At 37.5% G+C, this 72,089-nt stretch overlaps 1 protein-coding gene and 1 pseudogene across 1 annotated transcript in view; both read right to left on the bottom strand.

The window, feature by feature from the left end:
- Positions 1–8,118, bottom strand: part of LOC121323336 (neuronal acetylcholine receptor subunit non-alpha-3-like) — a 19,296-nt gene extending 11,178 nt beyond the window's left edge. The window contains exon 1 of the mRNA XM_041264346.1: positions 8,057–8,118. The gene's annotated coding sequence lies outside the window, so the exon portion shown is untranslated. The remainder of the gene's footprint in view (positions 1–8,056) is intronic.
- Positions 8,119–12,558: 4,440 nt separating this feature from the next.
- On the bottom strand, positions 12,559–66,760 carry LOC121325281 (annotated as a pseudogene).
- Positions 66,761–72,089: the final 5,329 nt, after the last annotated feature.

Here is a 72,089-nt window from a genome sequence, read left to right as displayed (position 1 = left end):
TTCATTAAGTCAATAGTTCCAATATGAAATAGATGTAGAAAAGTTAAACATCACCTACCGGTATATATTTCCAGTTTTGTTATTGTCATCCATAAAATTATTCTACTGTTGTCGGTGAAAATGAAAGGGGCTGATTCAATGTATGACAACTTTATGGACAAAGGACTTTATGGAGTCAGTCAGTCAGTCAAGAAAAAACACAACTCACTCAAAGTAATTCTTGGAAAATTGTATTCAGAAATGTGATTTTATACGTAAACACAGTTGGCTAGTGCTATTCAGAAAAGTACTTGCCAACTGACGTAATAAAACAAATTTGAAAACTAACAAAGGTCCTCCATATTGCTATTCACAAAACTATCCGAGCAAACAGGTGGCTGTCGCAAAGCATTTTATGAATGGATATACAGTCGTTCAAGAATGAAAATCTGCCTCTTTTTGATGACATCATCAGCATTATTAACGTTCCCTGGGTGGCGTCGGTAGCTGTTGAAAAAAGAAAAATGGAATCCACCGACAGTACCCTATACCGAAACCCAAGTCTGAAGCTGCCAGTCACGGGCAGTTTGCAAAACCTGATTCCAGCGCCCCTATCACGTCTGCCAAAAATTCAGGACATGTCATAATTTAGAAAATAAAAAATAAAAAAATAAAATAAACATTTGTAGTTTCGTTTTGTTTGGCAACGCTGGTAACACATTTCCATACGCACACCTAACATTTCCATTCTTAACTGCAGGACCAGGAAAAAAAAATAAAAATAAACAAAAAGCACTAGGAGGATGTTTCAATAATAATAATAATAATAATAATAATAATATTGAAAACTTTAAATGTTAATCTTACAAATTCATTATTATTATTATTATTATTATTATTATTATTATTATTATTATTATTATTACTAATAAACCCTGCTTAAAGCATGGAATCATTCAGGGGAAGTTTATGTTTATGAATCGGTGAAAGTTTCACACCGTTGCACACTGTACACAGCATTGATTGTTTTGTGGTGCTCGAAAAAAATTAAAAACAACCAAAAAAAAAACCCTCCCTTTCGATCATTGCTTTCTGCAATACCAAGTAAGCCCAAATTTCCCACCGACTGCATCAGCAGGACTGTTATACTGTATATTGTAACGATCCATGAAAATAAACAGGTTCACACAGGCAGTATTCATCCAAACTCTTTATTGTGAACACAGGTAAAATAAATAAAAATAAAGGGACTACTGTTAGCCGTGGATCGCGGCAAAGAAATAATAATAAAATAACTGTCTATTCTCAGTGTCTCACTTCCGCTCTGCTACACAGCGTTGTTTCAAAATGATTATGCCAGAAGAGAATATGTTCTTGTGGGAGAATATATTTATCTTATACAGTTCCTTCATATAAAGCTACAGATTTATTTTATTTATTTTTAATTTTTTTTAAAATAGGCAATGTTAATCATGGGCAAGTCAAACTATATAACAGAGCAAGTGTAGTAATAAAATATGTGTTTTTAAAAAATTGTCTGTCGTTAGTTTAGACTTGACATAGAAAGCGTTCAATAACTCCTAGTTATCGACAGCATTTTTCTATCGTTCACTCTTTTGAATAGCAGGTTGACGCTCAGGACCAATATAAACTTTATGCTAATGAGGTCATCGTTAACCTTTCTCTCAATTCCTTCATAGACGAAAATGGCTGGGGCTTAGCGACGCATCTGAATGATCTCTTATGACTAGCAACTGCCGTTAAATAGGCGGCTATGGACGGAATCCGATCATGTGCTCCAGTTTTCTCATTTTGACAGGCGTTAACCCTTTACGAATAGACCCCTATATGTGCTAAAATATATTTTTAATAATGATTGTTTTGATATTTTTATCTATATGCAATGGGTCATAAATCTTCTGAAGAATGAAACCGAACAAATTATTATCAAATCTTCTAGGTGGCTTACAAAAGACAAAAAGATGTAATTGAAAAAGTCTAGCAATTGTAACTTAAGTTACTGGAGAAAGAGGCCTGTTACTGGTATTGTTTAACTTTCATACACATATGTAAGTACTAACGTCCTGACATTATTATTTTATTGTATTTATTGGAATTTGATACCAATTGAAGGCAGAGATTGACATCTCCAGTGTAAATATTACCATAGCATATTATACCAGTGTCATATACAGTATATAGCATCCTATATAGCAACAAAAAATATAACAAACTAAAAAGAGCTCTAGTCTGCTTGCTTTATAGACAGCATTAACGCATTCGTGTGTGTGTGTGTGTGTGTGTATATATGCACAAAAGATTAATTCTCAAACTGAACGCAGTTGGGATTCAAGGAAACACATGTACATGGATTAGGGAGTGGTTAACATGTAGAAAACAGAAAGTACTGATTAGAGGAAAAACCTCAGAATGGAGTGTGGTAACCAGCGGTGTACCACAGGGATCAGTATTAGGTCCTCTGCTATTCCTAATCTACATTAATGATTTAGATTCTGGTATAGTAAGCAAACTTGTTAAATTTGCAGACGACACAAAAGTAGGAGGAGTGGCAAACACTGTTGCAGCAGCAAAGGTCATTCAAAATGATCTAGACAAGATTCAGAACTGGGCAGACACATGGCAAATGACATTTAACAGAGAAAAGTGTAAGGTACTGCACGCAGGAAATAAAAATGTACATTATAAATATCATATGGGAGATATTGAAATTGGAGAAGGAATCTATGAAAAAGACCTAGGAGTTTTTGTTGACTCAGAAATGTCTTCATCTAGACAATGTGGGGAAGCTATAAAAAAGGCTAACAAGATGCTCGGATACATTGTGAAAAGTGTTGAATTTAAATCAAGGGAAGTAATGTTAAAACTGTACAATGCACTAGTAAGACCTCATCTTGAATATTGTGTTCAGTTCTGGTCACCTCGCTATAAAAAAGATATTGCTGCTCTTGAAAGAGTGCAAAGAAGAGCGACCAGAATTATTCCGGGCTTAAAAGGCATGTCATATGCAGACAGGCTAAAAGAATTGAATCTGTTCAGTCTTGAACAAAGAAGACTACATGGCGACCTAATTCAAGCATTCAAAATTCTAAAAGGTATTGACAGTGTCGACCCAAGGGACTTTTTCAGCCTGAAAAAAGAAACAAGGACCAGGGGTCACAAATGGAGTTTAGAAAAAGGGGCATTCAGAACAGAAAATAGGAGACACTTTTTTACACAGAGAATTGTGAGGGTCTGGAATCAACTCCCCAGTAATGTTGTTGAAGCTGACACCCTGGGATCCTTCAAGAAGCTGCTTGATGAGATTTTGGGATCAATAAGCTACTAACAACCAAACGAGCAAGATGGGCCGAATGGCCTCCTCTCGTTTGTAAACTTTTTTATGTTCTTAAAAAGATACATTTTAAATTTTGACTTAAAAATGCAGATTGACTCAGCATTCACAATAGAGCATAAAAGTGAGTTCCAAAGTAAAGGAGCTTAAAAACGAAAGGCCCTTAAATTCTCATTTTTTTAATTCATCTCAGGGAATTTACCAACAGAACATTATTGGCAGATCTCAAAGTGTATGCTGGTTTGTAAAGAATAAGTAACTCAAGCAATAGGTAGAATTTCTTTATAAGTAAGGAGCAACGTTTTAAAATCAATACAAGGCTTCACTGGCAGCTGACACCATGACCTTGAAACTGGGTAAATGTGTTAAGTAGACTTGGTATGTGTTAGTATTCTGGCTGGAGCATTTTTACCTAGATGAAAACCATTCAGTGAGTGTGGCAAAGTGGTTAAGTGTGCAGGTGCAGGTGTGCAGTGGTGATCAATAAACAGACAGACAACAATAATCCAGGTGCCATGGTGTTTTATTTTATGTCCAAGTGTCTGATGACACAAAACACACAGTAAATAATAACAATGAAAAGCAATACAGCAGCGTGTATTGCTTTACTGTAATCCGCGGGTTGGTCCCAAAATAATAAACAGTCCTGTTCTTTAAACACCCACGCAAAACACCAAACACATACACAAGTCCACAGTGAGTGCTAAAGTGCTTGTAGTGCAATTACAGTTCTCCGTGAAATAGTGAAATGTTGTTCGGGTTTAGTGCTGGCCTTTGGCGACAGCTCCAGATCGTGTTAGCCGTCTAACTGTATTAACAAACAAGTACAATTTAAATACGAGAAACAAAACAAACAAAGCAATCACGGTTCACAACACAGTTCTCCTTCCAGTTAGCTTTAACCATTACAAAGAAACAGATCACGTTGCTCTGTCCCCTTTTGTACTATCCATCATGACCCCTTGGTTAACAAGTGCAACAGCTCCTCCCATCCGTGGCTGCTACATCGTTTCCCTTCCGGGTTGATGATTTAATGTACCGGAGCTCCACCTCCTTTCTAGATGACCAACTTCCACCTAACCTTGGTGTAACAGGGCAAGCAGCCCTATTCAGTATTTATTTTAGAACAGGGTTTTCCCCTCAGCCCCTGTACTGTACTTTCTGTTTTATGATTTATTTGTTATATAAATGTCGGCGAACGTCGTCTGTATTTGTTATGTATATATTATTGTTTTGACGACAGGGCCGTATTTCGTGTTTGTATTTGTTGCAGCGTGGATGGGAAGCCCATCTACATTAATTAAAACCTTGTGCAAAAGGTGGCCATCTCCCGAAGTGATTAATTTGTTGCTAATCGGGAGATGTCACCTGCATATAAATCTGCAGCTCTCTCTTGGGCTGTAATGGGGGTGGGCACAGCAGGCGTTCCTCTGGTGGGAGGGGGCAGTTCACTGGGAAATGCCCTCACTCCTCACAGATGCAACAGAAATAATGCCCTCCCATAATGCGGAGGAGGGTTTCCCAGCTTACCTCCTCCCCTTTCTGAGGTGGAGAGTGGTAGCAGTCAGGCAATATGTGGCCGAACTCATCAACTTTAAAACACCACTCCTCCCCCCTCAAGCATGTCAGGCAGACTTGCTGCGGCTGTTGCTGCTGCTTCCTCCAGCTCCTCCTTTTCCCTCTTCTTCCTCCCATCCTTCTCTTCCTCACTCAAAAAAATTATAATAATAAAAAAACGAAAACTGCTCACAGAGCGAAATAAAAGGTTTTAAATAAAATAAATCACGAAAACAAAAATACAATATAGGTCAGGCTGTGTGATCGCCTTCACTGTTCCTGTATCTTTCCTTCCTCTCGCTCTCCCGTTCTCCATTTCCGAACAACCACCCCGAGTGCAGAGAGCTGCAGGTTTATATGCAGGTGACTATCTCCCGGATAGCAACAAATTAATCACTTAATTCGGGAGATGGCCACCTTTTGCACAAGGTTTTAATTTCTAAGTTTTAATTGCTAAGTGTGGCTCTGTCCTCTTCTATTTCCAAAAACGCTGCCATACCGTTTTTTCGATTTAAGGGGCCACAATAGGACATTTACGGATTTTCACTTAGTTATCCCCTAAAGTCGTTTTGTGCAACGGTTAACTAACTTAAGGGAATTACTTAAATACAAATATTACTTAAGTAGAACATTTGGGAAAAGTAAGGGGGGAATTTCACTTAATGTGTTGCAACTGGGCACTTGCCTTTGTCTCAGTTCAAGTCTTCAAAGCTGCAGCGTTATTTTACTACAAACCATGCCTGCATTGACAATGAATGTCCAAAAGATTCTGAACTTCTGTCTTTAAAAGTTAATGCTAGAACCGCCATGATAATCATTCATTATATGTGCTAATTTTGAAAATAAACATTCTATGTTTATTTTTTCTATTTAAATATGGTGTTTCTGCTATGAAAATGTTAAATAGTATGTTCATGAATAAATCTTTTGAGTTGTATCTGAAAGTTTGTATTTCATTTTCATATCAGAGCTGATTAAAATGTACCTGTCAAAATGACTGCTGTCAGTAAAAGCAAATGGATAAACAGACACAAATGTTGACCAAATTTGCCAAACAATCTGAGACCGCGACTCTAGCCTACTCCTAACAAGTGGCCTGGAACATTGCCTGTGCGAAAAACAAAACCTACTCCAATGGTAAGTTGGTGAAAACTTGCCTTAGGGATGTTATTGCTAGCCTATGTCCAAACAGCAATCAACTACAAAAGCAAATTTCAGACCTGCAACTCGCACATCACACATGACATTGAACTACAGCTGCATTCAGAACAATGATCGCAGGAAAGAATACCAAAAGTTACACTGAGTACAGATCCTGCCTGTATGTGGTATAAGAAAATAAACGATAGTTAGCTACTCACCCAAATAAGAAACAAAAACAAAACTATGCTTTTATATAGAGAAAATGTATTTGTTTGGATATCAATATTATGTATGTACAGGAAAAAATAAAGGTCAGCTGCATTTAATAGTGTGTGATAGTAATTGTAATAAAAAAATATCAGTGAAACACTAAATAAGCACTTTTTAAAGTTTGAGGCTCTTTGTCACTATACATTTTACTTCCTTGGCTCTTGGTCTGTGAAAGGTTGGTCTCAATCATACATTTGTTGTTTTTTTTTTTTTTTTAATCCAAAATAACATGTTGTAACATGAATTAGTATGACTATACATTTTTTTTAACCATTTCATGCATGATAGCCTTATATGAGGATGCCATTTTCCCCCAATAAAGCAGTGGAAAAAAAAAAAAAGTCAAACATTTTCAATGAAAAATATATTTATTATGTGGCCCAATTTATTAGATGATAAAGTATGTCATAACAATACTGTTGTGTTTGGAAGGATTTAATATTATGCTCCCTCACCATAGCAACTCCCCACAACATCTCACAAGCACTGAAGGTCAGCAGGTACCCTTCAATGACACCACCAAGCCAAGCAGAAGTCTGCAAGCTATTGGTCCCTGGGAGAACAACAGTCAGCACTGCAGGTCTTTTGATCTTACCGCGTGCCTGGCCAGGATGGGCTGCTGTATCACGGCGAGGTGACTCAGTCCCTGCCTAGTTTTATCTGTGGGAGCACCAGAGCCAATGCAGTGCTCCCTGTGGAGTCCATTGCAACGATCAGCAACTTGGTGAAGCCTGGCCATGGACTTGTGCTGTATTACATATTCTTCACACCATGCAGTGCCAAACTTTGTTTTTACATGTAAGCAGCATATAATTAGTAATATAATCTAAGCCAGACACTATTGCTGTGATAATAGTGACATATGGATAAAAAATCAATAGCAACTGGGTAATTATTTACTGGCCAGTTTCAGAAGCAGCATTCTCTTATCCTGATTGCTTAAAAATATGTATAAACACATTTTATATATTTATAAGGGTAGTCTTTACTCTGTATTTTCTTAAGTAGATTTCAACACCCCAACAATATCAAAATGATTTGCAAACTGTTACAACTGTAATTTGTAACACTGTATTTAAGACGAGACCTCTTTTCATAGTCCTAATTGGAGAGACACTAAAATGACAAGACCTCTCATCAAAGACACTCAAAAGGTTAACCTGATTGATAGAACCTGATATCTGTGTGTTGAGTTTAAGATAGAAAGGTGAAGGGGGGACAACCAGCAGAATTACTATTTAACATAAGGTTAGCCTTAAACAAAAATACCTTTTTTTTGTCCTAATGTAATAAATAATGCATTTCATGTGGGGGATTCTAATTTCAGACTTGGTTATTTCTTATTAATAATCTGGTTTTAGAGTAAACCAAATGTTAAAAAAGTGACCAAGTGTAACGATTTTTATTAGGATGGTTTTATGTCGAATTTCAGCATTTATGGTGCACCTTCAGCTCTTTGGCTGCCTGAAAATCCTCTGGGAAAATTTAAATTTTATGTCATTATAAGCTTATGAAACGCTCCAGTTAATAAATGCAAATGCTTTTTTTTTTTTTTAATGATTTTTTAAGCTCCATATAATGCAAATTTACATAAAGCCACAAAATATAGAAGGCATATTGCTATAGCTTCCTTAATGCTTTCAATCTATATGGCTATATTATTTTAGGACACACACACCAGCACACACAAGTCTATATTTAAATAGAAGTGTTTAAAAAGTGTGCCGAAATTATGAAAGCACAGAAAATACTCACCACATCCACAAGCTGGGAAATCTTTAGTCCAAACTTGACTGTTATGGTATCATCCGAGTGTTGAACTGGCCTTACCCATTTCTGATAGCCTTTAAATAAATTCCTTAGTAGCGAGTCTTCCATCTCCGCCAGTGAAATTAAATCACCGGTAGCTATAAAAAAGATTAAAAAGTAGATAAACACCATAAGCAAGAAAAACAATCAAATCATTCCGGGGGGGTTGCAGGGGTTTATAACAGGGGTGTCGAATCAGCTGTCCAATTTTAATAACTAGCCATTTGGGACAGTCCCTCAACTAATTCAGGGCATTAATACGTCTTCACTGCTGCAAGTATAGATTTGGTATGAATATTTGCGAATAATGCAGTTTTATCTTAACATGCAGAACTATGAAACGGTGTATTTAATTTGATATAGCATAAATTTACTGTATTGTAATGTGTTGGTGCAATAACATGCGTCAAAGCGTCACTTCTGTTTTAAGCATACTTCAGGCTGATTAATACACTACTAGTCCCTAACTTGCTCAATATACAGGTGCTCCAGAGTCATTCTCCCAATACAACAGAACCACTACGCACTTGCGGCTACTATGAATGAAACATTAAGGCACGGCAGGGGATGGGTTGGCATGATAACCACATACTTCAGGCGTTATAAGGCACGGCTCGAAGCGGAGTGCCCTAAACCCTTAAGTGTGCAGTTATATCATGCCAACCCATTCCCTGGAGTGCCTTAATGCTATTATAAAATGATTATACAATTAAAATATGTATTTACTTTTTAAATTAACACAGCAAATTAAAAAAAAAAATCTTTCCAATAACAGTAAATATTATTGCACACAACAAAATAGTTCCAGTGAAAAGTAAACAAGATTTTTTTTTTTAAATGTTTTATTTTAATAAATTAACATGAGTTTGTTCATAAATATGATAAATACTGATTAACATGTAGTCACAAAGACTGCTGTAGTGGGTGACATCAGACCAGAAACAGGGACCAACGTAGAATCGACAGACGTGGAGTTTGGTGAAGCTGAGCGCTTGCTTGCGCTCAGCATTTAATAATTAAACAGACCAAATGAAAGGTTTGAACGACGAACAAAACACAGGACACAGCACTGGTAGCCAAAACAAAGAGACAAACAAAAAAATGGACTACACAGACAAACATGGTGAGTTGTTATTATGCTTACTATTATTATTACCTTCGTCTGCATTTCCGTTCTCCACTCACCGAACACACAACCTTGAGTGAGTGAAAACATGCAACCTTTATGCAGCTGTACCGAGACTCGATTGCTAATCAATCATTCAATTGGAGTCTCAGTACAACTGCACATGAATTAATAAAGTGCAATTCCCTGTGCTCACAAATTATTACGTTTTACCTACACATGAAGTTCTGTGCAATCCTCGTGCCTAAATACAAATATAAATTTTAGACACTTGCACTCGTATCCCATTATATCCTGTATATCAATGAACCCCCCCCCCCCCCCCCCCCCTTGTTCGTAATCAGCAGCTGCCTCTTGTGGGACTCCGGCCACAGTGCTTTCTGCAGCAAAAATGCTACCGTGAGAGCATGTCTCCTGACCTCCCCCAAGATAGACGGCAGCGGAACTGCTGCTGGGTTGGTGGTCTCCAGCGGTTCCCTAGCTGACAGCGGAAAGGTTACCGACTGGTTACTGGCTTCCGGGCTGGCTCCTCCAGCCCCAGGACATCCCCAGAGCTGGTGGCAACCCCTGGAGAAGCAGTTCCGGCAACCCCAGACGAAGCGGAGTAGCGGGCAACCCCAGGCAATGCGGAGCACCGGGCAACCGCAGGCGATGCAGAGCAGCAGGTAACCCCAGGTGATGTGAGGCAGGCATCCTTGGGCGATGCGAGGCAAGCATCCTTGGGCGAAGCGAGGCAGGCATCCTTGAGCGAAGCGAGACAGGCATCTCCTGGCAAAGCGAGGCATGCATCCCCGGGCGAAGTAAGGCAGGCATCCTTGTGTGGTGTCATGCAGGCATCCCCGAACGAAAAGGTGAAGGCATCCTTGGGCGGTGTCATTCAGGCAAGGGAGTCAGGACAAGCAGAATTTAACAAGAATTTAAGCATGTTAAATTCTACATTTCGCTAAATTCACTTTTCTGCTGTATGGTGGGTGTGACAGAGAGTGAATGAATCTGAGTCAACAATCTCCCTCCTGACCAGTGAGGGCACGGTTTAACAGGAACAGTGAGATGCAGACTAGATGGTTTGACAGTTCATTCAAGGGTCAGTCGGAAGTCGGCCATCCAAAAAGGGGGTGAAGGAACAATACTAGAAGTCTGCATCTTACTGTGGTAGGTGATGTGTCAGTCGTGGACTGGAGGAGACGTGATTGCACTTGCTGCCAAAGGGGGCGTGACTGAAGGTATATCAGGGGATGTTCAACTTGTCCTTAGAAAGTACTTTAAATGTAAGCCTACATTTTTCTTGGAGACAGTTTTGTAGGCTTTTCACAGGCCATTTAGAAGCCTTTATTGTGTTATTTTTTTTTGTTTTGGTCAAGTTCGAGTTCTGGTTCCGTTATTTCACTGTGCTGTTTTTATTTTAAAGAAAGTTGGATTACTGGTACTTTGTCCTGTTCAGGAAATGCATCTTCATCCCACAGTTTTTAAAAAGATTAACATTTGATTCTGGGTCTGACATTTTTTTTTTAAAGTTAGTGGTTACGTATAGATATTAAATATTATAGAATTAGGACAGGTAAGTGGCAGAGGAATTTAAATCAAAGATGTGTCTGCTCAAAGATTGTGTAGGATTATGTATGGCTGCTAGAATACAGCTAACCAATCAGACAGCAGGATTTTCCAAGCAGATTTACATAAAAATAACACCCCACTGCCTCACCCTTGCAACACTTACTTCTGTCCTTGTAGTCACAGGTATTGTGTCCTTCTCAAACTCCATATGTCCCCCCAAATCACAGAACAAGGAAGCCATAATCCTTCACACACTCCATCCTTAGCATACAAGTTCTCTCCCAAATCCTCATTGACAAAACTGTTCTACTATATAATTGTTATATAATATAACCCATGCATTAGGCCTTATTTTAGACAAACAAAAAAGCAGCATTTGTAAGGAAAAATCCTTATGCTACTTATGTTATGCATTATACTTTTTTTTTTAAATACCTCAACTGCACACAACCTTAGACTAACATTGTTTAGCGTAAGGAAATAAAGACGTGCTATTTTAAAATGGACACTATCTGAGACAGGTGGTATATAATTAAAAGCATTCTGCTAAATAATTTTGATACTGATTTTTGTTTTCTGAGACAGGACAGACATAAAACAAACTCTACTTTTCCAACTTTATCATTTTAAGCCACACAATGTCATGTTAATAAAATGCAATAGCATGGACTTTAAGAAATGCTTTACAGAGTGAATATTGAGTCCCAAGACAGAACACTGTACTTTTCAACTCGACAGCAGCATAAGGTCTCTCAAGATGATTGTTTTAATATGATCATTTCAGACAAGAAAGACTAAAAATGTCACATGGGGATATAAAAACAGATTGCCCTTCCATTGCACATGTGGATGAAAAGAAAAGGAAAAGTGTGATTACCTAATTCAATGAAAAGAAGAGTGCTCAACTTAGAGTGTTGTGTAACATGAGAAGTCCATTATCATCTGAAGTGTAACATGACACGACAGTGCAAGAATGGTAAAGCAACAGCAAAGGTGATCTTAAGGAACTCTAACCACTGTTTTAAAAATCAATTTTCTTACCTCTTATTTGCAGCTTTATCTCTGTACCCCCTTTTTTGTTTCAGGTTTCTGGTTATGTTAGGTTTCTGGTTATGTGTTTTTATACTTCAATTTGGAACATGTTTCTTTTGTAAAGGCAATGATATAGAAGTAAAACGTGCTTCCACTTCTTGTTACAAAATCAGTTCCTTTGCTTCAATCAGGTAATAAGACTTACCACACAGGAAGTGACTCTATACTGTACCAGGAAGAAACAGTTTAATATGTTTTTGATTTAAAGCATTGCACTTGAAAAATCTTGACCTGTACTTTATGTCTTTTTGATGATGTCGGACAGGGTCCAACATCGGACTGGAAAGGGAAAATTGTAATGTCGGACCTGGTCCGACATTGGACCACAAAGGGTTAAATTAATTATAGTGAACAAAACCTTGCCTGTCTAACTTCCCTTATTCTAATTTTGACTACTGAACCTGTACGACTTCTCGATTTGGCTTTGATCTAGTTCCAGCACGACTACCTGATTTGATTAACGAACCAAGACTGGATCCGACACCGAACATGGATTTACCTACCTCATCTTCTTCTGAACCCAAGCATTCACGGAACATATCGATACCTCCAGCGCCATCTTGCTCCTTTGTTGCAATTCCAAATTGTATCTAAACTGCTCACTTTCCACCTCACTCTGCCCAATCTCGCTCTGCAGCGCTAGCCCCACCCCAAGCTGCCAGCTCTGCTCACATCATCACACCAGCTCCGCATGAAGCCTCAGAGTTGGATCATCAGCTGCCAGCAGCCGAAGCAGCCATGTCTGAACTGCAGACAAAAATCTTCCAGGACGTTAACAATTTATGCAACCTTTCGCAGATGCTTTTTCAGTCATAAACACCCATCTGGACGGCATAGATAGCAAATTCACTTCAGCAGGAACATCAGCTGCCACCGCAGTTTGTTCTGCATCCGCCCCTCCTTCCTTCTCAAGCATTTCAGTCTCCGCCCCCCGCAATAGCAACTCATCCAGCTCCTGCTTAAATTTCAATTCCAATCATCAACATACCAGAATTCAACCTAGCATCAGCTTCTTCTTAGTCTGCAGCAGCTATTCGCTGCCACGCTCTTTTCCCTCAATTACGCCATCAAATAATTGAAGGTAAGGATGTCAATCTCGTTGCCATTCTTATTGCATCATCAGAATTCATTGATCATAGAGTTATTGATAGTGGAGATTTATCAGCCACATTAAAATCCTGTGAACCCCGTCGTTCTGAATTGGGTCAGTATCTCTATTACATTGTAGAGTTATCCGTGAGATATGGGGGAATCATATTCTTTGAATACCATAAAGCGTTTTCAGCCAAAGCAGCAGCAATTCTCTCTACAGATAACATTATTGTTGATTGCTCTTCCCCAGACAATGATCACTTCAACCATATTTTCAGTGGCCTTTGGGCCAATGCATGCAGAGTCTGTGACTCTACAGCTCATTCAACAGCTCTATGTCCAAAAACAGAGGTCTCCCATTCATACTCAAGACATCCAGCTACCCCTCCCAGATTCAGAGACTGCATAGCAGCCCCAATTCCTTCTCTTCTCCCCATCAGCAGATCCCATTCAAAAGATCTTTATGGCCACCCCATCAATTTCTCTGGATCCAAACAAATTTGCAATAACTTTAATACTTCATCAATGCAGATTCCTTCACATGTGCAGCTACTGTGGGGACACAAACTCAAAGTTCATCTGTCCAGTCATCCCCAAATGACAATCAAAAGTTGTTAGTTTCCACCCACATCTGTACCCCAGCTCTTGCCAACGCACTCCAGCAGCATCCCAATAAACAATTTGTCACCTATCTTATTAATGGCCTACAGTACAGATTTTCTACAGGTTTCTACAACATCCCATCTACCTCTCATTCATCTAAAAACCTTCAATCAGCTACTCTATAGCCCCAAATTGTCTCATCCTTAATTCAAGCCGAAGTGGATAAAGGTTTCATGGTTGTGTCCTTCTCCACTCCACCCTTTCCAGAATCAATCCATTTGGGATTGCCACCCAGAAAATCTCTGGTAAAACAGCATTTAATTTATTGACATCTCAGCCCCAAGAGGCAGCTCTACAAGCAGTATCAACGCCTTAACTCCCCAGGAGAAATTCACCCTTCATTACATTACAGTTTTAGATGCCATCAAATTAAAAAAATAGCAGGTCATGGCATCTGGCTCACAAAAGCTGACATAGCTGATGCACTCAAAGTTATGCCTATTCACCCCTCACTTCGTCATCTCTTTGAAATCTGCTGGCTGGACAAATTCTACTTCGTCACTCAACTCACCTTCGGCTGCCACAGCAGCCCAAAGATTTTCGATTCTCTCTCCGAAGGGCTCTGCTGGATTCTTCTTAACTCATATCGGATGCTCTTCCTGCTGCATCTACTCGATGATTTTCTCTTTATATCCCCCCCTTCAGACCGTCCAGCTCAAGCAATTTCCATTCTTCAAACCATATTTTCTTCTCTAAGAGTCCCTCTTAAAGATAAAACCACTGATCCAGTTTCCCGACTCAAGTTTCTTGGAATCACTTTAAGTTCGAAGCCAGCCTTCCTTTTGATAAAATAGCCCGCATCTGCCACCTCATCAATAAATTTCAAACAGTAAAATCAATCTCCAACCACAACCACTGGCCATTTCAACTATGTAATCCGTATTATTGCCTAAGGCAGGCCTTTCATTTCTCGTCTTCTCGCCCTTTCCTCAACAGCAAAAAACCTGGATTCCCATGTAAAACGCTCTCTAGAAGCCAGAAAAGACATCAGAATGTGGTCTACCCTCCAGCAACACTGGAACGGTCTCTAGCTATTCTACAATGACTTCATGTATGTCTGTATGCCTAGGATTCGGAGGTGTCCAAGACAATGAATGGTCTTATGACAACAGGCCACATCAAATTCAAAATCTCTCACCACATCTCAAATCATGAGCTCTCCTCAAATACTACCCTATAGTCACAGCATCTCACCTCTGAGGGTACTCCTGGCCAAGGAAATCAATATTATTTTTCAGCGGCAATCACTTTGCATATCATCAATAAAGGCAGATCCTCCTCATGCAACTTCTTTGCCATCTCATGTGGATTTCAGTTTCTTAAAACTTCATAACTCAAGCTCATCATCTTCCAGGTATTTTCAATAATGCAGCTGATGCTTTATCTCATTTACAGATCACCAATTTTCGCAGCCTGGTTCAGCAGCTCCAGTCCCTCTGCAGGTTCCCCAGTTCCATCATCTCATATTAAATTAAACACATCACTTTCCAATCTACTCTAATCTGCAAGAGTATACACGTCATCAGCCCTCTTTCCATCTACCAGGTCCTCCTATGCTACAGGTTGGTCGTCATTCTCTTCAGTCTGCGCCCAGAACCGAATATCCCCTACCGCATTCAATGAAAATTGGATTGTAGCATTCATTATCCATGCACAAGACATTCTTCATCATTCACCAACATCCACAAAATCCTACATCTCAGGTATCCAATTTCATTATCGTAGCTTGCCCATCCCCTTGCCGACAATTCTCTCCATCCCAGCAGTGTGCGTCACACTCAGAGGAATTTCCAAGAACCTTCCCCTGTCATCTCCATCCAGACAACTCAAAACTACTGACATCCTTTCCCAATTAGTTTCAATTTTGTGCTCGGGATGTTTCAACCCATTTGACGACCTGGTGATGTAAGCTATGTGCCTGTCAGCTTTCTTTGGATTTCTAAAAAGTGCAGAATTCACAGTGCCATCACTATCCATTTTCCCAGCCATAGGCATTCATTCTTGTGACCTTTCAATAATTCCTGATAATTATTTCATTCTATTCCTTCACGCACCCAAGACTGACCTGCTTTGTCAAGGACAATTTATTCAATTGCACCATTTTTTTTTTTTGGTTCCTGGGTAGTAAGTGTTATTTCCTAATTGCTTATGCCTCAAAAGTATAGAAAATGGCTATTATTCCCCACAAACTTTGCTTTTGTGACCAGGACAGTGATATTTTGAAATTGACCTATTTTCCAGAACATTCCAGATAGATTCGGTGCTGAGTAAACTTGGAGTAACTTCTAGAACTTTCTAGAACTTTCCAGTAATATAAATAGTAGTATAAATACAGGGGCCTTAAGCCCACCAGTTCAGTTTATTTCCAGCTGCCTAAGTGGATACATATCTGCATTTTTCTGAGATGGCATCAAGAGGCTGCAATGGTGGCATTCCTGATGGGTCTCCAAGGCGGTTTTACCAAGTTTCCCTGCTATCTTTGCCTTTGGGACAGCAGGGACACCAAGGCGCACTACCACAGGCGGGACTGGCCACAGCGGACCGAGTTCTCTGTGGGGAGGAACAACGTCAAGTGGGAGCCACTGGTGGACCCCCGGAAGGTGCTGATGCCACCACTGCACAACAAATTGGGCCTTATGAAACAATTTGTCAGAGCTCTAGATAAGGAGTCGGCAGCCTTCAAGTACCTTCAAGACTTCTTCCCTAAGCTGTCTGAGGCAAAGGTCAAAGCCGGTGTCTTCGTCAGACCACAGATAAAGAAGATCCTGGAGTGCAATGAATTCCCCAAGAAGCTCACTAGTAAGGAGAAAGCGACTTGGAACAGCTTTGTCACAGTGGTTCGGGGCTTCCTGGGCAATCACAAGGCCGAAAACTATGTGGAGCTGGTTGAGACTCTGGTGAAGAACTACGGCACAATGGGCTGTAGGATGTCCCTCAAAGTCCATATCCTTGATGCTCATCTTGATAAATTCAAGAAGAACATGGGAGCGTACTCGGAGGAGCAAGGCGAGTGCTTCCACCAGGATATACTGGACTTTGAATGCCGCTACCAAGGACAGTATAACGAGAACATGATGGGAGACTACATTTGGGGGCTGATTCGTAAAAGTGATTTACAGTATAATCGTAAATCCTGAAAAACTACTCACTTCTAAATCTTTTGTAGTCATTTTTGTAATACTTTAGTATAAATACATGTTAATTTGGATTCATATGTTGTTTTTTTCTGACTTTATGTGAACAAAAAGACCGTTTTCTCATTGGAAATAGGTTAATTTCAAAATATCACTGCCCTGGTCACAAAAGCAAAGTTTGTGGGGAATAATAGCCATTTTCTATACTTTTGAGGCATAAGCAATTAGGAAATAACACTTACTACCCAGGAACAAAAATTGTGTTACATAGTGTTATCCAAGATAAACTCGCATCTCTGCCCTTACTCTTCCTTGTCCAGGTTCCTATCTGTCAAAAATCCCTTCAGTCCCCTAGATCCCGTTTATTGATTGTTCCCATAATGTCATTACAAGTTCTATATCCCACACTCCTTCAGGATCGGCACAGCCTCATCAGCAACAAAAGCCAACGTTAGTCATCACCTTATAAAAACTATAGGTCGTTGGTCATAAGCAGCAACCCACAACTACAGACTTCTCTTCCTACAGACATCTCAGCAGCTCACCAATCAATTGCTAGTATGTCTGGAGTGGGGGCAACCTTTCTGCCAGGTTTCCTCCAAACATAGTCCATCTTACTAACCATTTTCTTTGTACTTGTTTGTCCTTCTTCCCTGTGGCATGTAGTCTTTTGTTTATCTTCACAGGTCTTTGCAGGGTATCTTTGCGGGGAGCCGGTGGTCCATCCTTTTGGGGGGTTAGTGAGTCTCACTTCCCTGGCCTCGAGTCAGCCGCAGCTACTCATGCCTTTGTTCAAAGGGGGGTCCTCAGCACAGTGAGTCAGAGGGGACCACCGGCCACACTTGTCTTTCACTGTGCTTGTACGAGCTGTAGTCATCTACAATCCTTAAATACTAAAAACCAAATACTAACAAACTCTATCTTTCAAATACCCCTGCGGGCACACTCCAGTGCCTGGCCTTGGAGGACTTGCCTCACATCTTTGAGAGCGGCTCCTGGAGACATCGATTCTTCCTTCCTTCCTTCTTTCCAGGTTATGAACAGCTCCCGCCCATGAAATAATACATGGATTTTTAATTGATTTGTTTTTTCATCCCCCCCCCAATATTTTGATTTACACAGTAGGTTGTGTAAATCAAAGGGGAAAAATCCCATTTAAATGCATGTAACACAACAAATTGTGAAAATTTCCAAGGGGGGTGAAAACTTCCTATATGCACTGTATATACACACACACACATACACAATGAAAGTACAGTCTCTATGGCAATGCAAGCATTCAAATTTCCTTCAGCCAAACTATATTTAAATGGCTTACCAAACGAAATTCATCACTTTGCTTCAGAGGTTTAAATACTTGACTGCCGCTCATTTATATTCTTCATCAAAATCTCTATATTGATTTAAAAAAGGACATAGTTGTAAAACAAATAACACGTTTCGACACTAACATGTCTTCATCAGCTATATTAACACCAGCAGAATACATGAACCCCAGTTTCTTACAACAGTTGTGATGGTGACCAAACGTGTGAGTACTGTTGTGTAAAAAAAGTAGCTTAAAATGAACCGTTGTTTAGGAAATGTAGAACAAGAATAGAAACAAAGAAAAATACACTTAAGGTTTGTGTCTTGCACGAGTGCCATTAACAACATGGCCTGAAAACTTAATGCAATTAATGAAGGTCTGTAATGCAGCAAAAAGAGCAAGAATTAAACAAACAAGGACGTGAAAAGGTTATTGTACCAAGCTGAAAAAAATTGTCTTGTGAACTCAAATAAAGCAATGTTATCTTTCACCAGTCAAATCGTACAGTGACTAAATAAAGTTTTGAGTCAACACGAATATTTTTTTTTGTCTTGCTTCTTGCATCCCAGTAGATTTTGTTACTTTGTTTACCGTCAGGAGTTTAAGTGATTTAATTGCACAAGATTCCATGGTTAGCTGATAATATCTCTTCAGCCAAAGAATCACCTAAGTAAAAAAAAATACTTGTGCTCTTCCCATATCAAAGTCTTAATAATTCTCTGGAGCTTCCATTGAAATTTACATGTTTTAGATGATCCTCACGTAAATGACTGTTTGCTGGTCTGCACTCTGTTCCAACACCTAAAACCCTCCTCTGCTGGTACACAAGATACAGGTATCGTAATTGCAATTGCCGTAAGTCTTGTGAAAGCAGGAAAGATGTCAGAATAGTTCTAAGTAAAAACCCTGCAGGTCTCATCCATGCTCTTAAAACTATGATTTTTTTGAGCATGTGTTTTACTTGTGCAAATTCTTGGCTGAGTGTCAACAGGTAAGATGCTCTGATACAGATTACTGAGTCATTCTAATACCAGGGACATGCACAGTGCTACATGGGATACTGAGACCCTTGCAGATTTTTTTATTTTTTTTTTTTTAAAGAGGATGCAGGGAGCAGTGGAACCATTTTTACATGTTGCATTGCATAAAACTACTTCATAATATAAACAAAATTATTGGATAGGGATGAAAATGGGATCTGTGGTCATTTACATCTGTGATTTAGAAATACACTGCTGTTATTTTTTTGTGTTTTACTAAAATGTACTGCGTATATAATGCAGGATTCTGCGTAAACGCGACCTCTGGAGATGGCACCCTGCAAAACTTCTAACTAAATCTGCATTTATTCATTTGAACTACCCAAGGGTAAAAATTAAGAAAGTATCATAAGTATTAAGCACGGCAACGTCAGTTCCTAGTGAGCAGGTATTCAGTAATGCTGGGCAGATTGTAAGCAAGTACCAGTCATCACTTAATTTAAAACACACAAAATGTGGACACTTCATGTTCCTTAACACAATTAAAATATAATCCATAGGCAACACTGTTGTTACAAACCTAATTACTTTTTTTAATTAGTTTTTTTTTTTTTCTCTTGATTAGTTGTTACTCTGACTTGTGTATTTAAACAACCTTTTTTTTTTTGCTTTGCTTTGACCCTCAACTGGTACAAATCAACACGACTAAGGTAAAAAATATGTATCCATCTTTTTTTTTTTTAATTACTAAATGTATAAACTGATGTACTCAATTGAATATGCATAATAGTTTTTAAAGCTCCTTGCATACTATTACTACGTTGGTTTTTTAATTTTTTTACCCTTTCACAGCATCGATGAATCAATGCTTTTTTGGAGAATAGTATATCGATATTGAAAAATTAGGCATTGCCCCAGCCTTACACTGCTAGAAAACCACAACAAAGGAAATGGCTACAGAACAGTATCAAAGGAATATGGGATATCAAAATCACCAATCTGTGCAATAATCAAGAAGCAGAACAAATTTGGCTGAAATGCTTGAGAGAAGGGGACGGGCAAAGGAAATTATGGGTACAGCAGGTAAGAGAATCGTCCGAGTAGCTAAATAAAATTAACAGCCAAGGATTTAAAGAAAGATTTAGAAGCATCTGACAGGAATCTGAGACAGTGAGGGGGGGGGGGGGGGGGATTGATGTGGAATGACCCATCAGTGTTCGTAGTTGTACTGTAAAAGGCAACTTAAAATGTCTGTATTTCCAAATTTCCTTACTGGTAAAATACCTCCTTTTACTGTCACTGACAGGCTAAACAACTTACAAGTGATTTCACTTTGGCTCAGGCATTTGCTTTTTGGCTTTAGTTTGTTGTTTTCCTACAAAAGATCAGTTAACATTTTTATTTTTGTCTTTAAACTATTGTCGGGACAATAAATTGTATATTTGGACAAACACTGCTGGAAGTTCCTTTAACATAATGTATATTCTTTCCTGCTAATTTAAAATGAAAGAATATCTGAATATTTGTTTCAATTTTGAAAGAATATTCAGACATCAATGATCCAGGTTTTAGCCAGCATTACTTAGAACACATTTAAAATTAATCTTTATCAACTTTGAGAAGTTTCAATAAAAAATCAATTTAAAAAAAAAGTGTTTTTGACAGCTCAAGGTCAAGATTCGGAACACCTCTCTAACCTGTAGGTACATCTCCATGTGCAGTATTTATTTCAATCTGGGTATTATTATTATTATTATTATTATTATTATTATTACTCATGGGTTAAGGTAACTTTTCTTAAATAATATCTTTACAATATTACATATACAGTACAATAATTTCTCTCACTATTTCAGAGATTAAATGAAAAGTGTCATAGGCTGTGCCCTCAGTGTCAAGGGCACATTATGATGTGATGGGTACAGTACTACTTATAAGCATGCAGTCTTCTAAAAAACCTTGACGTGTTTTTCTTTGTCCTAAGTCAATTTTTTTTTTTTCCTGTGTCACTTAAAGAGTGACGATGTCTCTTAGCACAGGGTACAAAAACACCATGTGCTAATTCGATGATGTCCAGGTGATGGCGTGCTAATAGGATGGTGTCCAGGTGATGGCGCTAACCACCAATGACACATATATAACTATATTAATTTTATTGCTAGTTGTAGGTATTTTTGCACTCGTGTATACTACACATTGTTTGGTAATGTTACAAAACCTACCACATCATCAAATGGCTAGCATTCATTTCGCCGTGTTACATTCCGGTGTTCATATGTTATTCAGCTTTTGGAAATATCGCAGCAAACTTTAAAATGATTCAACCATGTTTCTTGAATTATGATAAGCTGTAGTTTACAATGCACATATATTATGCACATGATACCATGCTTAAAGGGGGTACATGTGTATGTTATGTCCCCTTAAGTCGTAATACTATTAAATATAAAAAAAGAAAAAAAGAGCGTAGCGGTAAATATAAGCATCCAAACGATATCTTATATACGAACCCGATTGATGTTAACTTGTGAGAGAATAATTTATTTATTGATCCACGCAATAAAATAAAATAATAATAATAATATAATAATAATAATAATAATAATAATAATAATAATAATAAAAAAACAAGTTAGTCGCTATAAACACTTACCTGAAATAGCAGCCAGGGAAAGCGCTGAAGTGATCACAGCAAGTATCAACGTCATCGTTCCTTCTCATAGGCTTCTTTCCAGTCTTACCTGCCGTACTCAGTGTCTTATGTCAGTACCTAATCGTCAGTGGAGGTGAGGTTAAAGGGAGATGCCACTGTAAATATTTACCTTCAACACTTACAAAATAAATTTTTAAAAAAATTAAAAATCAGTATCTCGGACTTCACAAAATCACACAAAATGTGATTCTAAAGATCGCTCTATTGATTTCCCATTGGCTTTCCAGATCTGCTGTGTTGCTGCTGAAACAGTAAGGGCAAATTTTACTCAACCTTACTCAACCAATCAGAGCGCCTTAATATTGAGCCAGTGAAGATGAAACGCAGGGAGATTGACAGAGATGAAAATAGAGGCGGCAAAATAATAATAATAATAATAATAATAATAATAATAATAATAATAATAATAATAATAATTAAGGATCAAGGATATCGGTATGTTTGTAATACACTATCAAAAAGTCTTAAATAAAGCATGATTGCAATACTGGGAAAAGAATAATACAAACATTAAAAATAAATAAATATAAGTTACGTGTAGCCTATTTATGCAATATTTAGCTATGGGGCTGTGTATTAATAACATTCTTATTTGTTCTGCATTTGTATAAACAGTAGTACATGTACATTTTATTGGTAATCTAAACAGTATATTGTTTATAGAACATATCATGGACAGAGGGAGATTTTCCTTACTTTCTTGTTAAAGTACTTAATACTCAAGTACCTACCTATTGATGATATATTGCTAGTAACCTATTCTATCACTGTAAGCATACAAAATAACAAAGCTTTACAGATCATTAAATTAGTGCAATTCAGTAAAACTTTAACACCTAAGGTAATACTGTAATTATACGTACCATATACCAAACTTTGAAAAGAATACAATTCAGCTATATAACTTTGACACATTATAGAGCTTTAGGATTCGTTAAACTTTAAACATTAAACAAAAACAAAAAACAAAAAAAATCAGTAAAATGGTTCTATGCTTTGATACTTGCTGTTAAGGCATTTTAATAAAGTACCATTGAAATGAATACAATAAAAGTTCTTAGCTGCTCAATAACAGACAGGATCTGCAGCCCTTAATGACGAAAGAGAAGAAAAATAAAAAACTAGGTGACTCTTTTAGTTTAGTTAACTGCAGCAATTTAAAGCACAGAATGCTGTATCTAAAGTTTTGGTCGTCTGAATAATTCTTCAACTTTCATTTGACTCAGTCTGATGGTGCATTTTTTGGCAGCTAAGTCCCGTAGCTATTTTAGCAGCAGAAGCTGTGTGCGTGATACACCCCACATAATTCATCACGCGATTACAGATGTGTTCGGTTGATTAAATTAGACAGTACGGTTGATCAAAGATCAGATAATTTATGTTTTTATATATATATATATATATATATATATATATATATATATATAATAAAGATCAGACTAGACAAGGTAACTTCGGGTCCAGAACGGCAAATCTCAACAGCTGTGCACTGAAAACCAATGGCATACATTCTGCTTACACACTGCCTCTGATGAGCTTGCAGGCTCCCTTAGCCTACAGCCTGTCAAAAACAATGCAGCAAATGTAATCACTTGACAAGGGGTCATCGCTGGTGCAGCAGTGCACCAATGTTGGCCTATAGGGGCCCATCCGTAGCAACTCCTGCAGACTCCAGCTCCGCGAGCGCCACCATGGAGTGATTGCAAGCTGCCAACTTGCATCACCTCCCTGCTCTGTGCACGCAGTCCCAGACTGCACGCATCATTACAATATATACAATATATTACAATATATTCTGTTCTTGACAGGTGGAGACACCAACTGATGGGCAACATGATTCTAGGAATGGTTTGAGCCTGGTCATCTGAGCAACGTCATACTGTATGTACATTAGGGTTGACACCGGGTTTGACTGGGACAGTCCGAGAATTGGCATCTGTGTCAGGGTGGCAGGAATTAATAAGCCCAGATACTCAAATGTCCGGTTCTAAGTGAAATACATGAGAAACACCAACCTTATTTTAATATCTTCTTTGATATACATTAGTTGCTTAAAGGATTTCCACTATCTTATTAGGAATGTAATGTATGATCTGTACACTCTACTTCGTCCCCAACATTTGAAAATCCAAACGAATATGGTGCTGTCATGGCAAATGTCACCTCCTTGACAAATTTTCCTCAATCAGTAAGTCCTGGAGCAAACACTGCATTTCAAAAACTGTGTTGGTTAACTAGCCTTGTGTGATTTATCAACCCCAGAGCTTCAGGGGGGGCTAATTGGCTGCCAGACCCCCAGCCAAAAGATGGGTTTTGCCCCTGGAGTTTCAGTCAAAATGAGCATTGACCAGTTTATCCCTTTGCAGTCCTATGTTGGTCCAGGTCCGACATTATAATTTTCCCTTTCCAGTCCGATGTCGGATTCTGTCCGACATCATCAAAAAGACGTCAAGCACAGGTCTGTAGTCTTTTTTTTCCGGAAAACGCAGAGACAAACTTCCAATGGCCGAGTAAGAAAGAGAGGAGCCGAATGGGTCATGAGACACTGTGGTGGAGTCACATCTCAGTACCTCACTGACTGAATCGCAGTTTGCATTGAAGTGTATTTAAAAGGGCAAGGTTCTTACTGATTTCTTGCTTGTCAATTCGGCCTGGCCCCAAGGTATCTTTTTGATACCACTGTGTTTCTAAAGAATGTAACCGCAGTGAATTATTTTTCATAGACAAGAGGTTACTCGGGGCATGACATTCTTTTGAGATGACAAGAATATGGCAGTATTTTGGAGCTGACTAAGCATTGTACCAATGCTGACACATGTATTTTGTAACTTAGTTTGAAATACTGTATGCTTTTTTTTTTATTTTTATTTTTTTTTACATATGGATTAACAACTAGACACAATGGGGTCTATTCAGTTAATCTGAACAGTGGCAGATGAACATAACACCGACATTTAAATATTAAATTAGGGCCAAACCTGTCATTTTACTTACTTTCAAAGACAGAATATATACTTAAGAGATTCACACACACATGATTTCAATGTCACCAGAATGGTAACTATGCTACTTTCATTTTGATCAGGCTGCATTAGAGGCCAATCTCAGTGAAATAGTATGGTTTATGAACACTTATGAGCTATAATAGAGAGGTGACTTGATATAAAATGTAATTTTCAAGTTACACAACCACCCCTGGATATTTTAACTTGGACCCCTTACTAGGATCAGGCTACTCCAAATTACTCCTTTTATGTCAAAAAACAATCTCCATGAACAGGAACGTGGAATAAACTGATGGCACTTGATACCCACTTCCCATTAGTCAGATGGTTGCCAGGAAGACCATTGTCTTGAATTCCTAGCTTCTTCAACATGGCCCAGCATGTTTTTGTTTTTTTTTGATAAACAATTTCCTCAAAACCCCAAACTTTGAAAAACCTTATGAAACAAAAAGTGGCCTTTCCCAGGCCTGAAATGCGCTATACACCTGATATGGTGTCCCGCAACAGAAACAATACGTTACCTAAACACATGTACTTTACAGTGCAGATGAAATGCTCAGCTGAACAAAGCTTACTAGATCTGATTCCCCGAACTCTTTAAAACCTGCCGCATGGGACAGCTTTGCTTAGAGGACAGGAATTCGCACATAACCTGTTAAATCTGGCAGTGACCCAGTTCCTCTGCTCACAGATTCCTTTTTTACAGAAAACAATTATTCAATCATTCAATTTAGTAACCAGGGATCTCTGACGAGTAACAAACCAATTGAGACTATGAAAATCCTAGCTATCTCACAAGTTATCCGGACAGCTAGTTCCGGCCTGTCCATTTCAACAGTACATTTAACCTACAGATGGCGTAGAGTCTTTTTGTGAAAGTGAGGCTCAATAAAAATAATACTAGAATCAGGAGAGAAGTTAGTTGCGTACATCACAGGTCACCATATCTTAAAAAAAAGGAGAATCCGCCCCTAGCCTACACGTTATCAGCAAGCGCATAAAAGCTCTGTGTGTTATTCTTCCATGTCGCTTCTTTTTGTTTCGGCCACTCAGTTAGGCGCCAGGAAGCCAAAACATGAGTCGACCGCTTTCAGCCTGGAGGAAGGGCTACCCTCAGCCACAGATTCCTTGAGGTTTCCCCCTAAAAAAAATGTGAGTAGGGTTTTTTCCTTACCTGAGTCCTGAGCAGTTCGTATTTAGTTCTGCAGGGTGAGTGGTTGGGCTGTAGAGGATGGGCTCACTCCCCCGGTGCAGTTATATATTTGGGGGATAGGTGGCAGTGTGCCACTGTGGGGCGCATTCATTATTTATTATTATTTCATCCATGGTTTGGTGGCCTTGTCTTTTTGGGAGGAGGTGGCACATAGCCACTTCCTATCTGCAGCACTGGGATACATCTAACTGTTCATGGATGAGGTCCCTGGCCAAATGTATCTTTCACTCAGGTCCTGCGCACCCATCACAGTCATTGGGTCCTGAGCCCCCTTCACATTTCATTAAATCATCTACAATTGCAATCATTCATCATTCATTAACTGCCATTCATTCATTGTGGATACTCTGTGCTGAATCTTTATTAATGTAAATACAGTTACACAAAGTAATTGTAATAAAGTGTGTCCAGCATAAAATATTGTATCTGTCACTATAGGTTTAATAAAGATAAGTCACTTATTAACATGTCGCAATCTTGTTTTTACTTCCTTCATGTAGATGAAAAAAGAAGCTTGGCTGATTTAAAAGCCCATTTAGTAGTTTCATAGAAAAAATAAACCTAAATTAAATCAATTTTACTATTAACACATTTCTCAGTTGTGATTGAGATTCACAAATGGCTTCATTCTTAAAGAAGAGTATACATGTTGGGATAAAACACAGAAAATCAGAAACCGGAAATTTGTAACAGTAATCATAAGAAAAAAAAGTTAACCGATTTTTTAATTAACACGTAAGAATTGTATTGGAGACCTCTGTATTTTACGTATATGTTTTCTTTGGTTACCTGACATTTACGTTAGTAAGTACAGCAATCAGATTAGTCGTTAAGTCTAATGCATTTGTGCTTGAGAACGACGTAATAAAAAATTATTATTTTGTGGTGTAACACCACGGTATCCCATTTCAAAACTCCTTTGTGGACTGTAATCTTGAGAACTCGTATATAGTTAATGGATATAGTTTTGCACAGTAGAAGTGAAGTTCCTATGTACTAATCCATTCTGACTTTTGTGTCCTTTGAGGATTGACAGGTTTATCTTTCCTAGGTCCAGTTAGAAAACTGAATACTGAACTAAAGAAATATTATTTGTTAGTGTTCTTGATACTGATAGCTTGATATCGACATTTATTAAGAAAAGTGGTATTGCCCAAAATAAACATGATTTTAAGCTGACATTTACCGCTAAATATCAAGAATAACCAAGTGCCTTTGTGTGAAGGCAATTAGAAAGACATCTGGTCACCAGCCAAAGTAATATATTTCTTCGTAATTCCAGAAATTTACCACCTTGCTTGGAAAATGTTGACAGTTGCCAGTAAAAGTTAAGATTTACCAGACTTACAAGAACTTTTATCGTGACATATACATTATTAATAAGTGTATTTAAAAAGTTTTAGATAAAGTTAACAAGTTTTTAAGTTTTTTATTTTTTTGTTCCTGGGTAGTAAGTGTTATTTCCTAATTGCGTACGCCTCAAAAGTATAGAAAATGGCTATTATTCCCCACAAACTTTGCTTTTGTGACCAGGACAGTGATATTTCAAAATATCACTATTTCCAATGGGAGAACGGGCAAATGTGTGTCTTTTCGTTCACATAAAGTCAGTAAAAAACAACATATGAATCCAAATTAACATGTATTTATACTAAAGTAATATAAAAATGACTACAAAAGATTTAGAAGTGAGTAGTTTTTCGAGATTTACGATTATACTGTATATATATATATATATATATATATATATATATATATATATATATATATATATATATATATATATACTCAATGTTGTTAATTTATAATGTCCCGACGTTAATAAAGCAACTGTACAATGTTTTTACGTATCCGACAGACCCCTTGAAACCAATGGAATTGAGTATGACAGTTTGAGCAACATGATTTAAGCACGCACAAGATGTTGAACTTATTATACTGAATATCTGATCACCTGCTTCTTTCTTTATCATCATCCAAAAGCATATTTGCAGATTTATTCTTTAGCCAAGAGATCATCTGTGCTCTGCTTTTTGTTCACATTAGTGGACTACTCTACGTTCCACTCTAAAACACAAAATCAATTGTAAAACATTTAGTACTTACGTTTGTTATGCTCTCCATTATAATTTTCGGATGTTCTCTGAGCTTTATATCCAGCAACTTTATACTTTGGATTTGGCAGTATCAGCTCTTTTATCGGCGCCTACATATTGAATCTCGAGTCAGACCACTCTTGCTCTCAGTGCTTAAGAGGATTGAAACAATCAGGATCACAGTTAAGTAAAGACCAATACTGTACAGAATTAGACAGCAGCATCCATGGGGTTTTCAAGAAAACACCCCTCTTGGAGCAGTGATGAATGATGGTCTTTCAACTATTGCCTGTAGGCATACTGTTAATACATACAATGTCAACAGAAGACTGTGTATTAAAATTTGGTTACATCTACAGTACAACCTCAGAGTTACGAACCCCTTGGGAATGAGGTTGCTTCTAAGTCTGAAATGACCGTAACTCTGAAAATTAGTTTTCAATGGTTTTAATAAATGCATACACCTACTATCTACACCCTCAATCTGAAGAATAATACATGGATTCAGCACAGTAATGCAATACTCATATAGTTACTCATATAGCTAAATTGAAGTTGCCATTGAAATCATAACAAAATGCATTCATGCAGCTTGCTCAGTCATTCAGCCTCCTTTGGCTTGAAAAAAATATATCAAAAAAACTTTGCTTTGTATAAAACTAAAATGTTCCCAGTAAAATTGTCCATACTTGCTTTGAAATTTGCCTCACCTTTCTGAATACATTTAGAACATAAGAACATAAGAAAGTTTACAAATGAGATGAACCCATTCGCCCCATCTTGCTTGTTTGGTTGTTAGTAGCTCATTGATCATAGAATCTCATCAAGCAGCTGCTTGAAGGATCCCAGGGTGTCAGCTTCTACAACATTACTGGGGAGTTGGTTCCACAGTTCTCTGTGCAAAAAAATGTCTCCTATTTTCTGTTCTGAATGCCCCTTTATCTAATCTCCATTTGTGTCCCCTGGTCCTTGTTTTTTTTTTTTTTTTTCATGTCGAAAAAGTCCCTTGGGTCAACAGTGTCAATATCTTTCAGAATTTTCAATGCCTGAATCAGATCACCACATAGTCTTCTTTGTTCAAGACTGAACAAATTCAATTCTTTTAGCCTGTCTGCATATAACATGCCTTTTTAAAACCGGAATAATTCTGGTTGCTCTCCTTTGCTTCTTTCTAGAGCAGCTCTGTCAATTTTTGTAGCAAGGTGACCAGAACTGGACACAATATTCTAGATGAGGTCTTACTAATGCATTGTAAAGTTTTAACATTGGATCTTATTATAGTTCCTATAGGTTTACATATAATAGAAGTCAGGCTTATTGGTCTATAGTTACCTGGTTCGGTTTTGTCTCCCTTTTTGTGGATCAGTATTACATTCACAATTCTCCAGTCTGTCCAGAACCCCAGTGTCAAGAGACAGTTGCATGATCTTGGTTAGCGGCTTGAAATAACCTTTTTCATTTCTTTGAGTACTATGGGAGGATCTCATCCGGCCCAGGGGATTGGTTTATTTTAAGAGCTCCTAGTCCCTTTAACACTTCTGCCTCTCTTAGGCTAAAGTTATTTAAGACTGGATAGGAACAAGTCGACATGTGGGACATGTTGTCCATATCCTCCTTTGTAAAAACTTGTGTGAAAGTAAACATTTAGTATATTTGCTATTTGTTTCTCTTTATCAATTTTTTCTCTTTGTTTTTTATAAATTGTGTGAAATTATTGTTTGTGGTTACTTTCTCAAATGCTTGGCTGTTTTTTTCTGTCAAAATATGTATAGTAACTAAACAGTACTTGCACACTTAAGCTGTACCTGCTTTGCTTTGCTATCTTTCACAGCTAAATACTTATGGTCATAGGAACATTCCTCTGGGGGTTTTGTGTGTAGGCATTTTTTTTTAAATATATTTCACCACAATTTCCAATTCTGTTTTAAATACTTTGTATCTTAACTGTAATACAGTTTTAAATCCCGCTAACAAGCCTCCATTCCTAATTGTAATTTGTTTTAAATCTGGCAAGAGGAGTCTCCAACAGAAATAAGGAATTTTCTGCCACTCAGTGGTTGGGGTGGGTTTAAAGTATTCAGAATGAATCAATGATAGATACAAGTTAGGAAGGAGGGACAACTACACTAGGAAAGGGATTTTATTTTAAATTTTAAATGGGAAAGGGGTGAATTCAATAAATATCATTTATTTTCTATTGAGGGGGTGTGACAGGACTAGAAGGAGTCCCTGTCGTAATTTGCCCTCCCGACCACCGGCAGCGCTGTGTAGGGTTGATCGTGATTGGATCAGGAGGCTGAACTCTGACCATGCAGGAAGTTCCGGGTCAGGCAGCCATCTTGGCCCAAGGTAGAACCATGCGGCCGTCGGGTCCCATCATTGCAATCAGTTGTGCTGTTCTCGTTGATTGGCTGACGTGGGGCAGCGTGCTGATTGCAGGGGTGGGACTTGGCAGTATTTAAGCAGTATGGTTTTGCCATTCGCGCTCTCTGGGCTGAACTGAAAACACATGCTGTGCTTGCTTTGTTGCTTTCATTCACTGCTGTTATTCACAGAAGCTTGAAAATCTTGGACACTGTTGGATTACCGGAGTGAGGAACCAAGGACTGGCCATTAATCTGTGAAAGGGAGCTAAGAAGCAGTGAGAGGAAACCCACCGCAGTACCACAACGAAACCCAGTGCTTCCTTTGTTGTTATTTATTTTGTAACCTTGACATTTTTGTTTACTCTTTTTATTTCAAACCTGAGTTTACCATTGCTGGTATTCCAGGTGGTTTTCTTGTTTATTTTTTGCAATACTGGACTGTTCTATTTTTATTGTTTTTGTAAAATAAAACCCTGCCCTGATACCATTGATGATACAGGGCTCTAAGGACTAATCTCCATTTCTGGCTCCTGTGTGTTGTCATTTCTGGTCCTTCCCAAAAGCTCCACCCACTACCCTCCCACAGGGGGTTTTATTAGTTTCTATTGGTTAAAGCTGAAAATCAGAAGCTCTAAATATATTTTGATGTGCAGGGCCTCTGTCCTGTCAGTACTGTATATACCATAAATAAGGTTAATCTTTCTGTTAACCAAACATCCTGGTAAGTAAGAGCATGCAATTAAATACAGTCAGCTCTCATTTATTTGAATTTCAAGAGACCAGCAAAAAAAATGTCAGTTTTTTCTTATTATCAGGAGTCTAAGCCAAATGCATACTGTCAGTTTTTATTGAAGTTACTGTAACACTGTGTGGCAGGCTGGCGAGTGGATAGAGGCCCAGAGACAGACTGCAGTTCAAAAAAAATATACTTTTATTATAAAGACACAAAAACAAAGGCACAAGGGCCAAAACAAAGGGATTGAAACACAAAGACAGACAAAAAAACAAAATGTACAAAATCAAGGTTTCCAGGCTGGGCAATGCCTTCACTGGATCTAGAAAATTGAAAAATCACAACCAACAAAACACCAACCTGATTCCTCAGCTCCCTCCTCCCAAATGAGAAGCAGAGGCCTCCTTTTATGTCAGGTGGTTGGGCGCTGATTGATCGTTAATTAACCTAATCAACCCCAGCCACCTGAACATAATAAACCCAGGCAGGTAGGGGAAATTAACCCCATCCCTGCCACACACCTCCCCCCATGTACAACGTACACCGGCCGCAATCTGCCAACTCGACCCTTCCCCCCACCCTAACCCAAGAGTCCAATTATGTCCCTTGGGTGGGCTGTTTTGGTGGGTGGTGGTGGGCGGGGTTGATGTCAGAGCCCCCAAGCCTTCTTTGGTTGAGGGGGCCCCGGATCTCCAAGGTAGTATGGAGACAGCGGCCCGGCTCCCTCTAGTGGCGGAGGTGGCGACCCAGCTCCCTCTAGTGGCGGAGGCGGCGACGGCAGCAGACCCTCGGCAACCCTAGAAAACAAAAAGGAGACACCAGCAGTCCCAAGTGATGGGGAGCAGCAGGCAACTCCAGGCGATGCGAAGCAGCAGGCAACCTCAGGCGATGTGAATGTGTCATCCCTGGGCGGTGCAAGACAGGCATCCTTGGGCCATAGCTCCTCCCTCTCTGGCTCTGGGAGCGGCGGCAGCTCCTCCCTCTCTGGCTCTGAGAGCGGCGGCAGCTCCTCCCTCTCTGGCTCTGGGAGTGGCGGCAGCTCCTCCCTCTCTGGCTCTGGGAGCAGCGGCGGCAGCTCCTCCTCTCTGGCTCTGGGAGCGGCGGCGGCAGCTCCTCCTCTCTGGCTCTGGGAGCGGCGGCGGCAGCTCCTCCTCTCTGGCTCTGGGAGCGGCGGCGGCAGCTCCTCCTCTCTGGCTCTCGAGAAGGCAGCTCCTCCTCCCTCTCTGGTTCTCGGGAAGGCAGCTCACCCCTCTATTGGAGTGAACGGGGCATCTCCCATGTCTACCGCCAGGTAATTAACCACCAGGAGGGCAACCTCTGGGAAGGACGCTGGGTGGTGTTGTTCCTCCCACTGTTCCCACCTCTCCCCATCTCGACGCCACAGCATGTTGATAACTATGGGGAGATCATGGACGAGGTCTGCCTCAGGGTGCATCAACCAGTCCCAGATCTCCTGGGACAGTGGTGAAGGTGGTGGTGCTGGAGGTAGTGGGGTGGCCCCTGATGCCCAGGGTGAATACTGCACCTCTTCCTGGGCCTGGTTGTAGGGGCATCCTGCCCAGTTGTGGCCGTCCTCCTCACACTGGCCACACCAGTTTGCCAGTGGCACATCTGGGCAGGACTGCCAATGGTGGTCCTCCTTCCCGCACCAGGAACACCAAGGGAAGAGGCTGGCCGGGTCCTCCAGCAGTGGCTGCAGCAGCTTACATTTCTTCAGCTGCTGCTGTTTGTCCTGCCTTTGCCACTGTCTGCTCTTCTTTCCCATTTTTTTTTTGTCAAAAAAAAAAAACAAATTATCCCAAAAATTCCAAAAAAAAAATATATTGCTCTGAGCCTCTAGGTGGCACTATCCCACTGCTGACACCAAATGTGGCAGGCTGGTGAGTGGATAGAGGCCCAGAGACAGACTGCAGTTCGAAAAAAATATACTTTTATTATAAATAGATACAAAAATAAAAAGGCACAAGGGCCAAAACAAAGGGATTGAAACACAAAAAGAAAGACAAAAAAACAAAATGTACAAAATAAAGGGTTCCAGGCTGGGCAATGCCTTCACTGGATCTAGAAAATTGAAAAATCACAACCAACAAAACACCAACCTGCTTCCTCAGCTCCCTCCTCCCAAATGAGAAGCAGAGTCCTCCTTTTATATCAGGTGGCTGGGCACTGATTGATCGTTAATTAACCTAATCAACTAATCAACCCCAGCCACTTGAACATAATAAACCCAGGCAGGTAGGGGAAATTAACCCCATCCCTGCCAATTTAAAAAGGGCAGAGCTTTGCTGAAATTAAATTTCAATTATAGTACAAATCACAATTTAAAAGTACAGTGCATGTCATTGAAAATACAGATGTAAGTGAACTGTTAAAAAGTATATATTGCAAATGAACTTCACTTAAAATTTGCATGTCCTATTCTGATCACTGGTATTTTGAACTTATAAAAGCAAGGCATCCTCAACATCAGGGTTTTGAGCAAATTGGTCTGTATTGTTGAATCCCAGCTTTTGACAATGGTTGACTAAACATTCGCAGGAATGTTGAAATATGCAGCAACATCTTTCTTTTTCTTGTGGAACTTTTTGCGCTGCTTCATAGAAATGGCATTGATGCGTGAGCACTATGGCAACTCAAAAACTCTGTCTACGGCAACTCAAAAACTCTGTCTACGGCAACTCGAAATGCATCATAGGATTAGTAGTGCCAAAGCAGCACTAAAATACAGTATGGTGGTGCTAATCTGGATACAAGTTAATATATTCTCCAATATCCTTACAATCATCTGTTCCAACTAGGACAATTTGTTTAATTCAAAATTGTCTTCCCTTGGAGGTTCCAAAATAATTAGCACAAACAGGAAATGTGTTAAGTTAATTTGTATTATAAGAAGTAATTTACAATAAGTGACTGCTCAATTTGTCCATGCAAAAAAAACAATGTAGCATCAGAAAATGTGTTTAATCCAAGTTTGTTTTAATGAGAATTGATTGTGGTTACCTTTAACTGACACTTACGTTTCTGAAAGAAAGCAAGCATTATCCATTGATGGCTAGTCACAGAGGAACTGAACAGCGTACAGATGACTTGTCGTTGTCCTACAGGACAACTGCTAAGAGAACTGGATTACATTTGAATTTGAAAAGAACACAGAAATTACTGATTAAACCGGGGCAGCCAGAGTTTGGCAAACCATTTCTTTGTGTATTGTCCATCAAAGTCTAAGGCTGAAGAGGCATGTTTATAAAATTTTAAATCAACAGGGGAAGATTAGTCACTGCCATAAAAAAAGAGATTCCTCCCCACGAATGAAGACATTTAGCCCACATATTGAAATAACAACCAGCTTCGGCAGTGTTGATGTGTTGGTGTAGATTCTAAAGTCTATCAGTGGATAATAAATGTCCCAAAACTTAAGGCAATTATTGTCTAGTATGAGCTTGTCCATAGTACCACTGCTCAACAAAAAAGGAAACATCCAGATCTTCTTTTCCTTTCAATTTAGACTTAGCAGAACAAATCTATATACTAACCCTAGAAGTAATTTCCTACAAAAACGGATATCTTCCAGGACAGATCACTACAGGATTCTGATACTGTTTTCAACTATTTCATGACAGACTATCAGAAGCAAAACTAGATTTCTGTTCTTTCAATGATTTTGTTCTAACGTGTCAACGAAAAAAGAATATAGCCGCTGGAAACTTGGTTACTCATTAGGACAGTTTGGAGGACTGCAGCTGGGGGGCGCTGGGTGTAATCGGCAGTGCATCTGAACTAAGGCCTGTAGGATGCGAGTGGATTTGTAGCATATTGTACGTTCTAAGGCTGAGACCTCAGCTTCAATACTTTCAACAGTGCTTTTGATTAGCAGGAAAAGACTTCTGACAGTTTTAAGACCTATATCTGCTATTCTTGAGCCAGGTGGACTGCAGGCTAGGGGAATACAGGATAGCGTCTTTTTAAAGCTGGAGCGATTGTTTTTAGGTTTTTTTGTTGTTGTTTTTTTGCTTCAGTTTTAGGTTTACAATGCTTGGGGGACTTCCTATAGATTACTCAGGTAATTTGTATTACATCTAAATATCCTTCTGCAGGATTTAATTTCTGGCTGGGCCCCAAATTTTCACGGACAAGCCGTTTGTAACGACGTAATGACGTAATGGCGACAAAAGCTCTCAAATGTGTATTCGACTTCCCAAAGTGAGCTTAAATTGAAAAAGCTCTCATAGTCAATACTTCCCTTTGAGCTTTAGAAAAGTGTCAGTTATGTGTCAGTAGGCCTACATCTCAGCTGCATCAGTCAACTGAGTTGATAAAATTAAATGTAGGTACATACATTACTGGCGCATCTGTTGATTCGTCGGTCATTTTTATAAAATGTTGCGTAAGACACCAATATAGCTACGGTTTTCTGCAAAATTGGCTAAACGTTCAGTATTATTATATTTCTTAGCAGACGTCCTTATCCAGGGTGACTTACAATAGTTACAAGATATCACATTATTTTTTACATATAATTACCAATTGGGTTTTTGCTGGATCAATCTAGACAAAGTACCTTGCTCAAGGGTACAACAGCAGTGCCCCCCCACCACCTGGGATTGAACCCACAACTATCCAATTAGGAGTCCAGAGCCCTAACCAGTACTCCACACTGCTGCCCTGTGTAGGTAATTAGATAGCTAATTGCAAACGTAAAAAAAATAACTAAACAGCAGCTGCACAATCTCGTTGCTTTAGGGTGACCACCTGTCACTAATTGGGCGGGACAGTCCCGAAATGTAAAGATCAAGTCCCGGTCCAGGGCTTAATGCCTCTGGGATGGCATTTGTCCAGAATTTGTAGACACAGTGCAATCTCACAGTCAAACCATAGCATGTGTGTTTATAGCACTACCCCTGCCGCTTTATTTTGCAATGCCTGACACTCGCTCACTTCGCCAGTTAAAACAATAAAAAAAATGTATGTATGTATCTAGACACGCTCCCAGAAATCTTTCACATGGTACGCATAATTAACCACACCAACATCTCATCTCATACTGATAACGACTCTGCATCAACATGCTGTAAAGGGTTTCAGTCACAATGTTGCCTTCTGTTCTTTCCTGAGTTCCCCTTTTTAAAAATGAATAAACACAGAACAACATCGACAGTGATAGTCCACAACAATAAAAGCTACAAATAAACCTATTTGAAATACAGACTTAAAGGAAAAACTAGCTCAAAAATATTTTATGCTGGTTCCATTTCATAACCATGACAATGGTACTGGGGTGGGTGGGACGGATATATATTTTTTTAACCACAAGGATGAGCTAGACTTGCCGTAGCGTATTACATTCTGATATGGTTTGGTATGAAATGTTTTTAATTGCCAATTGCTTCATAACTGGGTGGGCCCATGAGCAAAATTGGTGGACCCCCTCAGGCCCAAGTGTGCCGCCACCCCTGCTCTCAAGCACTCGCAAAGGTGTTTGTCTCTCATTTTATAACATGAACAAAAAACTTTCTGCTTTAAAAAATAGGATTTAAAAGAAAGGATTGAAACGCTTTGAAAATATGACTTATAGTAAAAAGGGGAGAAGAACTAAAATCGATACTACTATTATTTTTTAACTGACAAAGTCTCCTTCCTGCCTGTTTTTATTATTACACTACCTGTCTGATATCTTTGGCTCATTATATGACTCAAGCACCCAGGGCTGTTACAGGCTAGTTAGTTGTGTCAGAAAAGTGCAGCTATGTCCCATTGTGGTGTGGCCTGACTTATCTACACAAAGTTTACCTAATAATAATTTGAGAATTAACAAATTAAGTATCTGAAACCAAAATGAGTCAATACTATACACTATATCTTAAATCTACACCAATGGTAAACTTATTCCTAGTATATATATATATATATTATATATATATACTATATATATCTATATATATATATATATATATATATATATATGATTTTAGTTTTTTGGATCCAATAAAAAACCAATATATGGTGCAATGAAACTTAATTACGGAGTAAGTCCATAGTCGAAAAATGACGCTGCCCTCGAATAAACACCGCTCTCAATAAAGAAACGTAAAGGTATTTTTTTTCTACCCCTGCTCAAAAAATAAATAAAGAAACACGCAACTCTGGCTATGTACATGTGACGCCCCCAAAGAGACTGCAGCCTCAATCCAGCATGTAATACAAACTAATGTACACACACTTAGCTTAAAATAAAATATCATATCAGAGCGTCTGTGGGTTCTACTTGATAAATGACGAGTCGGCAGGAAGAGACGGAAAATCAGGTGTCGTCTCAAGCAGACTCTTGTATCGTTCCCTCTTTTGTTACCGACGGACAAATAGAACAGGAGTGGAACCTACCACTTTTGAATTTGAGCTCCTTAAATCTCGAAACAGCCAGTGAGAGATTGGCGATAGGTTTTCGACCGGTTTCTATAAAAGAACATCACCCAAATCACAAAAACAAAAAATAAGTTAACCTTAATATGAGTCAGGACTTATTCAATGTAATTATATATATATATATAATATATATATATATATATATATATATATATATATATATATTGCACGAGGAGACAAAACAGAGCTTCTTGAAGTACAACACTTGGCTTTGTTTCGTACACAAAACACTGACCAAAATAACAAGTTTAAACAATTTCCGAGTCTCAGTCTCTTTTCTCCAGGCAAACCCCGATGTCTAGCTCCCAGCCCCTATTACAGGGGAGCCAGAGGGAGGCAGTGCCCATTTCAGCCAATCCATAGCGGATACTTCATCAGCTGGGAAAGTACTTGCCTGGCAGCTGTGGGGAAACTGCCCAGCCCAGGGATCTGGGAAAGTCCCTGCCCAGGAGCTGTGAGGAAACTTCCCAGCCCAGGGATCCAGGAAAGTCCCTGCCTGGCAATTGTGGGGAAACTCCTGAGCCCAGGGATCCAGGAAAGTCCCTGCCTGGCAGCTGCAGGGGGAATTCCCCCAGCCCAGCGATCAGGGAAAAGTTCCTGCCTGGCAGCTGTGACACCCACTGTTACAATATAAAAAAAAACAACTTGCTTACCATCTATGAGAAAATTTAGTTTCGGTTTCTCTTACAGGGAAACAACAAACAAGCAGGTAAATTAAAGTGAGATAAAAATAATAACCAAGTAGGATATATTTTAGTTTTAACAGAAATCAAACCGATATTCAGAGGTAATATTTTTCTTTAAGAAAAACAATTGCATCACACTCAACTACCATTCTCTCTCCTCTTCTTGGCCTGCCCCATAGCAACCAATACACACTCCTGATTCGCTGGTACAGTACTCCCCTGACCTCCCAACTTCCATCTAATAGGCTCTCGTTAACTGTCAGTAAATGTTCTGTATTTAAGCCCCAAAAACACACAAGAGTTTATAGTGCTGCAGATCAGAGCCTATCACGGCGCCACTTCTAAAATGCCTTATATCGTGTAATAAAATATTGCAGCATTTCTAAAACATAGTATTATTAATAAAGGCTGCCCTTGTTTAAGGGTTGCAGTCATTTTGATCAATTTAAAATAAACACAGCGGCGCCAAATTGAAGTAATATGGTGTGTGTGTGTATGTGTGTGTGTGTGTGTGTGTGTGTGTGTATATATATCTATGTGAGTGTGTGTGTGTGTGTGTGTGTGTGTGTGTGTGTGTGTGTGTGTATTTTACAGAATATCAAGGCTAAAATGCAGAAAGTGCAGATTAATTAATATATAACAAAAAAATAAATGTAGTGAAGATTTATGAGAAAAAAAAATCTTTAAAGTTGCAAAATGAAAAACTGATTTTTGAAGGACACACACACATTATTTAGTTTTATTCTGCGGGATATGTCAGTGGATTCTTCCACTGATAGTACTTGGGGCAAGACAGAGTTAACACATTTTATATGCAGGCTTTTGGACTTTGCTCTCATGTAGAAATTGGTTTCCTACCACTGTATACTGGTCAGGTTGCCATTTAGGATTACAGGTGCACAGCTATGGTCAATAAACTTACACAGAACTATATCTCCAATCTTTCTTTATTCCAAACAAATGGCAGTTGGATGCAATTACATTGGGTAAATGTAGATGTTAGCACATACTCAGGAAGTAAAAATATTGATAAATTGTGCCATGTCGTAAATTGCTTTCAAAACTTGAACAACAGTGTCTTTCCGGAGAGAGTGCACACATGAGTCATCACAAGAAAATGCATTAAATATTGAAAACAGCTTTAAATAATATATACTGCCATTAGTATTGGAGTGCTATGGCTTTTTTGTGATCGAGAAATAAATATTCTTTATTTTTGAAGATCACTTCTGGGTATAAATCACATTAAATAGCACACACCATACCTTAAACTGGCATTGATAAGTATACATTGTAGTTTTAAAGTGAGAGCTTTCAGCTGTAATGATTGTATGTTTCTGCATGCTTGCGCATTGGAAGCAAGTTTGAACATGCTAACGCTTGACTGATCATCCTATCGACCTTCTATCCTTCCAACACTGCCATTCTTTACCAAGAAATGGAAAGTTAACTAAATCTGTCCTGCAGTGGAAACCCTAAAGGATGAATAAAGTCCTTTGGTACAATCTTACTTTGAACAGAAGAAAAATGCTGATCTTGTGATATAAAGAGATCAAAGATTTATGAACTGTTAATGCATCAGTACCACTTTTAAACTTACACGTATATCAATTATTTAAAACTTCTTCTAAAATTAAATAATTGTTTATTAACTTCAATAGTGAAGACCGTTTCCATCAATGATTTTAGTGGCATCTGTATTTGGCAATATTTTTTTTTTTGACTGCTTTTTAACATGCAAAATATATATATATATATTATACTGATTAACAATTTACATCACGAAGATGCAGCAAAATGATCTGTCGATCTTGGGTAGGTGTTGTGACTCTTGGTCTCCCAGGTCATGGCCTGTCATTGACAGAGTGTGTCTGGTTATACCGTCTCACCAGGTTTGAAATTGTTGGCTGTGAGCACCCAAGACGGCAAGCCACAGTACGCTGCTATAGTCCAGCCTCCAACATGCCGATTGCATGAAGGAGCTGCTCTCTTTTCAGATGTGACATATTGTTGTTTTTTTCTGTGATTTTCTATATTACTTTCATTCAAGCTTGCAATTCAACAGCTGAAATCATTCCATATCCAGTGTCCAATCAACTGTCTCACTAATTAGGTGATTAAGTGCATATGCTTCAGTCATAGTCACTCCAGCGTGTCATGGTCAAGGAAGAATGACTGAATGATTAAAAAGAAACCAAAAACATTTTCTCAATGTCCATCATTTATATATCTTTTTTAAATAAATGTGTTGTAATAGTGATAACTTTTGTTTGAAGCATGGCATATACACTGAGTGTACAAAACATTAGGAAAACCTGTTCTTTCCATGAAATAGACTGACAAGGTGAATCTAGGTGAAAGCTATGATCCCTTATTGATGTGACCTGTTAAATCCACTTCAATCAGTGTAGATGAAGGGGAGACAGGTTAAGAAGGACTTTTAAGCCTTGACACAACTGAGACATGGATTGTGTATGTGTGCCATTCAGAGGGTAAATGGGCAAGTGCCTTTGAACGGGGTATTGTAGTAGGTGCCAGGCGCGTCAGTTTGAGGGTGTCAAGAACTGCAACGCTGCTGGGTTTTTCACACTAAGCAGTTTCCTGTGTGTATAAAGGATGGTCCATCACCCAAAGGACATCCAGCCAACGGCAGGCCAGTGGTCAAAAACGGCTCCTTGATGAAAGAGGCCAAAGGAGGCTGACACGAATTGTGCAGAGCAACAGATGGGCTACAGTTAGTCAACTGACAGTCCAGTACAACACTGGTGTCCCGAAAGACCCATAAAAGAATGCACAACTCTTCGTACCTTGACACAAATGGGGTATTGCAGCCGACGACCTAACAGAGTTCCACTTCTTTCAGCAAAACACAAGAAACTCTGGTTGCAATGGGCTAAGGAACGAAAACACTGGACACTGGAGGATTGGAAAAACATTGCCTGGTCTGATGAATCCCAGTTCCTGCTGTTTCACGCTGATGTGTCAGCATTGCAGGCTGGTGTTGGTGGTGTGATGGTGTGAGGTGTGTTTTCATGGCACACTTTGGGCCCCTTGATAAAAGTGGAGCAATATTTGAATGCCACAGGATATCTGAACATCATTGCCAATCAGGTGCATCCCTTCATGGCAGCAGTGTATCCATCTGCTGTAGTGACAAGGGGGGGCCATCATATCATTCTGTGCATGAAAGTAACAGAATTGGAATATACAAGAGGGGGTCTTAAACCATTCTCTGTGTCTTCTTGTTTTCTGGTCTCCAACTCCCCCACTGACAAAGAATGCTTTTAAAAAGAGTCGTAAACTAAATATTGGACACGTGGCTTATCTTCATGATCACTGCTGACTCACTCTGCGCCACAAGTCAACAGTTCACACTTAAGACAAGAACCAGTCTATGTCATAAATCTAGCCGACAGGGGGCAGAATAGCGGACTAATGGAGAACAAGGCACCTTGTCGGTATGAGAACAACCAATGAAAAACACTTCACGTGGGCTCAGGCACTGCCCAAATTAACCCAACTATCCAATCACAGGGGTAGAATGAGACCTACAAAAGTATGAGCGCGACATTGAAACAACGCTCCTGACACAAAATCCAAGGCTCCAATACACAAACCAGTCTTTGAACTGTGATAACCTGGAGATCCAGCCTGCGATCAGCTGGGACAGAGATACCGTTTTTGGACACTCTCATACAAGATAACTATTCTATTGTTTGCCTTAGTGTGGGAGTCCGCTGCGTGAGACATCTAAACCCCTAAAGTATTCGTCTAACTTAGGCCCGCTTGATCACCGGAGAGAGAGTTGGATAACCATTTGAAGTCGACACAAATTGAAGTATATACTCAATTTACTGAGCTAGCAGTAACCAGAGTTTGCGGTGGAATATCCCAGACATAACTGAACGAAGAGTGCACATATTGGTAGAGGAATTGATGTGTCAGTGGAATATTTAAACAGTTAATGACTCTTAGTTCTTTGCAAAGACATTTATTTCATACCCTGAAGTGGAGACGAAACGCGAGGAAGGCAGACCCCGGAATCTAACTGACCTTGATGGCAGATAAGCTTTGAGCACCTGGATTGTTGAAGACATGGAACAGCTGGAGGAGGCAGCGCAAGTCCGTTAAGCATTCAACGAGTAGTCTTATGAACTCGGGAATAAGCAGACCTTAAAGTAAAATTAATGTTTTCTTTTAAGTGGAATGTAAGAAAAGTATCATTGCTTTCAATTCATGCTGTCAGTTAATGAACACTATAGTATTTTTTTGTATGTGATTTATACAAATTGATGTGAGTTTCATAAGGCAGTTATCATTCTGTGTTTAGAAGCTAGAATCCAAGTTTAGCTGTCTTGATAATAGATCATTCTTGATAGGTTGTCTGGACGCAAAGATCGTCTTTACCTCGCAAGAGTGAGAATTGTTTTCTGAACCGAAACTATATATATGAGACTGATTTAACAATATTTTGATTATGAAATATTAACAAAAGTGAATATTTGTGTTACTAATGATACCCCTGTTAAGACTAACCTTCATCTTAAATAGCTGTCAGGAATGCAATTGTTACCTTAAGGGAATCTCCCATAGATTGTGTTGAATCGCTAATCGCTAATCAACCAGCGGGAGTGGGGTGTTGTTGTTTGAACCTTATTTTCTGTACTGTTTAGTTTAGTTAATTCTTCCTTTCTGTGTTATCTTAGCTTAATTGTTGCACCTTTAATTTTTCCTTTATTTAGTTTTATTTTTTAATAAAACTGTTACTTTGTATTCACTAGAAACATGGTCTATTCTAATTATTTCAATAAGGGTCGGGTTCTACATGATTTGAATTCAAAACAAGGTATTCAATTATCACAATTTAAACTAGTCAAAATACAAATATACCTTGCACAATACACTGCTAATGGATTTTTTCAGCAGGATAATGCCCTGTGCCACAAGTCTAGGATTGTCCAGAAATGGTTCCACGAGCATGACAGTGAAATTATATATTGTTGTGACATTCTGTTATATGAAATTGTGACAGAAATACAATGATTCTTGGTAGTAAATCTCCCTCCCAACCTGTGAGGGCGCTAAGCAGCAAGAACAGAGTTCCCTGGATGGGCTGGCCCAACAATTATTTCCCAGGGTTCAAGGGAAGTCTAGAAAGGCTAGAAAGGGGGTAGAACTCTGGTGCATTAACTCATCGACCCGGAACGATGTGGCAGTCACAGATTGGAGGGGCGGCTGCACTCGTTTACCAAGGGGTCATGTGTGACGGCATAAAAGGGGACGGAGAGACGCAATCTGTTCCTTTGCTTTGGTTTGTGTTATTGAACCTGAAAGGATCTGTGAGAGACCCAGTGATAAGACGTATGGTAAGTGTTTTGTTTTTTTGTCTGTAATTAACTTGTCTATGATTATTAGAAACCCGGAACAGCACTGCACTACTGTCACTTATAAACCTGTATCACCCAGCATGAGCACTACTACATGACTGTTGACCGTGTTTGTACATTGTGGGATGGATATTTGTGTTTATTTTTGGGGACTGCAACCCTGTTGTTATTTACTCCATGCAGTACAAAATTTTATGTATTGCCGGATTACAAACCTCTATTTCTGCTTAATTACGCATTGCATCACTCCCACACCTGTACACAATCAACCACTTTGCCACAGGAGTGTAATAAACAAGAACCAAAACTGTGACTTTTTTCCCCTTCACTATACAATGCCATTTCCACATTTGTTTTATTTGAAGTGTTTATAAAGTTAAATTTCAGTTTTCATTTGCTTGTTCATCTACAAAAAGTCACAAATAAACTTCATGTTGTTACTGTACTTTATGAAAACGTGTCGATGGCCATTGTTTACTGTGAAGAAACGACAAAGGCAAGAAATTTTTTTTTTTTTTTTTAAAAATGAATAAAATGCATTGTCAACTTTATGTACTATTTGTTTCAGGAATAAACAAAACAATGTTTAACTTGAACTTCTATTTGACATCATTTGCTTTGTAGTTAATTCACTGGGGTAAAGTAAGTCCTACACAACTTATTCTTTACTCCTGGAATATTTTTCTATTTTAGCGTGTTACATATTGTAAGGTCTTACTGTAAAATAAAGGCACACACAGAGGGGCCACGCCCCCTGCTCTTGCTGCTATGCTGTCTCTGCCTGCGTTCAGAGCAATATAATGGCTTTTATTACTTTTTGGAAAACAAACGAATATCTGAGCGAATATTTAAATTATGAGCGAATATCCGAACATGAAAATCCTGTGTTCATCCCAGCACTAATAATTACCATGTTGTCTATAAAATAGATTAATACATTCTCTGATATTGAACTATGTTTGCTATTTCATTACTTATTCTTTGCATTGTATTACCCACTCAGTAAGTGAACCCATTAGCAGCGCCTATTAGGGGTCTATTCGTAAGTAGTTTAATCATGTTTGAGTGAACGGGTAGCTGCTGGAATATGTGAAAAAAAAATCCCTTTTCGGCAAACCATCCTACTGAACTGCTTTTATCTGAGCTGCCTTCAATCTACATAATTTAAAGCATTCAGAATATTTACATATTTACTGGCAGATTGATTTGGAGATTAAAAATAGTTTGAAAGATAATTCTAGATCCTTTACTACCATGTGTTAGTTGACCATAACAGGAGTTATGCATCCCAAACCGAAGTTAAGGGAGCTAAGGAAAGTGAAGGTCAACTACCACATGGTAGAGCCTTCATCGAGGGGGCACTATCACTATTAGAAAAACATTTTTCTCATTTATTTTTTATTTTTTTTAAATAACACATTTCAAACCTAAATTTGCCTCAAATGATTTGTTGGGTAACCTTCCGCTGAGAATTTTTTATGAAAATACTCCTGAAAATATGCATAAAGGATCACATACAGCTATGGCCAAAAGTTTTGCACCGCCCTATAGAATTAACACATTTTACTTCATAAAGTCGAATGAAACCTGCTGGATAATGTTATGTTAACATATTGAATTACAAACTGCTTTGCAGTTATCCATATACTTAATGAAAAACTGACAAATTAAAAAATGTGACATTTCAAAATCTAACATGAAATGCATATCAATCTGTAGGTTATTTGATAACATGATGTTAAATAAAAGATCTAAATTATGTCCATATAGTTTAGCTTTTTTTGCGTTTTTTTAAATTATATAACAATCCTAAAATTCTAGGTGATGCAAAACTTTTGGCCATAGCTGTACATAAAAGGGGGGGGGGTAGCTTTTTACTTGTCAGAGTTGCTTATAGTTTATCTGTATAGTGCCAGATATCTGAATGGAGCACTATCACTGAACTATCAGTGTGTCTCTTGTGTTGAAAGCTTCTGAGTTCCAGTCGAGCTGACAGACTGTGGATTGGCTGATGCAACACTGACTGATGCAATACAGTACTGGTTGTTACAAAAAAAAGGCTAATTGCTTGTATATTTCTACCACAAATTGATTATGGTTACAGTGTCTATTGGTTTGCTAGCCATTAACATTAAGAAAATTGGATCCCATATATCATGCAGCATTGCAGGTATATTACTAATTCAAGTTACAGCACTCCTCAATATGTGTTACATGGTTTGCCAGACCAACAGCCAGAATCTGTCTGAGTGCAGCAGTCTAAATGGGTCATTTTATTTAATTTGTAACCTCTTACATGAGGAAGTTGACTAGTGCACCCTGCCACTGCACTTGGGCAAAGTAATCTATGTTATCCATACAGGAGGTTATCTCACCAAGTTTCATAAACCAAAAACAGCAGTAGACCTGTCTCAAAAAATTATTTTCTATGAAGAACATATTGTCAATTGAAAGAGCAATCTTTAAGACCATTGTAGGCCAAGTCAGACCCTTACTGACACAAAACTAATCTTACAATGATTGTAGCTAATAAAATAATTCCATAAATCTTACCTTTAGTACACCATCATTCATTTTACATGAAAGGTATAGTTTAATTAGCCTCAAATAAGTACACGTTCATGCATTTTCAAAAAGAATGAAAAATATAATATTTAATAAGTATGAAAGAAATTTCACTAATAGCTTATTGTAACACAGTCAAAGGATGATTCCATGTTGTTTAAATTATTGAGAACAGGCATTTTTGCTTCTTACTATTAAAATGTATATGACCAAAAACGTGTGTGTGTATCAGCGTACCAGTGTGTGTGTATATATATATATATATATATATATATATATATATATATATATATATATATATATATATATGATGCCACATAAATATCTGCAAGTAAAAAAGTATAACTCGTGAATTGGACACCCTCTGCAAACCCCGTAAGTATTCCGACTTTATATTCACTGATCCCCAGCATCGCCTACCTGAGCTCTAACAATGACTACTCCTACAACTCTAAGTGAGTAACGATAACTATATTGAATTAGAAAGCTATCTGAATTATTAATACAGTATTTGGTGCTGTGCAAGTACAACCATCGTATCAACTAGGATTACAGATGTTCATATAAATAATGGAACTGCACTTTAGGACGGTATGTATAGGAAGCCAATCGTTTTGTGCATTTCTCAACTTATATATACACCTTAAAACACCATCTTCCAGTAAAAACATGTACATTTTCTATATTAACAGGTTCAGAGATACCCCACGTAGACTTGATTACAATGTCAAAAACATTATTCTCTACATGAAGAAAAGTGTTTGTGCCCACTCAATTTATTGAAAAGGTTCAAAGTCACCAAGCAATTTACCATGAAACGAATATAACTGTTAAAGTAAGCCTACATAAACACTTATTTGCTGGACAGAATATGACATGTCCAGAAATGACATTTTTGAAAGGAAATACACATTTGGCAAGTAGTGATTTTAACTATACATAGACATAAATTATACTGACAAAATAATATTTTTAAAATATTTATTTATGTTAAAACAAACTAAAATACAGCGAGCAATTTCCTGAAGATAAAATGTACTTATAATACAAATTAAAAGTGAATATAAATTACGATAAATGTCACATTTTTAAACAAAAAATACTGTCTGCAGTATACTTTGACAAATAAGATAACAACATATTCAAACAAAAATTACTGTTTGCAATATACTTTGACAAATAGGATAACGACATATTTAAACAAAAACTACTGTCTGCAATGCAATACCTGTTTTTGTTTCTCAAAACAATACAAATGGCGTTCTGTCACTTTGGATGAATCTCTACAGAGCACCTTTAATTTCTAAGATTTGCTCATGCGTAGAAAGTCTCAAAAAGACACACGCTAACTTAATTCCTAGCTAACTTATTTCCTGTGACACCGGGCCTGTTTTATTTCAGTACCACACATTCAATATTTGAATTCAGATCAATCAATATTTTGATCAATATGTAATACTTTACATTTATTAACATTTCATTTAATTGACCAATGCTTTATGTGGTTTAAACCACTGAGCAGCCACATATGTATCCCTCCATTTTCTGGGGGGTTTTTTCTGCACATTTGACCAGTTTGATAAGTATCTACTGCCTCTGTCATTTCCATACGTAAGGAGAAAAAGGGGTCTGAGTACACCCCATTGCGTACACTGCGTACTTACTGGGCTCTACATTTTAACCAGTTATATCGTGTGTGTATTTCCTTGAATGTCCTACCAATTTCATCAGGTGACAATTTATCAAAGACCTGATACCAGATATAGTATGCCATACAGGTCTTTGAGCAGAAGTGTGCGCAAACATAATGAAGCTTTCAACGTGTTTCTGGTTGTGTGGCATGTACGTTAAAGTGTGTTTTGGGAGTGTTGTCATAAACAGTTTTGTAGAACAGTAGAAGCATTATTATGTTTCCTGGGCTTCAATCAATGTGGTATAAACAGGGCTTAAGTTACATTTAATTTTCTGTTGCTGTGTTCCTCCAAATTAAAGCCTTTAGAATATACTAAGACTGATTTATGTTTAAAATGAATGTGCATGCTTTTAGGCATCTGCTAAAAATAAATGCATATTAAAAAAAAATCCAATAGTCTAACTATCCTCAATAAAATTAACTAGGACAGAATTGTCATAATGATAAGTCTGTAGCAAAGAGATACAGCTTCAGGATCCCTGTATGTGTCGTAAAAAATAGCCAGTATTCAGATTAGTATATTTTATGATGAAAACTAAATACAGAGTTTCCGCATTAAGCTACAATGCTCATGTAGTAGCAGCAAGATTTGTATTGAAGGCACACCAGGAGGCGGCTCACAGCCGTTTAACAGCCTAACATGAGAAGTCAATGTAATTAACATAATCAGAGATAAAATGCTCGTTATTAATAAATCCTGCAATTCAGTCATTGTATTCACATTTAACTTCACTGTTTCCATTCATTGACTAATCTAGTCATCTGTGGCTACATTATTACTTATTTTAATAAAAAAAGAAATACCAGACTGGTAAAATGTATGGTCTTATATGAGGCACTATTCAGGAAATAATTAATTGGTTAATTTTCAAACAATATGCTCAATTTATGAACAGTATGGTTAATTTATAAACAGTATAGTTAATTTTATGAATATGGTTAATTTACGAAAAGAATGGTTAATTTATAAATAATATGGTTATTCTTTTAATATAGTTAATTTATAAACAGTATGATTCATTTATAAACAGTATGGTTAATTTACAAACAGTATGGTTAATTTATAAACAGTGTGGTTATTTTTTTAAGATGGTTAATTTATGAAGAGTTATAGTTGTATGGTGGATTCAATAACCTCCCAACAACTGTTGTACATTTAACTATATGTTATATTTCAAACACAGCATCATAACATATTGTCTCCTGGTAACTCTCTCTCTCACTCTAACACCACATTTTTGCTTTGTGTACATTTTTTAAAAACCTTTTCTTCATTTTCTTCATATAATATAACAAAACCTTAATGTTTGCTGTGTGTACGTATTTTATGGCAGAATGAAGATGATCTGAAATGCATTAAAATGCAATATCTTATTCTCCCCTTATTGTATTAAAACTGCTGTTTCATTTTCTTCATACAAAACAAGCATTATTCATTAGAAATCTTTGATACTCATAATCAGCTTCTCAAACATTATTGAATGGTAGAAGGTAAAATGTTTTTTGACATGGAATATATGTGGGGCTATATTGTGTCACATTATGTACCTTGTGTCATTACAGGTTTGACTTTGTTATGGCTTGTACATCCAAAACCTACTGCTACACAAACAATGGATGTATATAAATTACATAACATCTATGGAACAAAGACGGTTTATATTCCCCCGGAAAATAATATTATCGAGGGTTCTGACTTGGATTCAGTAGGTGATTTTCTGTTTTGCATTTAGTTTTTCTATGCACAACGGTGATTGTTTAATTTCAAGTACTGTACTAAGATATTGTTTGTGTGACTACATAAAAGACTGTTGGGCTATATTTAATATGTATTTGTATTTATTCATTTTATTTTAAGGACACTAAAGAAATCAGCTTTGAAGCACATGAGCTGGAGCCAAAAAAAATAAATAAATCAGACTCTGAATTGGCTGAGGCTTTTTTATGTGATGAAACTGCATCAAAAGAAAGAAACCAAGATGATGCTTCCCACACTGTTAACTGCACTGCTCCCAGCTCTCATCAGATGCATGGAAACATGTCATCACCAGAAGTAGTTCTCTCTCTTCCAGGCTGTAGTTCTACATCACAGAGCACTGCAACCAATTTTGTGATCCAGCCAACTTGCATGCAACTTGGTTGTGAAGATGATCATAGTGTTTATTATAGTGGACTTTACTGGTATGTAATGCTTTGAACTTAGAATAACAGTAACAAGTGGCTTTTAGATATTGAAGATAGTGTTACTTTTTGATTACAGTGAGTTTTAGTGGTAACATAGGTTTTAATGTTTGTTTTTATGTACATCATTGTGTAATTTTTCACATTATGCAATTTAAAAGATTATTACAATTAAAAAATATATATCTTTGCAGTTTTAAATAAAGGGGGCTTCTAGTACAGCAGTGTATGGTGGTCTGACTTTTTAATCTTTTTTTTTTTTTTAATTGTAGAGATTATGTGGACCTTGTCAGTGAAATTGATTGTTTCAGTGATTTTGAGGAAGAGCAATTCAGTAGAGCAATACAGGAAGAAATAAAGAAAGCTTGCATTCAAGTGTTGAGTAAGTGTTAACAGCTTTATGAATTATTTCCATTGTAAGAAAGGACAGTATTCATAAACATGATGTTCTATTCAAAACAACTAAATGAATCTTTTCCAGTGAAAATGTCTTTTTCAGAAGTATTGAAAACATTTTGTTTGTTTTGTGATTGGAAAGATTAATGTAATGGTTGCAGTGTATTAATGCTCAATTCTGAAAGTGAAACGCGTTAAAAAATTTGCTCCCATACTTTCTTTTGTTTTGTCTTCCCAAGGTATGACACAAATTATGGACAGCCGCTTATTGCATGTTTTCTTTTTTTTCATTTAATCAATTACTTTAGCGTAAAAGACATCCTACAATTCCTGAGATCTTGAATTAATAGAGCAGAAGTTGTTCGCTTTATTCTAAACAGACGAAATGGGATGGTGCTTTAAGGGCCATAAAATAAAATAATATATGTGAAACTCATAGATGATGCTGGTGTATCAGAAGGAGCCGTGGATTTGGGAGGGCCAATGAGAGAGTTATTTAGATTAGTTTTAAAAACAGTCCTATGCTTGTTGATTCAGAATATGAACAAACGCTCTCCTGTCATGCACAGTGTGAGTAATTACTTTTTTACACTTGGGTGTTGAGTTCTGTTTCATAAAAATCCCATAAGACATTTTACCAGCAGATAAGCTGAGTACTGAATGTTTTAAGCATTGAAAAGATAAGACTTGCATATGATATTTACATTTAACACGTAAAGAATACAAATAGCATGTTATCAAACTTCTTGTACTTCATTGGTTCCCAGCATCTCAGTGGTCAATTCAGTAGCTACAGAATGTACCATAAAAATGCTGTGACAGCTTATTATAGCCTGCCTGGGAATTGCCAGAAACATGTGACCATACGTATTGAATCTACTCGCTTGCAATTATATACTACCTAATGATTTAATAGCTAGCGCTCTTTATCAAAGTAGGCTTAAATTAGTAGCTTATATAATTTGCATTTTTCTATTTTTAATTTGTTAGTTGTATATTGTATGCATTCTGTTTGATACACTAACGTTATTTAAATTATTTGTCATGCTAACTATTTATTCCAGCACAAATTTTAAAAAAGCTTCTGAAAAGCTTTTCAGACCTTAATGAAAGGAAATGTGATGAGGAAGTATTACACACAATGCTTTTTCAATGGGCTTGTCAGTATGAGACAAATTTAATTTGCTTCCCCAGCACACTTCCTGACAATCAGCTTTGTCTTTTAAGAAGCATTTTTTACCAGAATATCTAGTTTGCACAGCAAACACAAATATAAGCAGAAACAACAGAATATCACTTGTAACTCAGTATATAGAAAACAAGTACAAAATGAAATAACTGGAAGCTGCAGGTATAAACTACTTCAGTTAAGTACTTCCTGGGCAATAACTGTTCCACTGTTGCTTATATTTGAATAAAATTACTTGTTAAGTAATTGTTTCCTTGTTCTCTCTCTGCTTTGAAATGCAACAGCTATATCTATGCAGGACAGTTGATTGCAGTGTTTTGCTCCCATGTTGTTCCAGGCAATAGTGTTGGGCCCGAACAACCTGTGTACAGTAATTGAGGATATGACAGACTCTGACATTACATTTCAGCTGTCAGAGGTATAAAAGAGTAGCATATGTGCACTATTGGATAATAAAGAAAATTAAACTTCCTTTGGAGCTATGATTATTTATTTCTGTAAATTTAAAACAAAATGCTTTATGGCTTCCAAATAAGTTAAACATTTGTAGATGTAGCTATGACAAAAAAAGCTATTTTGAGTCACTTTTTAATGAAACTGATACCTAATTAGTTTATTTTAATGAAATTATGTAAAACCATTATCTTAGTATTTCATTCTGTATGTTGTGGATGCAGATCATTGTATCAATATTGTGTTGTGACACAGACAAAGTGTTGTCTTTTTTTGTATATTATTAAGATACTATAATGTGAAAATAAAAAAGAATCTGGATGAGGCTGTTGTGAACACATTGAGTCTTCTGAGCCTGGCCGGGTGTCTGAAAAAGATCACTCTTGAAAACAGAAATGATGTTGTTCAGGATGTGATCAACTGGTATGTTCTTCAATGTACAAGAACACAATTTGAAAGGTTTTTTTTTTTCATTTTAGATACAAACTTTGTTTTAGTTTTTTTATTTTAAAATGAGACTACATAACAAAAAAATTAATGCTCCAAAAAAACATTTTAGTTCTGCAATTATTTATCTAGCATACTGCACCACCAGACTACACAAAATGAAAGGTGAGCACAGATATCCATTGTACTGAAAACTAAACATATGAAACCAGCATGTTCTGCCTTCTTTTGTTGTTTAAAATATTCAACAAGAATGATTTCAGTATGCCTACACTATTATATACTGATAATATATACTGAAGCACTAAAGAAACACAACACTCGGGTCTAATGGATTTAATCAAATATTTTAAACATAAATATCAAACAAAATCACAGAAAATGTGAACAAAAGTACAGATCAAAGAATTATGATAAGCACTTTGTGGTCTTGCATTGTCCTGCTGGAAAACCAACACTTTCGTGCAGGAACGGAGAAACTGTTGCCTCAAGGACTTCGTCAATGTATCACTGAGCAGTAAGGTTGCTCTCAATCTGCACCAAATGCGTTTTTGTGTTAAAGGAGATTCATCACACTTCCACCGCCCCACCGGTTGGTTTGAACAATGCCACAGTCAGCAGAACGCTCACCACGACGTCTCCACACACGTTGTCTTACGTCAGGTCTGTCAAGGGTAAAACGCCATTCATCGGTGAATAAAACACTCCACCACTCTCTCTGCCACCACCTCAGGTGTTCTCTGGTCCACAGAAGATGATTTCATGATAATTTTCATGCAGATGGCAAGCTACAGTCATTCTGCAGATGCATGGGTTGTTTCTTCTCGGAATTTCTCGTGCTGTGGCCACTGCAGTCTGGAAACAATTACACAGATGGATCAGTTGGATGTGATGGTCCTGGGCCGGTGTGGTGACCTTCTGCCTTCTAGGACATGGCCTGTCCCTCACAGAGCCAGTTTCCTGGTTTCTCCGGACTAGTCCGCTGATTGTTGAAGCAGAACATCTCATTCTCCAGGCAACTTCTCTCACAGACAGGACGCCTTCAATCATGCCCATAGCAACCAGGCGATCTTCATTACTCAAGCGGAGCATGGTCATATATTTCGCTGTTCTTGAGCTAGTGATATAAAGACTGTTGCGTTTTCATTGCGCATCAGTATACATCGCTCCTTGCTGTTCTGCTGAGCTAGCTAATAACAATATGCAGTAGAGTACAGTACAACGTTGCATATCCAACTCACTGGACTGGGGTATAGGTGGATATTTCAGTACACTATTATATATTGATAATACATCTCTCCTTGTTGTTCTGCTGAGCTAGCTATTAACTATGTGTAGTAAAGTATTGAAAAATCAAGGTTGCTGTTAAAGAAAATGATGTATATGCACTCAAAATATACTTTATTATAAAATACCAATTCACCATATGTATTATTAAAGTATGTGTATTTCACACAGATTACAAGACAGACTCTGTTCATTTGGTTTACTGGATTCTATAAAGGCTCACCCTGAAGTCTTTAAACCTATTTTTACTCAATCAGTGGGAAAAAAAAAGCTGCTGAGGAGCTGTATAAAGAGCAACACTGTGACCGTGGGAGTAATAAGTTTGAAAGAGAAAATGAAGCAGAGTGTTACTGGAGGGATTACCTTTTAGATTTACGTTTTGTTTATTTTTAATACAATCAATAATAATACTAGATTTCCATTCAAGTTTTACTAGACAAATGTTGACAAAAAACAAATGTCTGGCTTATTTGCATGAATACTGTGTAACTCATTAAATTTGAACAATAAATCTATTTTTTTCTTAAGCTTGGTAAAACTGGTGAGTGAAAATGTGGCATTCTTAAAAATTATAAGTTACTTAAATAAGCTTATTCATCCATGATTTCAAATTATTTATGTCATAGCATTTACAAGAAATGTTTGTTTTGTTTTTTTCTGTGGGAGTTTAGCGGGTTATCCTGGAGGACATTATATACCATAGACTCCACCCCATGATCAGCTCAACTCGGCACACCTGCCAGTTGTCTAATGGAGCACAGCTGATAACAGTGATCTTGTCCCCTAATATGGTCATTCCGCCCTGCACTAATGTACTTCTTTCAATAACACAAGTATTCAATAGCGTCAACATAAGATTGAAAATGAAAATAGTATACTAAGAAACAGACTGCAAAAGTATAGCACTAATGGGAAGACTAGCATATCATTTTTTCTGAACAAGACAATTATCTGTATAGAAATCCTAATATATGTATGTGGCAGAGCAGAGCTCTGCCCTGTATAGATTGGCATGAATGGGGTTAAATTCCTCTACCTGCCTGGGTTTATTGTGTTCAGATGGCTAGGGTTGATTGGAGTAATTAATGATCAATCAGCACCCTGCCACCTGACATGAAAAGAGGCCTCAGCTTCCCACTAGGGAGTTGTTTTTTTGGTTTGCTGTTTTGTGGTTTTTGTATTTTCTGATCCAGTGAAGGCATCACCCAGCCTGGAAACTTTTATTTTGTAAGTTTTGCTTGGTGTTTTGTGGTTTTTTTGTTATTTGTGTTTAAATACCTTTGTTTTGGCCCTTGTTCACTTTTATTTTGTGCTTATTTATAATAAAAGTGTTATTTTTTTGAACTGCAGTCTGTCTTTGAGCCTCTATCCACTTGTCAGTCTGTCACAATGTATTAATAAACAAAAGCCTGAGTGAAGCTGTGGGCTATAAACCACAACATTTTATTCAGTCCTACAAAATGTTTAACTGTAGACACTGCATTTACACCGTATTAAAAATGCATTTTGTGAAACAAATATACCTTCTCCAACAGTTTGCTACTGATATCCAAAAAATGATGGCAAGATGATCATGCTCAGTATTAGTGCTACCACGTCGGACATACCTGTACCATTCTTTCGTTTTAAGTAAATGCAAGTTATGTATTGCTGGCATCAGAATGGAAAGAAAATATTAAACTATAACAAACCAGTTACTTTATATTTGCAAGACTGTATTGCCATTTGAAAAAGTATGTTTTGCTGCTGTAAGAGCTGCAGGCAAGCATCACACTTTCTTTCTGACTACATTATTTGGACAATTTTACATACTGCATCCATGAGATACTAAGCACCATGAAATGAGTTTGTGGTTGCTATCAATATGCCTAAAAATATCAAGAAATGAAAATGACATGTCTTGAATACAAAGTAAACTGTTAAAACTGGAAAAGGTGAGCTTGTATACCTTATCATAACTGATCTGGAGCAGATACAGGGTATACCGCCTTTGCATGTTGTTGTCTTATGGATGGATATACTGTTCATGAATTAACCAATCAATTATTTCCTGAATGGCACATCACAGTCTTGTTTAGTTTAGTGCAGTAACATTTCCCAATGAATGTTACTTCAGTAATTTTATTATTTTCAAATATGCATAATACATACATCAAAATACACATAGGGGGATCTTACGGGAAATTCAAGGTATTTAATGTACTTTTAGTTGTTATTCTTTTAGCATCTTACAAGGAGAAACTAAACTCAAAGTTTTTTTGATCTAAAACATTATTTTTAAATTCAAGCAGGCATGTAAAGGGAGGTGGTCTGTGGGCAATGACAAATATATTTTTCATTAAAAATGAAGATGAAGGGCAGATCTAATTAGACTTTGTGTCATGGATACTGTATGTGGAATGTGTGCTCCTGACAGTTTTCTGCATTTTAAACAGCAGCCAGTGTTTAAAATATGATCTGGAGATGTTCTAAATGTGGTGTGTGACACTGACAAAGGATTCTGTTTATTTTAATAGCAATTCACTCTTTATAGATATTGTTCTATTAAAAATTTAGATTATAATATATATTTTAGAATTATATATATATCTTTATAAAATTTTAGAGTCCAGTAGATATATATATATATATATATATATATTATATATATATTATATATATATGTGTGTGTGTGTGTGTGTGTGTGTGTGTGTGTGTGTGTGTGTGTGTGTGTGTGTGTGTTATTTGTTTTTGCTTGAGGGTTGCCTTTTCAAAAGATACTTTGAATAGTGAACCTGTCTGAAAACTTTGAATAACTGTATTGAAATAAACTTGTGATTTGGTATGTGTAAATACCACATGGGAGTATAGATCTCACTACAAAGGTAAAAAATATAAAGTTCATACAAAATTGTAATTCAAGGTGGAAGTTCTCAAATTAAATAAAAATGTAACTCAACAAAAGAAAAATATGTATATTTATCAAACTGAAACACTTATTCATTGTGTGTGTGATTTCTTTGTTTCGCCTTCGAATTCAATGTTGTTTACAGCCTTCAAAAGCATGAGCAGTACTTTAGTACTACAGTACTAAATTGGGTAACACAAATAATTATGTAAAGTCTTTTTTTCTTCACATTTTTTTAAGCAGTAATTGCATTGTTGTGTTATGTGAGAATTGCTTTATTTTCATTCAGTACTTTGCAATGTTATGATGTCAGGCTTCAGTCACAGCCTGTTCTAAAAGTAGAGACATAATTCATACTTACCTAAACCCAAACATCATATATTGAAACACATACATTATATGCTGAAACAGATACACTATACTGAACTGCATACATTATATACTGAAATGCATACACTTACATTGAAAAGAATTGTCATAGTCATAGAAGCAAAGGTATATTTTAAGGTTTCCCACCATTCTTTTCAACGTCCCTTCCCTGCCTATTGGCTGAGTGCCATAGAGCAAGCAGTGGCGGCACTTTCAAATTTCAAACTACACAGATTATCACGGAGCATTTAGTTTATTTGTTAAACTACTGACTGTCTCCGTTGAACCGAATACTGTTTTGTTTTTAGCTGTTTTTTTTTATTATTATTTTCATCAGCAGATGCGCTCTGGATGCAAGTACAGTGCTGACATGTAATTTCCTAAAATTATATTAAGCGAGGTTTCCGGTAAATATAGAAATAAAAAAAGGAGTGTATATTTTAGCACTAGTACAACAAGACCATGTACAGAAAAATAAATGAATGCACTACAGAATAGTCTGGTTTTTTTTTTTTTGTTTTATTTGGTAACAGTTTAATTGGTTTAAAAGTAAACAAGATTATCCATAAACTAATGTTCACAGAAAATAAATCTAAAAAGAGAATTTCGACAAAACATGCCTCGAAGCCCTGTCGCTGCTGATTGGTTGTTTCTACATGCTTTGAAAAGGAAGTCTCGTCTTCCAGAATATCAGCATATATTTGCGTATCGCCATTTTGTTTCGAAATCGGAGGTCAGCTGAGGACACAACCTCGAAGGGTAATGGTGGTCATTCTTTTCAGGGAACCAGGGTTATGCTAATGACCTTACGTTCCCTTTCAAGTGAAATGACAACCATTACCAAAAGGGAATCTGTACCAAAGCTGTCGTGGCTCCAGATTACCGACACTACAGCCTCACGGTGATAGCCTTAGAGCCAGCATGACGCCTAAGGGCATGCCGCCTGCAACACCCTAGAGCCCAGAGAGGGCCTCGCTCAGTTTGCAACATCAAGGCGGGAAAAACACGCAAATGTCTGACTACCTGTCCATGTAGCAGCATTACAAAACTCATCCAAGGAGGCGCCATGAAAGAGAGTCCACGAAGTCGCTTGGCCCCTGGTAGAATGGGCCACAATGTCCCCCAGCAAGGGGGAGTCCAACTGTACATTCGCCAAGCGTAGAGCATCTGCCACCCAGTGCACTAGACATTGCTTCGATAGGGCCTGACCTCTAGAGCAGGATCCATAGCAGACAAACAGCTGGTTCGACTGTCTCCAGGACGCTAGATTTGTTCATAATGTTACCCGCAAGTCATTACCAGTGAAAGCCATAAGCGCATGAAGCTCACTTACTCATCTGGCAGACGTAATGGCTATTAAAAACACTACTTTCAAAGAAACAGGGCACAGCTCTGCTGACGCCATGGGCTCAAATGGGGGACCCGTAAGGACCTGCAGTACCAGTTCCAGATCCCACTTAGGGACCATACTTTTCATCGGGGGACAAAGCCCTTTTAAGAAATTGCACTGCCAGGAAGTCAATTTTATCGTGGCACACTGATATTGTTACCAGGTATACCATCAGGGTGGACTTCTGTTATGGGAGCCAAGGGGAGATCCAAGACGTAAATTGCCAGGACGGAGCCACCACTCCAGTGTCTTCCGGCATTGTCTGGATGCTGCCACCAGTCAGTATCAATCGCGGATCAGGTGCAACTTGAATGTATTTACCCAAGCTTGAAGGATTCTCGAGGCGGCTGCCATCAGTCCCAACAACCTTTGGAATATTCTAACCTGTAGAAGAGCATCCTCTCTAAATTGGGAGTGTGTGACTTACAATGATCGAATCCGACAGAGAGGCAAGTATGCTCACAGAGTTCAGTTTGATCCCCAAGAACACTGTGGATTGAGATGGTACGAAGTTGCTCTTCTGTTAATGTATGGATAGCCTTGACTTCGTCACATAATCTACCTGTTTGGTGTACGTCTTGATGCATGCATTGGAACGTGCGCAAACTAGCTAATCATCCAGATAGTTCAGGATCCGTATACCCCACAAGCCTGAGTGGAGCCAGTGCTGCATCCATGCACTTTGAAAGTGTGCGGGGCACCAGCAAGAGGCCAAACAGCAGCACGCAAAATTCGTATGCATTGCCTTGAAAGGCAAAGTGCAGATATTTTCTGTGCATGGGACGGATCGAGATATGGAAGTAGGTATCTTGCAGGTCGATTGATGTGAACCAGTCGCCCTGTAGTGTGGACAATTACCAAAAATGAAAACTACCATGTGTAGGAAACTCATTTAAAAGGTGGCACACACAGAATTAAATGAATCTTGTCATGAATTATACTTTTTTTGCTTTATTCTGGCTTCTCATGTTTTCTGCAGTGTATTTCACACTGTTAATGGCCTGTTTGACTTCTGGTGAGTCGACTGAGAAAGCCAGAACTGTATTAATGGACTGTAGACTCAGCTGTCTGCTCAGTTTACTGGAATCAGGTTCTGAGAAGTCTTTGTGATGCTGATAGGGACACTTATTATTTTCTTTTGGTAATTTATTTTCTCCGTATTCTAGGCAGTTCATAGATGATGTCTGGGATGTGACGTTTTTTCTTTTTCGGCCACTGGATTTGACCACTTGCTGTTCCATTGGTCTTCTCATCAGCATCATTTTAGGCAAAATCCTGAGAAAGAAAAACCTTACCCATTCTGGCATAGTGTGCATCATGGGCGTTCTATGGTGAACATTTAAAGCAAAGACTGTTATAATGATAGAAAGAGTCACAAATATCATTGTAAATAAAAGATATTCCCCAATGAGGGGAATCACTAAAGACGTTGAAGGGATTGTTTCAGTGATAACTAGCAAAAACACAGTTAAAGACAGCAGGATGGAGATGCACAGAGTAACTTTTTCATCACAATCTGAGGGGAGATAAAATGCTAGAACAGTTAAAAATGAAATTAAAAGGCATGGAATTATCAGGTTAACAGTATAGAAAAGAGGGAGTCTTCGGACATAGAATAAATAGGTAATATCTGGGTAGACTTCTTCGCAGCAGTTGTATTTGATGTCATGCTTATAGCCAGGGGCATCAATGATTTCCCATTCTCCACTCTCCAAAAAGTCTTGCAGATTCACTTTTGACCCTATTAAGACAAGGTCAATTTTATATAAAAGGTCAATTTTATTTTTTTTTGATAATCAAATGGGAAATAAGTAATATCCATTGGGCAGGAGCTTTTAAAAATAGCAGGTGGTATCCAGGTGACTGTGCCATCAAATTTCAACAGAGCCTTTGTTTTGTCTTTAACAAGAAAGTCACCAGCAGCACTAAAAAGAGAAATACAGTTTTTAATAGTTTTATGAATCTGAAATGGAACATATTTTCATATTAATGTAATGTTGGTCATCTTGCTGTAAAGCACAATGTCAGGCCTCCATATCTTATTGGATGGAACTCGAATTAATTCAATCCCATCATATTCCACTGGATTCCACATTAAATTACAGTCATTCCAAATCTGATAAAGTTTAAAAACAAACAAAAAAATGAATATTATATTACCCCTTTGAATGTACACAAACAAGTGAAATAGTAATTGAACATGATTTACTCATGTCTTTCCTACAATACAAAGCATTTTCTACTTTCCTGTAACACAGCCCATTAGAATCATAGGATTACACTAGCACCATAAAATGTTATGTATCAAGTGCAAATTATTCTTTTCCTGTTTTTAAAACAAACTTTTTAAAATGGAATATATCCCAAAGTCTTTTTTTTTTGTTTATAATAATGTATAATACATTGATACAGTAATTATATTTGTGTAACCTTGGTGCTCCTACCCCCTGTTCTGTCCCTGACAAAAATTCTCCCAATTTAAACCCCAGGTCAAACCCTTAACCTGTCTCCCTTTGTTTCGTCTATCCTCTCTTCCTCCTCCTCCATGCTGTGCCACTTCAGCAACTGTTTCCCTCTGGGGGCAAGTAAAGCTCACTTCCCAACCGTACAGGCCTGGCTGTACTCCACGAGCCAGATGGCACCCCCAGCCAAAGCCTTCTTAAGTCTTTTTCTTGTTTTCCTTTTCCCATGCTCACTCTTTCCTTTTCACCCATCCCAGACTCCCTCTTTGGTGAATGAAACTTGTTTCCCAGCCTCGGAGCCCAGCCACACAGCCTCTACTCGGAGGTGGAGACTCTTGGCCCTGGTGCATGTTGATTTATTTTTCTCTTCCCAGAGTCTCCTCCTTGAGGGAAGTGAATCTCACTTCTTAGTCTTCAAAGTCCAGCTGCGCCAACCTCCCTCTTGGAGTCAAGGGGAGACCTTGTGAAAACAGGACAGCTGCTTTCCTCCCCTTCTAATCCCTGAGGTTCTTCCTCCATGCAGCCTTTGTTCATGTCCCTTAAACCTTACTTAATTAAGCAGGGGCATTTCAATATGTTGTCAGCATACACCACAGAAAGTTTAACCATTGTACAACCTTCTAACATGGAACTAGCATGACCCAAAGCACTGGGGATAGCCTTATCCACAATATAAATTAATGTTACTGTGAACTCAAGAAAGCTAGAAAATTAAGATTAAAGGGATATGAAAAATACTTAGTGTCAAACCAGTTCACTCTCAGGACTCTTTTAAGCTATCTACAGAGCTCTTCTTGCAGATGTCAGATAAGTATGTTATTTACCTCATTTACACTAGCCACTTTTGAGGTGGTTTAGCTTTCAGGATTTTTTGTAGTGTAAACTCAGCCATCCTACTTTGACCTACTCCAAGAAAGGCTTAGAACCACCTCAGCCCTGCTCTACTGTGAACACCCCCAGTCAGTGTTACTCAGCCATCTCCTTGGTTGTAACTAATCAGAAAGAAAACACTTCTGTATTACAGTATATGTTTGTTAGATAAGGGCACATATTAACCATAAAATGAAAAAGGATTTCAATAATTTGTAAATGAAATGTGCACTAAGCTTTGGAATTTCGGTGACCATTGCAAGTGGACCACTTCAGCAAGCCTTAGCAGAAACTCCGTAAGGTTAACTCGTAAATCGCATCTTATATATTTGACCTCAACCCTATTCCATCTTCCTCTTCTTGGTCAATTAACTTATCTTTGTTTGAAATACTATTTTTATGAATTTTAAACAGCTTATCTCTCTGAGCTCTGAACAGTGAATAATGTGGCTCAGTTTGGCAAGGTTTGAGATAGCAGAACTGTTAGACCCGCAGTCGCTTTCAAGTTCTTAAAGCCCTGCTGAGACCTGCCGCAGTCCTTCCGGTGCCAAAGTAAACTCTGTTTCATAACTACCATCTCGGGGAGCTGTGATTAAAATTGCTTATAGAAGCTGAAAGGCTTGCACACAGTAGGGGAGATGATGGGTCATTTACCTACTGCTTCCAGCTGGTACCAGAGACAGAAGCCATGTTACTTTCACAATTCAAAGTTTTTGGTAAAAAACTAGAGCTCACTAATGGCACATTTCCACCAGACTACAACTCAAAATCATCTCATACTCGGAGTTGAAGAGTTCTGCCAGTTCTGAGTTCTGCCGGTCTGCAACCTTCACTGTGACTGAGTCCTAAGTGAAATTGATTTGGATAGGAACTAAATGAACTAGAGTGGCTTCTCATTCACACCTTACTACCTTAACCACAATATACACCTCATTAAACCTCTAGAAGGTAGCCCACCATTGTTAAGTTTAGGTTGCAAATTTAAAAAAAAGATGGGTGTATTATTTAAGCAGTAGGTCATGCAAGGTGGATGTTGATGAGGTAAAAACCAAAACCATTAATGGTGTGTGTTAATTTCACAATAACGCAAAGCTTGAAGTGTCTTATCAGAAATTAAAGTGGTCCAGTTAAAAGAAAAACTTGAGTAATGTAAACAAAAACCGATTGATGAGGCTAAATAGATCCAGCTAATGCACTGTTGTTTAATGACAGCACTGCTTGAAACCTTGTCCAACCAATCCAACCAATGAGTGCTCTGTTCACCCAAGCCGTTTCAAAATATATTCTAGACATCAGATAGGAAGGACAAATGGATCAGTTTAAACATTTAATAAAGCAAACTTTGACATTTAGCTTAATGCTGAAGTAGTAGTTCATACCAGTAACAGGACATTTTTCATATGAATATTGGCACAGACTTCAGTAATGTTATTTGCATTAGACAGTCTTCATTCAGCAGTATTCGTTTTAGATAAAACAGAGTGCCTTAAATGGACAAAAATCAATATAACTTACATGCCGCAAGCAGAGGTTGATTTCCATTATCTGGTTCACTTCATCCTAGAAAATAAAAGCATTTAAACAAGCCTGGTGATGTAAACATAATCTGACAAAAACATTTCACACTTACTAAAACAGTGAAATTGGACTCTAGGAATCAACTGTTGATAGTGATATCTACAAAAAATCCACATTAGTGGAACACAAATGGCTAGGCTAAACGAGACACAGCTGTGACTAACCCCCCTTTATTATATTTTTCTTTATAATTATAAAAATATCACACACACATTCATACATACATATTATCAAAGACAAACGTTTTCACTAGAAGTCTTTTTAAATGTCTTTAATGTCTAATCAAAACGTTTGCCATTGAATTGAATTTTGGATTTTTCTAAATATAGCACGATTGAGTGTTCTCTAGTTATGACAACAGTTATGACAAATGGTATAAAATGGTTCCTTACCACCTTGACCAGTTGTGAAATAGACACTTCAAATTCAACTGTCACTGGGTGTGAAACATTTTCTACTGGTCTAATAAACTGATTGTAGTGCTGGAACAACCTTCTGAATAAATGGTCTTCACCTTTGGATGATAAGCAACCTGTTTACAAAAAATATATAAATGTGTTTTGTGACCAGAGAGGAGAATATTGTTACTGTAACTACCAGTTACCATGTAATAAAAAATTAAGCTGATGTGTCAACTAAACTGTAACACTCAGGTTTTCACCGTGAGAGGTTAGAACTTGGATGAACAAAAATAAGGTTTTTACCAGTTCGTTTTATTAATGACAGCATTTACAAGGTTTAAGAACATTTATTTTGGGTTTAAAAAAAAAATGTTGAAGAAACATTTCAAATTTGTATTAAAGCTTGCCTGAAAAAATTACTAGCTGGTTATCAAAAAGCTACAGCTTTAGTAAACAACATAGATTGTGGGGAAAAAAAGAAGAAAACACTCTGGTTGTTGTTTTACATAATGTTTTAATAAAAACGTTTGTACTTGATAACATTAATTTAAAAATACAATTGATGCCTGTGATTAATACGTTTTGTCACTAATTTGAAGCTATTAATAATGTTCAATATTAGCTAAATCAAGTTATTAATCAAATTGATACATCTTGTCACACAATTGATTTATTAAAATGTTTGGATATACTGTTACTTGATTGATTACTGTCTTGTTCACAGTCATCTTAAAATAATGCTAGAATGTGTTTTGTTGAAAAATAAAAAAAATATGTTTTTGAACTATTCAGATTTAGCTGCTGATGTATTTATTTTCAAAAGGTTTTCTTTATGTTGTGTTTTTTATTTTTTTATTTTATTTTTTATTTCTGGGGGGGGGGGCTTCTTCACAGTCTTGCACCAGGGCCCAGTAAATCCTAGTGATGGCACTCCATGTTGTTGTTGTCAAAAAAAGTTTGTTATCTGACTTCTCTCCTTCGTGAGTAGAAATAATTGTGATTCCAAACTCTGTTGTAGATTTTAGCAAAGATATTGTATTAGATACAGTAGAGCAGCTGTGTACTCCATTTTCCTTAAGCACAAGTTATAATACAATTAACAAGACAATACAATGTTTGAATTAGTATAGGCTTCACTTATGACATCACCCATTTTATGTTAACCTATCAGAAAATACAATTACATACTGATGCAATTTTTACAGGCCTCCTATCAACCAATAATATCATTCCACATGGGTCCACTTTCTTTCTATTACTTTAAGTGAATGTAACCTCAAAGCCTCTTTGATATTTTACTTATGAAGTTATAAAGTTAAGGGAAGGAAGGAGATTGTAAGTTTTAGCCCCAAAATGTTATCTCTGAGAAAACACAGGGTCCCTTTAAATTACCATATGGTGCACTTCAGTTTTCTCCTTGCCATCTGTCTTTCCTGCTCCAACAATCAATATTAAACCCAAACTTGTCTAACTAACTTAACTAACTCTAAAACCCAAATGCTAACTCAATCTAAAACCCAGTTAATTTTCTAAACTATAGTTTCTTGTAAAGTGTATGTTTCTCCAACACACGTAAGCATTTAAATATTTAAGAACATTTGTTGTTTAACTACTCTAGAGAATTTGATCCATTTTGAATGTGAATGTGTGGCCACTTACAATCTCAACAGTAAGAGTGTAAAAGAGTACATGTATTGATTAAAATGTTTTTAAATGTATTAGATTATAACTAAATCAATTTGAAACATCTACATGAGGCTAGTGTATCATAAGAGTTTGGTGAAGATTTGTGCAAAATGAAGTCAGTTATCGTGTTCACCATATAGCATGTAACACGCAGACAGATGGAGAGGCAGACATATTTAGGCAAAATTGTGAAAGAGAAAGGCTAATGTGACAGTGGCAGTAGAGGTATGTTTCTGTCAAAAACAACGTTACAGTTACTGATAGCAGCTCAAATTACTCTTCCTGTTGTTAGGCATAGCTGCTTTCACTGTAACATAGCTTTAAGAAAATGTTTGTATTTCTGTATGGTAATTGCAGTGTCCTCCAACTCCTTGATTAGTATTCATTTTAAACAGCATGACATTAGTTTAAAACTACATGCATTTTGAAATCTATGCTTCTTTTTTCTATATTGATTTCTAGCTAGTTTCAATCCCTGAGCAGCAATTGCTAGAGGTAACACTGATATTACCGTACAACTACTTATTTTATTTTTTTTACTCTATGGTTGGGGTAATGCATCGAGTAATTGTGTTGGCCCTTCCCACTCCTCCAAGTTTCTGATACTGAGAATGTGTATCTGAAAAGCAATGTAAGGCATCAGAGAAGGGGACAACTTTCACACAATGATCTCAAATGTCTTTTTAAAACTATAAGACCTATAAGCATTCCTTTTTTGTTAAAATATACATAGCTGGGGGATAGTATTGGTTTTTCATCCCATGCTGAGCAATGCTTTTTTTTTCTAATGCAGTTATTACAGATTTCAGAAATGTGGAAAAACTGTCAAAATGATAGATAGGCACTAGCTGTAGTGCTCAGCGATAAAGTGATGTTCACATTATTAAAATCTGTGAACATAGCAATATACTATATTTTAGGTTTCATAAATCACAAAAATAATCCTGAAATCCTGATTTGACAGCCAGTGTCTTCAAACAACGGACCTGGATCCTGATCTAGCTAGCACAGCACTCCAATGAGCCTAGAATCAATACCACTTTGTGGTCCCAACTGAGCCCTGGCTCCAGAGGCAAGACAGGATGCATCTTTCTCCTCCGCATACAGATGAGAAAGCTCTACCGACTTTCTCTCACATCCAGTTTGCTCTGAAGTTGTGCTGGGTTTGAAGCCGTCCCTGTATGACCTCATAGCCCCTGAACTGATGTACGTGACCTCAGATGTCATATAGTATCTCCATGAGGACCTCAACAGTAGTTGTTCATTTTAAGGTAAATACGGGTCCTTATTTGGCTACAAACAAAATTGTTTTCATTCTGATTAACTACAGCCTATCCAGAACAAGCATGGACCACCTAACAGTATATGTTCTATCTGTAGAAATGTTACTATATAGATAGACATATACTACAGATATATATATATTATATATATTATATATATATATATATATATATATATATATATATATATATTATATATATTAAATTATATATTCTTTCTTATAGACTTCAATGGAATTATCATAACAAATATAAAAATATAAGATACATAAATATATTTTGTATTTCCCAATAATCCAGTATGAAAAGTAACAATGATTTAAAGCATTAAATGAATAAAAGAATGTGTAAAGTGCCTCAGTTGTAAGTCTATAGTATGTTTACATTCAGAGCAGCAAAGACTAAGGACTAGGGTGGGTGATTCACAATTCAACCCCAACTAGCTACTTGGATTGAGCAAAGTCTTACAACTAAGACTAGGGTGGGTGCATTAACAATGCCAAACAAGAACTTAAAGAGGGAAGTGTAAATGGGATTGGAAAGATCTATTCACACTATACAGCCAAATTTATAGAACCAATACATCACACTGCCCCATCATTTAATGACTAGTCTTTTATTTTCCACATTGCTTCTTGTATGACAGGTCCTTAGTTCAAATTTAACAGTGGTCATTTGCCAACAGGTCATACTGCTTTTCATGGTAAAGCGTAAACCACTGTAGATGCAGGATAGTGTGAAACCCCACCTCTTGTAAAGTAAGTTTAACATGCTCTAGTGCATTTCTTTATAATTTCGTAATTTTATACATGATTTGTTTCATCAAATAAGTTTAAAAAAAAAATCTAAGGACCTCAAAAAGTATATGTTTCCTACAACACCACCCCATTGGAAAGCATAAATGGCCAATGTGAAGCAGTTCATGACCAACTACTGTTCATTGAATACACTCACTGGAGAATCGTCCTCAGGTTTAATGTGTTTAGCGTGGCGAATAGAAATGGCACAGCTGGATAGCAGAGATTAAAGCAGGAGCATTGTCATATGGAGGAGAAGCAGGATGGGTGGGTTTCTTTGAAAGATTTTTTGGTGTATTATTTGTTGAAGGAAGCCAGAAGGAGCGAGAATTTTTTCATCTGAGTCTGATGAAAATGAAGGCTGCCTCAGGGAAGGAGTCCTGGTTCCAGCCCCCTAAGATACACAAATGTTCTACAAATGACACATGCCAGAGGTTCATTGGTTAACAGAATGTATCATTGTGACAGGGTCTTCCTCGTGTCACGCGTGTGGGTAACCGTTGTTCAAGCATAGAGAGAGACAACTGGGGTGAAGTTGAAAACACTGGCACAGGCGCGTAGGTTTTATTAACAAACAAACAGAAACGAGAGTAAAATAAAGGTGGTCATGTGACGTTACCAGCGATGGTAATGCACAGAGGACTAGTACATCAAGCTGTACAAAAAGTGCAAAATAAAACACAGTACAACAAACTATAAATCAAAGGTGCCTTAAAAACGGCAGGCCTTGCAGCAGCCCAGAAGCAACATTGATGTAAGTCACATTGAAATAATACATGTTTGAATGCCAAAAGCCAAAAGTAACTTTCAAAAAAACTTTCGCTGTGTTAAAAAATTTAAAAAATCCGGACTTTGTGTGATGTTTTGTAGCCGCACCCCTGTTTACTTTTTGTCTCATTCGATGGAGCAGTGGCTTCTGCTGTTATTGTAATGTTTGTCTGCTCATGAAGTGCTGCTGATCCATTGTTTTACAGCAATCTTGAATTAGAACAAACAGAAACTAGATTTGGCAAATAAAGCACTGCTACCACTACAGAGTTATGGGTCAAGGCTAGTCAACGGTGATGTTAGTGGAGAAGGTCACAATACTGTATGAACCAGTATAGAAAGCACTGCGACTAATACAGTGTTATAGGTCAAGGCTAGTCAACGGTATGTCCAGTCCAGTACTTTTCACTACTGGCTTGTGTTATTAAAGTGAATATTCCTTTACTTCTTATGAGAAGATCTTTTTTAATGATATATTTTTTCTTTCGGTAAAATCCCTCATCTTACTATTATTGACTGGCTTATTATTCACTTGCCTCTCTGACCAGATTTGTTAGCTTAAAAAAAAGAGAGAATATATTGAAAAATGTTATACAACCCTAAGAAGCAGAGGCACAGTAACATTAAATAATAACAGCATTGCAGTATGTAAGTATTTAATTTGGCCCAAAATGGAATTGCATGCAACAAAGGACATCATGTCCTCTGTTATCTATATGTCAACCCAATGACCAGAGGCATCATCACAAATATGATGCTGCACATTCCATTTACAATGGGGACTATGTGTTGCCATTGTGTAATGTTCACAAAGGGGATCCCCTACCACAAGAGCAGACATGCATTGGACCAGATAATGGCAATGATAAGGGAGCCACAATGCACACACACCTAACAAAAAAAAAAAAACTATGAATATGGAGCAAAGAGCAGAAGGTTGTGTAGACAAAAAGTTGGAAAGCATTTTACACTTGTATTGTTGTGGGCTTCCTAAAGATGTTTTCTGTTTATAGCAGAGATAACATTCCATGTCCATTATCTGGGTTAGTGGTCTAGTGGGGTTTTCCAACCTCCTTTAAAAACAATTCTGCAACTGATGATGTTTTTGCTAGAAAAATGATTGCACTGTTACACACCAATGATCATCCTCTCAGAAAATCTGCACCATGCATATCAGTGATGATGACAGCTTCTGGACTTTTTGTGATTGTTGGAAGAGAAGTTACAGGACACCCTAGGTGTTTATCAACTAAAGCATGCAAGACTGCACCTTACGGTTCACCTATCTCCAGATGGCAAGTATGAACAGTGGCATAATGACAATGATAGTTTGTTGCATGTGAAACTCTAATCCAGACAAAAGCCTACTCATTAAGTGATATGATGGTGCCACAAATGCAATGAATCCTGGTTGTGATCGTCAATCACAGCATTACAACTCAGCCCGTTTGTCATTTTGGACTGGGTCACACAATGAAAACAACCTCAGTCACAGCATTTCTCATGTTTAGTCCAACCCCCTCTTTCATACTATATTTTTGACATCAAGATATGGAATTTAAACTCAAATACCTAACTAACATAACCAAGTACCCTATTCTTGGTGCATTACTTTTACTGGTTAGTACATTTTAAGTTGCTGTACTGTGTATGAACTTGTTCAGTGGCATCACTCAATTACACTCTCATTTAATGCAGTATCATAGACCGGAGACAAAAGAAAGCAGAAAAGCTCTGGAAGCTAAATATATTTCTCTTATTTGTAACTGATCAAAATATCCAAAACACACATTTCTCTAAATAATAAGAAGAAGAAGAAGAAGAAGAAGAAGAATCTAAGAGATGTATAATATGTTGGCTAAATACTTTATTTGTTGCTGTTTAATATCTGCTTATATAAAGAATGAGTGTTTTTTTTTTTTTTTTTTTTTTTAAACTAGTAACTTTATTTGAAACTTTCAAACACATTCAGCATGTTTAGTCAGTATTACTTGGACCTGTGTACTATTTTGGTTACAAATTTTTCACAGCACAGATATATATATTATATATATATTATATATATTAATATCAGATATATATGTATGGTTATACAAATATATTATAATCAGTCATTTTACATGGACACCCATTTACACTGTAATTTCATGACATTCATAAACATCCTGACATTTAAGGCAGAATACCATGGGTTATACAAATATTGCATAATGCTATTTGCGACCTCAAGGACCCTCTTGAAAATTAAAGGTATATCTCAAGGGTTCTAACCTGGTTAAATAAATACATTTGAATGTATATACACGTTTGTTATATTTACTTAAAATAAAGCAATTAACCTCATCACTCATGAAACTCCGTTATTTGTTACGTTTATTGTGGAATCATTGTGAACAGAGGAAACATAGACCAGTAAAACATGTAAGACATGTCTCTCTAGTGAAAGTGTGTATTTACAAAACGACTACGACTAATAATAATAATAATAATAATAATAATAATAATAATAATAATAATAATAATAATAATAATTGTATATGCATTGCAACCCATGTTTGTTTTAAAACAACAATACAAAGTAAAGTAAGTTTTTTCAACTTCTGCATAATCAAATACGTAAGAAGAAGAAGAAAAAGAAGAAGAAGATGAGTAATGCTTTACATTTTTAAATAAAGGTACATAGGTGCATTATAAAGTTTTAATTAGATATTTAGTGAAGTGCAACATGTTTTGTTACAGACCGTCTTTACTAAACAAGTATAAAGCACTACTGTTTAAAAAGCTGTACTTCTCAAATACTGAAACAATGTAGTTTCCCTTTAGAAATGAAATGCTTTTATTTGCTGCAACGTTGTTCTTATTCACCTGTGCCGTCTTCTTCCAACTGCATTAATACTCAAAGGACTGAGCGTTTTATGTGTCTTACCTTTTATTGTCAAAAATACAGAAAAAACAAAAAAAGTGAGTTTCCCCGTTGAATTCATCTGGCATGGATGTGTCAAGAACTTTGCTTCAAGCAAATGAAAAATCTTGAGCGCAGCTTGCTTGGCGAGAGGCTGTCAGTGAGCTCTTTGATCCGATAAGTTCATATTGTCTCACCCCTCAGGCACAACCCTCTCTCTCTCTTCTTAAAGCGAAGCGACAAAGATTTTAAAAAATAAATAAATAATAAAATTTTAAAAATTACACGTGAACTCCTAAAAAAGTTTTATTAGAATGACAGAAGCACCTTAACATAACCAGAGTGAACATATTGTGAAAGCCTTTTTCCAGTCTTTAATTAACTCCAGGTTTGTTTTTGGTTTTTTTGGTTGTTTTATAATTGATAACATGTAATGTTAAAGAGTGAGAAGCTTTATATTTCAATGTCATATATTTTTCTGTCCCCTATACGTTTTTATAATATTTTCAATTATTCAGAGCTTTTTTTTTTTTTTTTTTTTTTTTAAGTCTGTTCAACTGGGTTGCTCTTCAGTTATAGATGTCTACCATACACACTGTATATGTAAACAGGCAAGATCAGCAAAGTGTCTTTTTAAAAGTAAGAACCAGCACCATATAATGACCTGTCACTTTGGAACAAGTTTCCTTTTGTTTTGGCAATACATTGCTTTGCACTGTGTGGTTGGGCACACAACACAGGACTGCAAATAATCAATAAGGCACAACGTTAAACAACTATTTACAGTGAATACTTGCACCTCCATT

Source organism: Polyodon spathula, chromosome 1, assembly GCF_017654505.1.
Source record: "Polyodon spathula isolate WHYD16114869_AA chromosome 1, ASM1765450v1, whole genome shotgun sequence".
In the NCBI taxonomy this organism is placed as follows: domain Eukaryota; kingdom Metazoa; phylum Chordata; class Actinopteri; order Acipenseriformes; family Polyodontidae; genus Polyodon; species Polyodon spathula.
This window is presented reverse-complemented; position numbering and strand designations above follow the sequence as displayed.